Source organism: Nerophis ophidion, linkage group LG23, assembly GCF_033978795.1.
Source record: "Nerophis ophidion isolate RoL-2023_Sa linkage group LG23, RoL_Noph_v1.0, whole genome shotgun sequence".
Classification (NCBI taxonomy): Eukaryota; Metazoa; Chordata; class Actinopteri; order Syngnathiformes; family Syngnathidae; genus Nerophis; species Nerophis ophidion.
In genome coordinates this window covers 25095421-25167509 of record NC_084633.1, presented here as the reverse complement: position 1 = coordinate 25167509, position 72089 = coordinate 25095421, and the positions used below count along the sequence as shown (strand labels likewise).

At 41.5% G+C, this 72089-nt stretch overlaps 1 protein-coding gene across 1 annotated transcript; it reads left to right on the top strand.

The window, feature by feature from the left end:
• The first annotated feature begins 30222 nt into the window (after nt 1-30222).
• On the top strand, nt 30223-60385 carry rtbdn (retbindin). Its single transcript, XM_061885336.1, has 6 exons — nt 30223-30350; nt 33886-34029; nt 34119-34218; nt 44080-44208; nt 46129-46225; nt 59586-60385. Exons 2-6 carry the CDS (start codon nt 33888-33890, stop codon nt 59928-59930), a joined length of 813 nt encoding a protein of 270 aa, XP_061741320.1. The 5' UTR covers nt 30223-30350; nt 33886-33887; the 3' UTR covers nt 59931-60385.
• Nucleotides 60386-72089: the final 11704 nt, after the last annotated feature.

The window sequence follows — 72089 nt, the reverse complement described above, 5'->3', positions numbered from 1 at the left end:
TGACCCAATCCTCCAGGTGAGGATGGGAACGTAGATCGACCGGTAAATTGAGAGCTTTGCCTTCCGGCTCAGCTCCTTCTTCACCACATCGGATCGGTACAACGTCCGCATTACTGAAGACGCCTGACGATCTCATGATCCACTCTTCCCTCACTTGTGAACAAGACTCCTAGGTACATGAACTCCTGCACTTGGGGCAGGGTCTCCTCCCCAAGCCAGAGATGGCATTCCACCCTTTTTCGGGCGAGAACCATGGACTCGGACTTGGAGTTGCCGATTCTCATTCCGGTCGCTTCACACTCGGCTGCGAACTGATCCAATGAGAGCTGAAGATCCCGGCCAGATGAAGCCATCAGGACCACATCATCTGCACAAAGCAGAGACCTAATCCCGCGGCCACCCAACCGGATCCCCTCAACGCCTTGACTGTGCCTAGAAATTCTGTCCATAAAAGTTATGAACAGAATCGGTGACAAAGGACAGCCTTGGCGGAGTCCAACCCTCACTGGAAACGTGTCCGACTTACTGCCAGCAATGCGGACCAAGCTCTGAGACTGATCATACAGTAAGCGGACCACAACAATAAGACAGTCCGATACCCCATACTCTCTGAGCACTCCCCACAGGACTTCCCTAGGGACACGGTCGAATGCCTTCTCCAAGTCCACAAAGCCCATGTAGACTGGTTGGGCAAACTCCCATGCACCCTCAAGGACCCTGCCGAGAGTATAGAGCTGGTCCACAGTTCACATTTAGATCAGGGGTCTCAAACTCAATTCACCTGGGGGCCACTGAATGCAGAAACTGGGTGAGGCTGGGCTGCGAGAAAAGATTTCTTTAAAAAAAATCGAACATGCATTTTTTAATGAAATCATCTTCTTTGAATGGCTTTCCTGCCCAAGCAACCATCTCCATCACCATGTAGCTAGCTTTGACTGCTGCATCGCTCTTTTCTGTTGCTTTCTTGAAAAATCTTGTTGACTGGTTTTAAAATGTGCAACCCGGTTCACTCTTTCATCTCCCTGGTATTTTGCATACTCCTCAGCATGTCTAGTTGTATAATGACGTTTCAAATTGTGTTCCTTGTGCACCGCAACTTCCTCCGTGCAAATAAAACACGTCGGGGTGACCCTGTGCTCAACAAAAAAATATTGCATCTCCCACTTTTCCTGGAATTTTCTTTGCTCATCACTAACCCTTTTCTTCACTGCAGGCTCTGAAAAAGAAATTTTTGGGGTTGTGGAATATATTTGTATTTGGCCCACGCACGGAGAATAATGTTATTTCCGCAATGTGTGTCATTCTGCTTTTCCTCCCGACAGCAACACGGCGGTCGGCGGATAATAGCCGGGAAAGTACCGGGATAGCGAGCCCAGAAAAGCGACGGCTCCCGGAGTGTTATCCGGCGTCAAATAGTATATGTAGTAGAGATGCGCGGTTTGCGGTCTCATCCGCGGACTCCGCGGACTCCGCGGATAAACCGCGGGTCGGGCGGGTGACATGACGAAAACATAGATTTTAATTAGATTCGGGCGGGTGGCGGTTGAACCATTCAGAAATATTTGATATACATGGTTCTGGGATCGGTATCCTTTACCATTCAAAGAGCCATATAGGACCCGTGTCACAAAGCGAAGAAAACAATAGGAGACGCTAATATTCACTAGAATGACTGCCGGGAGTCACCCAGTTAATAAGTATTAGGGCGTGCTATGAAGCCATTGGCTTTGTCGCCTTCTACAGCATGTACAATGTGCTTGCTGGTCGATTAACATGTTGTGTGTGGCTTCCGCGGCAACACGCACACGACTGCAAGGCATACTGGGTGACACAGAGTACACTAATGGTTGTGATATAAACAATTTTAACACTCTTAGTAATATGTGCCACGCTGTGAAGCCACACCAAACAAGAATGACAAACACATTTCGGGAGAACATCCTCCCAGTAACACAACATAAACGCAACACAACAAATACCCAGAATCCTTTGCATCCGTGACAACTCCTGACTATTTTATATCATCCACCCAAGCAGGACTATATTTTTCCAGATAAGTTTCAAAGTCAGGAGACGTTGGGGCAGGACGTGAATCAGGCCGAGGAGTGGGCAGAGCTTGAGCCATAGGGGGTGGGGCCAAAGGCAATGGGGGCGGGACTCGAAAGTCATGTGCTTGTGGGAATCTAAATTTTGAAGAAAATCTATCATACGGATAATATTAGAGTTAAATGATTTAGTGGGTGGCTTGCAACGGGAATAAACGCCATCTATAAACATTATTTGGGGTGTGACGTCATCCTTAGTGGGCGGGGTGACGTCAACACGGGGAAGTGGAGGTATGTCTATGGCGGAGGTTTGCTCTGGCCTCACAGCCCAGTCGGAAGAGTGTTTGGAAAATGAAGAAACAAGGGGATTACCAAACCTCAAAGGGGGATACTGGGCCGCTGTTGGCGTGCTACTGTCCGGAGAAGGAGTCTTCGGGAGCGACGCGGCTTGGCGAGGCGAAGACTCCATTCGGTCCACTGCGGGGAGACGGGCAGCTTGATCCTTTCTGTCACGAGGGACGCACATAGTGATGCGCGTGTTGTCCACCCCAGCATGCAAATGGACCAGATCGGACAAGAATAGCAGGTAATAGCTTGATTTAATATACAAAAATAAAATAACACTGGTACAAAAACAGACAAAAGAAAATGCGTGCCTACGCACGGGAAGCTAAGCTAAAACATAGCACGGAATACAGAGTCCAAAATGATGTGCCGAGCGCACGGAGAGCTAAGCTAAAACTTAGAATGGAACACAGACGCCTCGTGAATGTTGCTTACCTCAAACAAAGGATCAAGAGCGAGAAGGCAGGCTTAAATACTGGCAACAATCAGAAATCAGGTGCGCGTCAAAAACAAGTGGCAGGTGGGACAAATATGAAACCATGGCAACGGAACAAACAAGGAAGAGCAAAACCAGGGATCGGAAGAGTCCAAAATCTAACAGAAAACACAAAAGGACTCAAAAACCAAAATAACATATGATCCGGGCGGCGGATCATAACAGAAAGCGAGCTAAAGAAGTGACTCCAAACTCTGCTTCTGCTCATCATTCAGCACTGAAGGTACACACACTCTGTCAATTCTCTTATCCATCCATCCATTTTTTACCAGGTGTCCCTCTTGGGGTCGTAGGTGGGGTACACCCTGGACAAGTCGCCTCCAAATCATAGGGCCATCAATTCTCTTATATACTCTTTCATTTTAGACTTTAAGTGTGTTTGATTATCACATCACTCTAAATGCATAAACTATAAAGTTCACAAACATAAAGAGGAATCCTAGTGGGCCAGGCCAATCTTTCCTTTTCTCTAAACTAAAACTTGGGAAATGTGTAGAGTGTTCTGGGCTTCAGACATGATTTTATTTCACAATTCTTTGAGAGAAAAAAAACCTCCTGGTTAGGCTTCGTGTATGTAGTGTGTGCCTTTCTTGGTTTACAACAATGTTGTTATTATGCTGTTTGTTACGTATGTAAGTTATGTTATTCAAAATAGTTTTGTCAATTTGTTCTGGCCCAAAATAAATTGCCAACCCCCGTTCTAGGCGCAAAGTTCTAAAGCCAGCACCTGTGAAGGTGTCTAGAAGGCTTTAAAGGGGGCTTAAATTTTTTTTTGAAATAAAGATTAAAAAAAAATAGAAGTAACTAAATAGTTACTTTTCACACTAAGTTAGTAACTGAGTTACTTTTTAAATAAAGTAACGGGTAATTTTAACTAGTTACTGGTTTTCTGTAACTAACCCAGGGGTCGGGAACCTTTTTGGCTGAGAGAGCCAAGAAGCCAAATATTTTAAAATGTATTTCCCTAAGAGCCATATAATATTTTTTTTTAACACCGAACACAACTAAACGCGTGCATTTTTAAGTAAAACCGACATTTCCAGAGTATAATAGGTCTCGTATTCTTTATAATAACATTGTTATTCTGAAGCTAACTGTGGAGGGGGTGTGGCCTGCAGGCTTGCAGCAAAGCAGGATGTTGCCAGGACTGGCCTCGAAATCATCGACAGGTGCGTAGATGGCCCACCTGGGCCTTGTTATCTAATCACCTGTCGCTCTGTTATAAGCAGCAGCCAAGAGGAGAGACAGGGTTGGGGTTGGAGCCAGAGCGCGAGTGAAGACGAAAGAGAAAAAGACAATTGCTGGAAAGTAACTGAGAGAAAAATAAAATAAAACAATATTGTAACCCTAAAACAGGCTCTTGGTGGTCTGAAGAACCCCCAGGAGGGCAAGCCCCACACTAACCAATAATAAATAAATTACTTCTTACCATTAATGCAACTTCTTGAACATAAAAAAAGCATGAGAATGTTTTATATTTTGAACGTTATTTTTAACACTGTGATTACAAGTGGAATTATTCATTACTTATCGTGTTAAGCAAAGTCAGCTCAGATTTATCTGAGAGCCAGGTGCAGTCATCAAAAGAGCCACATCTGGTTCTAGAGCCATAGGTTCCCTACCCCTGAACTAACCCAACACTGGTCATTACTGCCACAAGTGGTGGAAAATTGTATTACAACAGGCATTTTTTGCCATATTAAGAAACACTGAACATATTATTGTAGTATTATTTACAGTCGCTTGTTGACAACATCCATTACAGACATGGATTATTGGTTTCCTTTTTATGAACATCTTCAATTGGGCTTTTTTTTTTTTTTAAGCAGGTAACACACACATTTGCTGCCTCCTCTGAATGGCATTGGTTGATCACACGAAACAAAAGTGTACATGGAAGAGAAGACACGGCCTCTGTTGTGTTGTTCATTTTTACTTTGCCAGAGCAGCAGGGAGAGAAAACAGTCAATAAAGAGACACAGAGAACAAAGGCAGACTTTTTCTGAGCGAAGAGCTCGGGGGCTTGTGTGCGCGTGTGTGTGTGTTTGTGTGTGTGTGTGTGTGTGTGTGGGTGTGTGTGTGTGTGTGTGTATTAGTGTTTTAGTCTTTCATATGAATGGTAATTGGATGCAGCCTCAAAGCAGACTTGGCAAGGGCCAACCAGTAGATGAAAAGACCTTCACACACACACACACACACACACACACACACACACACACACACACACACACACACACACACACTTGCCTACATATATATATATACATACTATGCAAATATAAAAAACGTAAGCTTTTAGTTTTTGGGGGATTGTTTGTAATTGGTTTCTAATCTTCATTTATTTCGTTATTACAATATGTCTCTATATACATATTTATTTAATTTCTTTAAATACATTTTGGCCAAAGGGGGCGCATTTCAATTTCTTACACACACTTGTTATTACATATGTTAGCCAGAGGGGGAGCACTTAAATTTTTTTACTCACACTTGTTATTACATATGTTGACCAAACGGGAAGCACTTTTAAAACCGACACATGGTCAATTTGAAAAATCCCTCCTTTTTGGGACCACTATCATTTTGGTTGATTTCACCACCAGTGTTGCAATTGAGACATTCTTTATTAGATGCAATGGTTTTCCATATTGGGACCATGACTTAAGTCCTAACTTGTTCACTGGTCCTCATATGGAAGGTACTTTTCCTTATTAATGTCTCAAAAAGGGTAGCAATACAAGAAAACACACACACACGCACGCACGCACGCGTTCTTGTATTTAATACCTTCTTGAGATCTTCAAAAATTGCCTGCCTCTTTAGTCCACCCTTTCTAGATATATAAAGATTTGTATTTACAACATTAAAGGCCTACTGAAATTAGATTTTCGTTATTAAACGAGGATAGCAGGTCCATTCTATGTGACATACTTGATCATTTCGCGATATTGCCATATTTTTGCTGAAAGGATTTAGTAGAGAACATCGACGATAAAGTTCTCAACTTTTGGTCGCTAATAGAAAAGCCCTGCCTGTACCGGAAGTATGTGTGTGTGACGTCACTGGTTGCAGGGCTCCACACATATTCCCATTGTTTTTAATGGGAGCCACCAGCAGTAAGAGCAATTCGGACCGAGAAAGCGACAATTTCCCCATTAATTTGAGCGAGTATGAAAGATTTGTGAATTAAGATATTGATAGTGAAGGAATAGAAGAAAAAACGCTCACACTGCCGGGCGACGGCAGTGTGAGCGTTTCAGATGTAATTAGACACATTTACTAGGATAATTCTGGAAGATCCCTTATCTGCTTATTGTTTTGATAGTGTTTTAGAGAGACTTTAAAGATTGTAAAAGATTGTAAAGACATACCTCGAGGTCAGCAGCTGCGGTGAAGACGAAGACTCTCAGAGAGAAGCCGAAGAGCCAAGCTCACAGATACTGCAGGACGACGAATAATCCAATGATTTCTCCGGTAAGATATATATCACAATTTCCCCATTCAAAAACATGCTGGTTGGCGTAGAGAAAACATGTTCGCTTGACCGCTCCGCTTCACAACAAACAAAGAAACATCGGCTGTGTCTCGGTGCTAAAGACAGCTGCAATACACCGCTTTCCACCAACAGAATTGTTTTTATAGTCTCCATTATTAAATGAACAAATTGCAAAAGATTCAGCAACACAGATGTCCAAAATACTGTGTAATTATGCGGTTAAAGCAGATTACTTTTAGCTGCGAGTGGTGCAGCTGCTAATATTTCCTGACAGTGACATCACACGTACGCGTCATCATTCCGCGATGTTTTCAACAAGAAACTCGCGGGAAATTTAAAATTGCAATTTAGTAAACTAAAAAGGCCGTATTGGCATGTGTTGCAATGTTAATATTTCATCATTGATATCCAAACTATCAGACTGCGTGGTGGGTAGTAGTGGGTTTCAGTAGGGCTTTAATGATACATACAAACTATGCAAATATAAAACAGGTAAGCTCCCAGGATGCAAACAGACTATTCCGGACAGGACTTGAAGGTAGGAACATATCTAATAATCAATTAATCCTACACATCAGAAATGACAGGAACCAAAACAAAAGGAAAGTGTTCTGTTCACATGAGAGGTTAAAGAACAAAACAACTTAACGCTAAAACTTAACAAGAACTATGGACATTGAGAAACTGTTTCCAACTGTGGCATGAAACAACTAAAACTTACGTGGACACGGAATGAATGCAACAACTAGCATAAACTTGGAATCGGACATGAAAATGAGCAATGACGCCAGACCGACTGACTGGCAAAGGCCGTTTAAATAGTCTCTTGATTAGAGCCAGGTGTGCGTCCGAATACAAGCGGCAGATGAAAATCATATGCAACCATGGCAACCAAAGCAAACGAGTGCACAAAAAACAGGAACGAATTGGAGTTAAACTAACAGAACATAACAAAAACATGATCCGGACCACGGATCATGACAGTTTCTTTTTTTTTGGAGAATCACACTGGCTGAGCAATCTTATTTGAATGTGACAAATGTAATCATAAACTTAATATGGAATCTGGTTTAAGTTGTTGCAGGTGATATTTCAACCCATTTTAGTCATCCACTTTGGTAATAAGACGATTTTATAAAGAAAGTAACTCACACAATATTATCAAGTTCTTAATTATTTAATAGTAAAAAAAAAAAAAATCCATATTAACGTAAAAGTTTGTACGAACCCTAAAAGCAGTGAAGTTGGTACGTTGTGTAAATGGTAAATAAAAACTAATCCTTGCAAATCCTTTTCAACTTATATTCAATTCAACAGACTGCAAATACAAGATATATAATGTTCCAACTGGTGAACTTTGTTACTTTTTGCAAATATTAGCACATTTGGAATTTGATGCCTGCAACACGTTTCGAAAAAGCTGGCACAAGTGGCAAAAAAGACTGAGAAAGTTGAGGAATGCTCATCAAACACTTATTTGGAACATCCCACAGGTGAACAGGCTAATTGGGAACAGGTGGGTGCCATGATTGGGTATAAAAGCAGCTTCCGTGAAATGCTCGGTCATTCACAAACAAGGACGGGGCGAGGGTCACCACTTTGTCAACAAATGCGTGAGCAAATTGTCTAACAGTTGAAGAACAACATTTGTCAACCAGCTATTGCAAGGAATTTGGGGATTTCACCATCTATCATCAAAAGGTTCAGAGAATCTGGAGAAATCACTGCACGTAAGCGGTGATATTACGGACTTTCAATCCCTTTGGCGGTACTGCAACAAAAAGTGACATCAGTTTGTAAAGGATATCACCACAAGGGCTCAGGAACACTTCAGAAAACCACTGTCAGTAACTGCAGTTGGTCACTACATCTGTAAGTGCAAGTTAAAACTCTACTATGCAAAGTGGAAGCCATAATCAACAACACCTAGAAACGCTGCCGGCTTCGCTGGGCCCAAGCTCATCTAAGATGGACTGATGCAAAGTGGAAAAGTGTTCTATCAAGTCCACATTTTAATCACACTGACTGAGCAATGTTATTTAAATGTGACGAATGTAATCATAAACTTAATAAGGAATCTGGTTTAAGTTGTTGCAAGTGATATTTCAGCCCATTTTAGTCATCCACTTTGGTAACGATTATATGAAAAAAGTAACTGAAACAATATTATCAAGTTCTTAAAAGTAAAAAAATATATATAAATATCAACGTAAAATATGTATATAAAATATCATTATTAATTTAAAATGATGTATAATTACTTACATTCGGGGAAACTTTTTTTGTTCCACGTGGTCATGACAGAAAATAATTCAGAATCACAGGTGCAGGCAAAAGTTTGGATACACCTTCCCATCCAACAGCATGTGAATGACTGCTACTTTATTTCATTAATGATGATGCCATGAGTTTTTAGAATATGTTAAACAAGCTGTAGGCCAAAATGCTTCTTTGGAAACCCAGGAACAATAAAAAATTACACGGAGAACCCCCAAAAAATAAAAAATACAAGGGTTTTTATAAATGTATGCAATAGTGCAATCCAACCACTGGGAGGAGAACTTACACTGCTTAAATATTTGAATAGTATGTTTACATGTCATATTTCTGTGTTTTCTTTGGAGCGTAAAGTATCCACCTAGCCCAGGGGTCGGCAACCCAAAATGTTGAAAGAGCCATATTGGACCAAAGTAACAAAAAAGTAATCGGCCTGGAGCCGCAAAGACTTACATAAGCCTTATAATGAAGACAACACATGATGTAAGTGGCTAATTAGATATATTTGCCTACGATCAAAACGACTTTAAAAGCCTTACATAAGTGTTATAATGAAGACAACACATGATGTGTCTATATTAGTTATATTAGCCTACTATCAAAATGCCTTTAAAAGTCTTATATAAGTGTTATAATGCAGACAACACATGATGTAAGTGTCTATATTAGTTATATTAGCCTACTATCAAAATGACTTTAAATGTCTTATAATGAAGACAACACATGATGTGTCTATATTAGTTGTATTAGCCTACTATCAAAATTATTTTATAAGTGTTATAATGAAGACAACACATGATGTAAGTGTCTATATTAGTTATATTAACCTACTATCAAAATGACTTTAAAAGTCTTATATAAATGATACATGGGTTGTCCTTGTATAGCGCTTTTCAACCTTCAAGGTACTCAAAGCGCTTTGACACTACTTCCACATTTACCCATTCACACACACATTCACACACTGATGGAGGGAGCTGCCATGCAAGGCGCTAACCAGCACCCATTAGGAGCAAGGGTGAAGTGTCTTGCTCAGGACACAACGGAAGTGACGAGGTTGGTACTAGGTGGGGATTGAACCAGGGACCCTAGGGTTGCGCACGGCCACTTATCCACTGCGCCACGCCGTCTCTATAAGTCTTATGATGAAGGCAACACATGATGTAAGTGTCTATGTTAGTTATATTAGCCTGCTATCAAAATGACTTTAAATAGTCTTATTTAATTGTTATAATGAAGACAACACATGATGTAAGTGTCTATATTAGTTATATTAGCCTACTATCAAAATGACTTTAAATAGTCTTATTTAATTGTTATAATGAAGACAACACATGATGTAAGTGTCTATATTAGTTATATTAGCCTACTATCAAAATTACGTTAAAAGTGTAAATAAGTCTTATATTGAAGACAACACATGATATACGTGTCTATGTTAGTTATATTAGCCTACTATCAAAATGACTATGTGTCGCAGGTTGACACAAATCTTTGTTGACAGAAATGTTGAAATGTAATATTTATTCCACATATTTTTGCAACATTAGAAAACATTTGTAAAACTTCTCAGAGGGTGAGATAACTCCTGGTAATGACTGTCTTAGAATGGCCAGAGTTATAGATGTGTGTCCAAGTTAAAAGGAAACGGCAGGCTGTCTTCTAATGGATTTATTAAAATTTTTGCAAGCTGGGTAACATTTGCTGTCGTCTGGAACAACATGACACACAAGTGTAACCGGTGGTCTTTTCCTCTGCGTTGTGTGTGATTTATAGAACACGACCGACACCATGGGTTTCTCAGCTGCACTTTACTGATGATACAGACTACAACTGTCATCAAAAACTTTCTGCCATCGTCGGGCCTCTACACAAATATAATAATGAACAAGAAACGAATTGAGGTTCTTAGCAAGACAAAATATTTTCTGTCGTCGCATGGACGCCTACCTCTCCCGTTATCGTAGACAAAAAGGGAAGTTGGAGGGCGTGTCCAACGCATATAAAAAGACAGGTGTCACAGTAATTATTGCAGTAGGAGGGACAACGAGACAATGGTTCCACATTGACAAAACATCAAACTGATCGACTTGACTTCCTCGCTCATCAAGTGGAGTCCAGAAGACAAGAAGAAGAAAAGCTGCGCCATCAACTTGTCCTTCTGAGCGCCACCCTGGCCATGCCCCCTTTGTGAACTGTCAAAAGTTCGACCTCATTGTACAGAGACGGCCTGAGATACTGAAACATGAGCTCAAGTCCAGTCAGCTTTATTCGTCAATTTCTTTACATGTAAAGACATACAAAGGAATCAAAATTTTGTTTCGCACTCTCCCATGTGTGGACAAAAAGAAGACACAAACAGCAAAGTGCAACATAAATATGTCTACCTACTAATATGATAATAATATATAGTTCCTGTTATTTCTAAATAGGATATGGCTGTAAACAATGAGTGTTTCATCAGTAGTGCAATTACTTATAATATAGCAGCAGATGTGTGCAATTTTGCATAGTCATTTTTCTGTGGTCATGGGGTTAAGAGTTCAGGTTGTTCCAGGGAGGGGGATTTCAAAGTCCTGACAGCCTGATGGATCGGGCTGAGGATTGAGGTGGGTGGGTGGGGGGGGAATAGAGTTCAGCAGCCTAACAGCCTGGTGGTGAAAGCTGTTGGTGGGTCTGGTGCAGAGGTGGGTAGAGTAGCCAAAAACTGTACTCAAGTAAGAGTACTGTTACTTTAGAGATTTATTACTCAAGTAAAAGTAAGGAGTAGTCACCCAAATATTTACTTGAGTAAAAGTAAAAAGTATGTTGTGAAAAAACTACTGAAGTACTGAGTAACCTCATTACGGCAAAAAGTAATGCACAAAAACATAAAAATAGCAATGAGCAAATTCAGAGCCAGGAATATCTCTTAAGCAACTAAAACAATAATATTTATTAAATAATAATACATTAAAATAAAAAAAGGCAAATTGAGCCACAATAACTTAACAGCACCATAGGCTCAGTAGGCATTCATTGATTTGATTGATTGATACTTTTATTAGTAGATTGCACAGTACAGTACACATTCTGTACAATTGACCACTAAATGGTAACACCCTCAATAAGTTTTTCAACGTCAATCATTTATTTAATAAATGACCAAGTCGAGGTGATCTACCTCATATATACATACACACACGTATCATATATATAATATGTCCAGGGTGTACCCCGCCTTCCACCCGATTGTAGCTGAGATAGGTGCCAGCGCCCCCCACGACCTCAAAAGGGAATAAGCGGTAGGAAATGGATGGATGTATGTATGTATGTATATATATATGTATATATATATATACAGTGTATAATTTATATTTATTTATTTTGCCATTTTTGTTTACATGTTAAAGGTGTTTTAATGAATATACATGCATGTTTAACACATAGATTCCTATCTTTCATGAAGACAAGAATATAAGTTGGTGTATTACCTGATTGTGGTGACTTGCATTGATTGGAATCAGACAGTATAGTGCTGAAAACGTCCACGTTTTCAAATGGAGGAGAAAAAAAGTTCTTTCTTTCTGTCTAATACCACATGAAAGTCGTTGGTTTTTGGCATCTTATTTGTCCAGCTTCTATATTCGTTTTTATACACTTTACAAGAAATACATAGGCTACATAGGCTACAAACTCGGTAGCTTGCTTGCTTGTTTGCGCTGGCTTTCGGAGACTCTTATTTTGTTAGCGCAGGCGCGATGGAGCGGCACTTTTATTGTGAAGACAGTAACTGTGCGATCAGTTTTTAGGTTTTTGACGGAAAGTACGGTTGAAATAAAAAGTGTCTTTTTTCCTTTACACTTTTGATTGATTGATTGAAACACTTATTAGTAGATTGCACAGTACAGTACATATTTCGAACAATTGACCACTAAATGGTAACACCCCAATAAGTTTTTCAACTTGTTTAAGTCGGATTCGACGTGTGACGGTCACGTGACCGCCAGGCTCTGTTTGATTGGTCCAACGTCACCAGTGACTACATGTGATTGGTGAAACGCAGGCATGAGTAGATCCTACTTTGAAATACCAAAACAAACATTAATAGATCGATTAAAACAAAGTGGCGAGTAACGAGCTGAATGTACATGAATGCAGCGGAGTAAAAGTAGCGTTTCTTCTCTATAAATATACTCAAGTAAAAGTAAAAGTATGTTGCATAAAAACTACTCTTAGAAGTACAATTTATCCCTAAAGTTACTCAAGTAGATGAAATGGCGTAAATGTAGCGCGTTACTACCCACTTTTTGTCTGGTGGTGCGGGAGCGGAGGCTCCTGTATCTTCTACCAGAGGGCAGGAGGCTGAACGGGTTGTTTGCAGGGTGGCTTGCGTCACTCACAATTGTGAGTGCTTTGCGGGTGAGACGGGTGTTGTATAAGTCCTGAAGAGAGGGGAGTGGTGCACCAATGATTTTCCCAGCTGTTTTCACGGTGCGCTGCAGGTCTCTTCTGTTGTATTTAGTGTAGTTAAAGCCCCACACAGTGATGCAGCTAGAAAGGATGCTTTCAACGGTGCCTCTGTAGAAAGTGGTCAGGATGGGTGGTGGAGCACTTGCCCGCTTTAGTTTTCGCAGGAAGTAGAGGCGCTGTTGGGCCTTCTTCAACAGTGATGCGGTGTTGGTAGTCCATGACAGGTCCTCACTGATGTGCACCCCCAGGAATTTGGTGCTCCTTACTCTCTCCACTGCAGCACCATGGATGGTCAGCGGCAGGTGTTGAGCGTGGCCTCTCTGGAAATTGACAACAATCTCTTTCGTCTTGCTGACATTCAGCAAGAGGTTGTTGTCCCTGCACCACGTGGTCAGAAGGTCCACCTCATTCCTGTAGTTTTCTTTGTGAAGTACAATGACCCCATCTATGTCAAACTGGAGAAGTTTGACATAGACATAGTCTCCACAATGCCGAAACGCCGCTGACGTGTTTGGACGTGACGCTAGTCCGCCTTGCAGGCTGTAATAGTCCACAGTGATGAGTGGCGACCAGGCCTGCTGCTGCCTGGGAGGAAATGCTCTCCGCGCTGTCCTGCACCGCGCATGCGCAGACGGAGTAGCGGGAGCCCACTTGACGGTCCGGCAGCACAACCCAGCGGACAACAGGTGACACAATTTGTACATGTATGTATGTATATATATATATATATATATATATATATATATATATATATATATATATATATATATATATATATATATATGTAACCCACAATGTCACTGCCTCTCAACACACCCTTGGACTCTGCGTTGTGTTTTTAGTGTTTATAAGGTGGGTTGTTGTGCGGAGAGATTGGACACTGGACACAGTGGTCCTGGATTGTGGATGAGACCTTGTTGCATTTATTTGCTCACAGTAGTGGTCCTCTCTGGCTCTGGTCATTAATCTTTTCAGTGGAAAAGAAAAACATTCCTTACAAATGTGTCTCAATGCAAAAGAACACATTAACATATGTCAACAGAAATATATAAATCTTTCTCATATTCAATATGCCCAAATGCTAAATAACAATAAATCACAAATCAGTAGTTCAAACACAGTGACCAGAATAGATATGTAAAAAGCCATCCTTCACAACCCCATCCAATTCAGACTCTACTAATTGTTAATCACACTGGCCAGCTTACATCAAACATTTAAGTACAAAAACGGAATTGCACATTTCTTCAAAACACATCAAAATGTAAGTAACACCTTAGCTAACACTGTATTGCAACAAATTCGCTGGATGGGCATTTTTAACTGTAATATCTTATAAAGTGTTCAGACAGTCATAAAACAGGTCTCACCTTTTCAGTGGAAAAGAAAAACATTGTCAAAGATGGCGCCTAGACTATGGTGTCCACTGAGGGACAAAAAGGTGAGGTGTGCTGAACCCACAGGTAAAAATCAACAGAATAGCGACATCCAGTGCTCATAAAGAGGCACTGTCTTATACATTAACAGGCTACTGCATTACATATATATATATATATATATATATATATATATATATATATGTATATATATATATATATATATATATATATATATATATATATATATATATATATATATATGTATATATATATCCTGTCCAACCACTCAGGGAAAGCATTTTGTTGATGTAGATGATCTATGTCTGCTGTACAGATTGACTTTAGAAATTAAAAACGTTGGATACTTCTTCTGTTGCCTTATTTGTATTTGACTTGATTAAAGGGGAAAATTATCACCAAACCTATGCAAGCGTCAATATATACCTTGATGTTGCAGAAAAAAGACCATGTATTTTTTTAAACAATTTCCGAACTCTAAATGGGTAAATTTTGGCAAATTAAACGCCTTTCTGTTTATCGGTCTTTTAGCGATGACGTCAGAACGTGACGTCATTTTCACATTACAAACACCGGGTCTCAGCTCTGTTATTTTACGTTTTTTCGACTATTTTTTGGAACCTTGGAGACATCATGCCTCGTCGGTGTGTTGTCGGAGGGTGTAACAACACTAACAGGGAGGGATTCAAGTTGCACCACTGGCAAGAAATCTGCCGCCAGATTCCCATTAAATGTACCAGAGTGTCTTCACATTTGACCGGCGATGCTAAGACAGACATGGCACAGAGATGTATGGATAACCTGCAGATGCATTTGCAACGCTTAAGTCAACTAAATTACAAAGGTGAGTTTTGTTGATGTTGTTGACTTATGTGCTAATCAGACATATTTGGTCACGGCATGACTGCCAGCTAATCGATGCTAACATGCTACGCTAATCAATGCTAACATGCTATGCTAATCGATGCTAACATGCTATTTACGCTAGCTGTATGTACATTTGAAACTAGATACCCACATTTAATGCGAAACAAACACTTACCAATCGACGGATTTAAGTTGCTCCAGTGTCACAAGATGCGAAAGTCCTGATCGTTTGGTCCGCACATTTTACCGGCGATGCTAATAACGCAGCCATGCTATGGGCCACTTTATTAAGTACACCCACGCTATGGCCGAATAGCGTCAATAGCTTTTCGCTCAATAGCTTCAATTTCTTCTTCAATTTCGTTTTCGCTATCTGCCTCCATACTCCGACCATCTGTTTCAATACATGCGTAATCTGTTGAATCGCTTAAGGCGCTGAAATCCGAGTCTGAATCCGAGCTAATGTCTCTATATCTTGCTGTGGTAACCGCCATGTTGTTTGTATTGGCAGCACTGTGTGACGTCACAGGGAAATGGATAGTGGTTTCGAAGATAGCGAAAATAAGGCACTTTAAAACTTTATTTAGGGGTATTTCGGGACCGGTAAAATTTTGAAAAATACTTCAAAAAATACAACAAGCCACTGAGCACTGATTTTTATTGTTTTTAACCCTTTTGAAATTGTGATAATGTTCCCCTTTAAATGTTTGGCTATAGTTTTGTCAAACAAAACCAGTTTTCTTTTAAGAAGTATAGAAACTTATCAGAGGAACATAGTTCATCATAGAACTGGCACGCAATGTTAATCAAAAAGTATTGATTTCGAATCGAAAATCGTTTAAAATCGAGAATAGAATAGAATAGAATATATATATATATACATATGTATATATATATATATATATGTATATATATATATATATATATATACATATGTATATATATTTTTTATTTTTTTACTTTCCATAATGGCACGTGAGGCCCCCGCCTCACCTGCTCCCCTAACTGCAGGTCACTATATATATATATATATATATATATATATATATATATATATATATATATATGTATATATATATATATATATATATATATATATATATATATATATATATATACATATATATATATATATATATATATATACACATACATATATATATATATATATATATATATACATATATATATATGTATATATATATATATATATATATATATATATATATATATATATATACTTATTCATCGCAAAAAATACGTTTTTATCTTTAATAAATGTACCTCAAACAGATCGTTTTAATAACAGTTGTTTTAATAATATCAACATGGGACTGGATATTTGTTTGGTTTATTAATTTTTTTTTAAAGAGCTCAACACAAAATAGACAAAAACGATGTTGGTGTTCATCTATCAGGGTCAACAAAACCAACCTAAAATTTTTCAAGTGCCCGCCCATCTTCTCTAACACCAATGTACAGTATGGCTGTCCTATTTTGGAATTAATTAGTTTGATCCAATCAATCAATCTGATACTTTTGTCACTCTTGTCACTTTTTATCAGACTCAAACCTCCTACATTTAGTGTGACAAGTGCAGCAATTTATCTTCCGGGCAGCATCAGGAGTTTGGCATTTACATCGAATGAGACACGTCTGTCAACATAAAGGTCGCATGATTTCATTCCTTCTTTAACACAGCCTGCAAAAATGTCTCCTGCAGTAATTGTGTGTGTTACGTGAGGCCTGCAGTAATTGTGTGTGTTACGTGAGGCCTGCAGTACCTGTGTGTGTTATGTGAGGCCTGCAGTACTTGTGTGTGTTACATTATGTATGTGTTTCATGAGGCCTGCAGTACTTGTGTGTGTTACATGAGGCCTGCAGTACATGTGTGTGTTACATATGTGTGTTACATGAGGCCTGCAGTACTTGTGTGTGTTACGTGAAACCTGCAGTACTTGTGCGTGTTACATTATGTCTGTGTTACATGAGGACTGCAGTACTTGTGTGTGTTACGTGAAACCTGCAGTACTTGTGTGTGTTACATTATGTCTGTGTTACATGAGGCCTGCAGTACTTGTGTGTGTTACGTGAGGCCTGCAGTACCTGTGTGTGTTACGTAAGGCCTGCAGTACTTGTGTGTGTTACATATGTGTGTTACATGAGGCCTGCATGACTTGTGTGTGTTACTGAGGCCTGCAGGTCATGTGTGTGTTACATTATGTGTGTTACATGAGGCCTAACAGTATTTGTGTGTGTTTCATTATGTGTGTAACATGAGGCCTGGAACACTTGTGTGTGTTACATATGTGTGTCACATGAGGCCTGCAGTACTTGTGTGTGTTACATTATGTGTGTTACATGAGGCCTAACAGTACTTGTGTTTGTTACATTATGTGTGTTACATGAGGCCTGCAGTACTTGTGTGTGTTACATATGTGTGTCACATGAGGCCTGCAGTACTTGTGTGTGTTACATTATGTGTGTTACATGAGGCCTAACAGTACTTGTGTTTGTTACATTATGTGTGTTACATGAGGCCTGCAGTACTTGTGTGTGTTACATATGTGTGTCACATGAGGCCTGCAGTACTTGTGTGTGTTATGGTATGTGTGTGCTACATGAGGCCTGCAGTGCTTGTGTGTGTTACATATGTATGTTACATGACGCCTAACAATACTTGTGTGTACACAAACTCTTTTTTTACGAAGCCACGCTGTTGTAACACGTGCTGAATGTGGTTTGGCATTGTCTTGCTGAAATAAGCAGGAGCGTCCATGAAAAAGATGGCGCTTAGATGGCAGCATATGTTTTTCCAAAACCTGTATGTACCTTTCAACATTAATGGTGCCGTCACAGATGTGTAAGTTACCCATGCCTTGGGCACTAATGCACCCTCATACCATCACAGATGCTGGCTTTTGAACTTTGCGTCAATAACAGTCTGGATGGGTCGCTTCCCCTTTGGTCTGGATGACACAATGTCGAATATTTCCAAAAACAATTTGAAATGTGGACTCGTCACACCACAGAACACTGTTCCACTTTGCATCAGTCCATCTTAGATGAGTTCGGGCCCAGAGAAGCCGGCAGCGTTTCTGGATGTTGTTGATAAATGGCTTTCGTTTTGCATAATAGAGCTTTAACTTGCACTTACAGATGTAGCGACGAACTGTTTTTAGTGAAAGTGGTTTTCTGAAGTATTCCTGAGCCCATGTGGTGATATCCTTTAGAGATTGATGTAGGTTTTTGATACAGTGCCGTCTGAGGGATCGAAGGTCACGGGCATTCAATGTTGGTTTCCGGCCATGCCGCTTACGTGGAGTGATTTCTCCAGATTATCTGAAACCCATCCATCCATCCATTTCTTACCGCTTATTCCCTTTGGGGTGGCGGGGGGCGCTGGTGCCTATCTCAGCTACAATCGGGCGGAAGGCAGGGTAACTTTTGATGATAATATGGACCGTAGATGTTGAAATCCCTAAATTTCTTGCAATTGCACTTTGTGAAACGTTGTTCTTAAACTGTTTGACTATTTGCTCACGCAGTTGTGGACAAAGGGGTGTACCTCCCCCCATCCTTTCATGTGAAAGACTGAGCATTTTTTGGGAAGCTGTTTTTATACCCAGTCATGGCACCCACCTGTTCTCAGTTAGCCTGCACACCTGTGGGATGTTCGAAATAAGTGTTTGATGAGCATTCCTCAACTTTATCAGTATTTATTATTATTTCTTTGTCACGTGTTGCTGGCATCAAATTTCAAAGTTAATGATTATATTTGCAAAAAAAAAAAAGAAAACATTTATCAGTTTGAATATCAAATATGTTGTCCTTGTAGCATTATCAACTGGATATGGGTTGAAAATTATTTGCAAATCACTGTATTCCATTTATATTTACATCTAACAAAATTTCCCAACTCATATGGAAATGAGGTTTTGTAAAATATTGGTTGGAAAATTAACAAATTTCAGTGGTCCAATCAACATCAGAACCCCAAATTGATTAAACGTCGTCAAAAAGCATGTTGTTTCAACGTTGTATTTGTGTTGTCGAATATCAGTTGGAAAATGATCAAATTTCAATAGTCAAATCAACGTCAGAACCCAACATTGATTAAACGTCGTCAAAAAGCATGTTGTTTCAACATTCTGTTTGTGTTGTATAATACTGGTTGGGAAATTAACAATTTTCAATGGTCAAATCAAGTTCAGGTCCCAATATAGATTAAACGTTGTCAAAAAGCATGTTGTTTCAACGTTTATTTGTGTTGTAGAATATTGGTGGAAAATTACGAAATTTCAGTGGTCCAATCAACATCAGAACTCAACATTGATTAAACGTCGTCAAAAAGTATGTTGTTTCAATGTTGTGATTGTGTTGTAGAAAATTGGTTGGAAAATTAGCAATTTTCAATGGTCAAATCAAATTGATCAACAGCCGTACCGTTTACACTGATGGTTGTGCTATAAACAACTTTAACACTCTTACTATTATGCGCCACACTCTGTAAAGCATAACCAAACAAGAATAACAAACACATTTCTGGAGAACATTGGCTCTGTAACACATTATAAACGCAACATAAGAATTACCCAGAATTCCAATGCATCCATGACTCTTGGCTATATTATACACGCGCCCCCAACCCCGCCCACCTCAACCGACGCACGGAGAGGGGGGATGGGGGGTTTGGTGCTAGCGGGTGTATAATATAGCCAAAATTCATGGATGCATTGGAATTCTGGGTAATTCTTATGTTACGTTTAAAATGTGTTACAGAGCCAATGTTCTCAAGAAATGTGTTTGGTATTCTTGTTTGGTTAGGGTTCACAGAGTGTGGCGCATGTTAGTAAGAGTGTTAAAGTAGTTTTATATCACAACCATCAGTATGGCTGTGGAACAAGACCCCTGGTTTACACATTGTAAAAGCAAAAAAAACTTCTACGTCATTTTGAGAATGACGGCAAGGGAAGCATCACTCGTGATATCACAAATTTGACCCGGCGGTAAAAGTAAGCATGCGCTTAAAAATTTGGGGAGTGAGTTTTAAATATAAATACGGTATTCAAACATAAGGGTTTTAGTTACTCGCCTGACTAAATGTTCCCACAATTGAGGACACGTTCAAGTAAAACCTGTCAATTATGTGTGTGTGTGTGTGTTGTAAAAAGTAAAAACTGTCAATTATGTGTGTTGTAAATGGACTCACCAGGACACATTCCAATAGTACAATGGTCATGGCATCCCTAACAAGACATATGAAGTGCATGGATGGGAGTCAGTGTCCATTTCTCAGATGATATAATTCTTGATGACTGAAGTGCTGATATCAACCAAACCTAACCCCCCCGCCCCAACCCACTCCACATCCCACCCCCGGGATTGTAAATAATGTAAATAATTCAACGTATATACCCTGATGATGAACTTGTGTGTTGACTGTATTATGCTGATAGTATATATTTGTACCATTGTCACGATCGGGGGTGCAGGTTGTTCTCCCGGGATGCAAAAGGGACGGCTCCGGATGACAGCGTGAAGGTAGGATTTGATTTATTAACATTTCCCAGCTACCAAAAACAGGCAAAAAACAAAAAGACAAGCGTGCCTAACACAAATGAAGCTAGGACTTAAACATTAGCTGTGGCATGGAAGAAGAAAACTTACTTGATCAGAACGTGACGCAAACAATGAAACCAGAACGAGTGATCAACAAAGGTAGACTTAAATAGTCGTCTCTTGATTAGACACAGGTGTGTCCCAAACAACACAGGCAGGTGAAAATCATAAGTAACCATGGTGACTAAAATAAACTCACAGGTGCATAAACAAGAACAAAAGGAGTCCAAAACTAACAGAAAACACAAAAACATAATCCGACAACCATGAATTGATTAACGTGGACCCCGACTTATACAAGTTGAAAAACTTATTCAGGTGTTACCATTTAGTGGTCAATTATATGGAATATGTACTGTACTGTGCAATCTACTAATAAAAGTTTCAATCAATCAATCAATCATGTCGTCACAAAGCATGTTGTTCTGATGTTCGGTTTGAGGACCTAATTCAACCAGTTCTCAACGTTGTTTCCAAGTCTTGTGCCTGTCCCAACCAAAGTGGAGAATAGGTCAGTGGAATGTATTGAAGAAACTCTGAATGGTGAAAATGAATGTTGGTCATTTAGTGAGTCAACAAAGATGGGTGACACAGCCAAGGGCCAACCGAAGGCTCAAAGAACAGGCAGTGATCCAACTCTGACAAATGAGAATGACTGCGAGGGTACACAGCGAGCACTGATGGTCTGTTTTGTCCTCTCTCTCTCTCTGTTCCCCGAATAGCTCTTGCACAAAGGATATCGTTATTTCTCCTCTAATTACCAGATGGTGAACTGTTTGTCTGCCTCTCGCTCCTACGCTCTCACCCCCCAGAAATAAAGTGCTCTGTGCTGGTGACCCTCTGAAGTTATGAAAGAAGTCTGCCAGGTCACCGCGGTCCCTCATTTCTGATTCAGCTCCATCCATGAAATCTGTTAAGTGCTTCTCCTCTGAGACCATTGAGAGTGTTGCCACAGAGAATCTTCCATGCATGGGAATTAAGACAAACATATGCGAAGAGACAAGATTTCATGAGAATTTGTTAAAATGGAGGTCAGTTTATAACTCAGAACTTAGATATGGTCAACATATTTACAACCTCTGGCAGAAAAGATGGAATCGTCAGACTTGAAGGATGTTCATCCAGTTGTTTGATTTTGTAGAAATAAAGCAGATAACAGACATGACACAACACTTGAGACATTACAAATGGCAACTTTCTGGCTTTCAGAAACACTCAAATAAGTTGTGGTACTCAGTAACAGTTTCATTTCTTAGATCAAGTAGAGTGAAAACATTATGGAATCACTCAATTCTTAGAAAAATGATGGAACCAGCCTGTATATTGTCATTTCCAATGCTAAAATCTGCACCACAAATAAATCTGTTTATTAGTTTGCAGATAAAAAGTAATGGTGTCACATTGGAGAGCTGTTGCAGCAGGTGGATCGACATGAATCATGGCTCCAACATAAGAGATGTCAATTGAAACAAATGAGAGGATTATCCAAGTTCTTCAAGAAGATTTGATTTTGATTTGATTTGTATTAAGGGTCCCCATTAGCTGGTTGCCACAGCAACCCACCAGTCCTCCTGGGGTCCACAGACTCAATACGATTACAAGTAAAAGCATATAGTTATAACTACACAATACCGAAAAAAATAAAAGCATCAATAAGAAAACAAGCAAACAATTTAAGGTCACAATACGAACTACACAAAACGAAAACCAAACAAAATCATCAACAAGCAAACTAATTTAGAGACTCAGATAAAATATTACTTTCCTTTTAAAAACCTGTTTACTTTCAATGCTGGTGAGAATTCGAGGCAGGTTATTCCAGAGCGATAAAAGATTTCTGCAAAGCATTCTTCCTGGAACGAGGGAGTACAAAATGCTCCTCACTAGAAGCACTGGTATTATGATTATGTATAGTGCTACTGTGAACTATTTGGGCCATGAGAAAAACATTAGTTTTACTACCGGTCTACTGATTTGAACAATATGAGAGTATTAGCTGACAACCTGTTCTGTACTGTTAGCCAGGATAGAGAAGCATGCATTTGGTTTACGTTGGTTCTTAGTGAACAACCCAGAAGCAGCCTTGCTGCCCTATTCTGGACAATCTGGAGCTTACTGATCTCCCCACTTGCAGCAGACGCCCAGACTGTAGAACAATAGTCCAGATGACACAAGACTAAACTCTTAACAATCTGACAAAGAAGAGGTGGATCCATCAAAGCAGCACATTTCCTGGAAATACCAAGAGCCCTTCCCATCTTTGTAACTAAATCACTGATATGATTTGGCCAGGATAGAGTGCAGTCCAGAATCACTACAAGGAGCTTGGCACTTCTGACCTGTTGAACTGTTGAACTGTTGAAATACCTAGCCTCAGATCCAACAGACTCAGTATGTAACAGACAAGTCTGTTACATACTGTCCAGTCATGCATAGCTTTTAGTTTCTCACTCATTACTACAAACCCCGTTTCCATATGAGTTGGGATATTGTGTTGGATGTAAGTATAAACAGAATACAATGATTTGCAAATCCTTTTTAACCCATATTCAATTGAATGCACTACAAAGACAAGATATTTGATATTCGAACTCATAAACTTTTTTTTTTTTTTGCAAATAATAATTAACTTAAAGTTTCATGGCTGGATCATGTGTCAAAGTAGTTGGGAAAGGGCATGTTCACCACTGTGTTACATCACCTTTTTTTTTAACACCACTCAATAAACATTTGCGAACTGAGGAAACTAGTTGTTGAAGCTTTGAAAGTGGAATTCTTTCCCATTCTTGTTTTATGTAGAGCTTCAGTCGTTCAACAGTCCGGGGTGTCCGCAATCGTATTTTACGCTTCATAATGCGCCACACATTTTCGATGGGAGACAGGTCTGGACTCTAGGCGGGCCAGGAAAGTACCCGCACTCTTTTTTTACGAAGCCACGCTGTTGTAACAGGTGCTGAATGTGGCTTGGCATTGTCTTGCTGAAATAAGCAGGGGTGTCCATGAAAAAGACGGCGCTTAGATGGCAGCATATGTTGTTCTAAAAGCTGTATGTACCTTTCAGCATTAATGGTGCCTTCACAGATGTGTATGTTACCCATGTGTGGAGAGGTGCAGCCGGCGAATGAGCAGCGGAACAGGGCACGAGGGACGAGGAACGACGGAGTACAAAATGCTCCTCCGCAGCCGTCAGAATTGCCGACTCATGCAGGCATTGGCGGACCAGAGCGGGGGAAGGGGGGTGAATGGCCCCCCTAAGATAAGACGGTTTACCTGTATCTCACCTTTCTTGTAAGGGGCGCCGGAAGATGGCAGACCCGTCAGCAATCCTGTTCTGTCTCCCTGTAATGGTTGTCTGATCTTGAATGGGATTGTGCTGAAAATTAAAATTTCCCCTCGTGGATTAATAAAGTATGTCTGATTCTGATTCTGATTGCAAAAGGCGAGCGTATTGGTAGACCAAGGTAAACATCAAAGTGCCAGGATAGAAAAGTTCAAGCACTATGTTTTGAAAACAGAAAATACACAGCAAAACAAATGAAGAACAGATGGGCGCAAACCGGAGTCACTGTCTGTAAGAAACAGCCTAAAGGAAAAATAAATCAATCAATCAAAGTTTATTTATATAGCCCTAAATAACAAGTGTCTGAAAGGGCTGCAAAAGCCACAACAACTTCCACGGTTCAGAGCCCACATAAGGGCAAGGAAAAACTAACAACCCAGTGAGACGTCGATGAGAATGACTATAAGAAACCATGGAGAGGACTGGAAATGTGGGTAAATCCATTGTTTGTTTTAGTTTTTCCTTTGCAATTGTCTTTGTTTCCTGTCAGCGCTTTTATTTTGTCCGTTTCCTGTTTGTCTCCCTGAGTGCTTTGTCTCCCCAGCTGTGGCTGATTGGCACCTGGCCACACCTGGTGTCAATCAGCCAGATACTATTTAAAGCTGCCTTCCCCTCCAGTCAGTCCTGGATTATTGTCACCACTGCCTATCAATGTCATTAATACTTATGACATGTAGCTGTGTCTACTTCTGTTCACTCTGCTCATGTCATAGTTCCTTCGTGTCACAGTAAGTGTTTTTGTTTCTAGTCCACAGTTAGCATTTGTGCTAGTTTTTGTTCATAGCCAAGTTTGTTCTCCGCCTTGTACGCGCCTTTTGTTTGTTCTTGTTTTAGTATTAAATTAAATCATGTTTTCCCGCACAATGCCCGCTGCCTTCTCTGCATCTTAGGGTTCTTCACAAACTCAACCTGACAGTATGTAAGAAGGTGCGCTTGTTTTAGGTCTCGAAGAAGGAGAGACAACAAAGTGAGATGAGCCTGTAGTGTAATGCCCGCAGCTAAAAGTATACTTGAATATCACGATGTAGTCATTTTCTATATCGCAAAGAGGCAAACCCGTGATATATAGAGTATATCGATATATCGCCAAGCCCTAGTTTGCACTACTGTGCCTATCGCTTTGCTTCCTGAACAAAATAAGTTCCATGTCTGGTGCCCGGATTAGCAGCACTCGCCTTCTTTTGTTTTTTTCCCACCATTAGTTTAGTGTTCTTCCACTCCCAATTGAGTGTGTTTTCCTTTGTCCATATTAACAAACATTATTTTTATTCACCATCTGCCTGTTGTCTGCCAACGCTACGTACATGCTCGTGACGAGTACCTGCTGTAGTGTATTTGAGATCTGCATAAGTCTCGAAAATTTTAAATCTAACCATTACGGGGATATTGATAAAACAATCTTGCCTTCCTTCATACTTCCTCCAAACTAGCTATTTGGAATTTGCCCCAATTTTGACGTTTTTTCCCAAGTTTGACATCAGCAAATATCTCCATTTATGGTCAAGTTTTACCCAAAGAGCTTTGCACAAGACCGCCTTTGAAGTCTGACGCTGTTGTCAATAAGCTCCGTCTTTTTCTCTATCTTCTTGTTGTGGGGCAGACTGTCTCGTAAAGACACATGCATCCTCCACTGTTGCCATTTACTAATACATAGTAGCGTGAGATCGACAGGCGAATCGGTGCGGCGTCTTCAGTAATGCAGACGTTGTATCGATCTGTTGTGGTGAAGAAGTAGCTGAGCCGGAAGGCAAAGCTCTCAATTTACCGGTTGATCTACGTTCCCATCCTCACCTATGGTCATGAGCTTTGGGTCATGAACGAAAGGATAAGATCACGGGTACAAGCGGCCGAAATGAGTTTCCTCCGCCGGGTGGCGGGGCTCTCCCTTAGAGATAGGGTGAGAAGCTCTGCCATCCGGGAGGAACTCAAAGTAAAGCCGCTGCTCCTTCACATCGAGAGGAACTACATGAGGTGGTTCGGGCATCTGGTCAGGATGCCACCCGAACGCCTCCCTAGGGCGGTGTTTAGGGCACGTCCAACCGGTAGGAGGCCACGGGGAAGACCCAGGACACGTTGGGAAGACTATGTCTCCCGGCTGACCTGGGAACGCCTCGGGATCCCCCGGGAAGAGCTAGACGAAGTGGCTGGGGAGAGAGAAGTCTGGGTTTCCCTGCTTAGGCTGTTGCCCCCGCGACCCGACCTCGGATAAGCGGAAGAAGATGGATGGATGGATGGATGGAGTAGCGTATAGTTTGAATCTTAATCTGTCTGTTGACTCTCTATGGAAGCGGTAAAATGTACAACAAAAATGGCAGGGAGAAGACTGTCGAAGAGAAAAAAAATACATGAAAAAAATTTACAAAAAAATAGAATAAAAGAAACATAATATAGACCCCCTTTAAAGATTTTGTTACACTGTATGGTTATTTTGATAGCTAAGATGTTGCCATGTCCAATTAAGGTGGTCACCATGTTTCCCACTCTTTGGTTTTAAGAGGCGAGTATGTAGGCCACAAGACGCTCTCCATCTGCTGCTCTGTGGCCAAAAGCTTTAGGAGGAAAAGAGCGACGCACCAGGGATTATCATGGCACACTGGGTCCAAGCGGAGGTGAGATTAAAACCCACAAGCACTGACACACACACACACACACGCGCACACACACACACGCACACAGACACACCCACACATGCACAAATTAGATATTGGGTTTCACGATGTAAAGCGCTTTGAGTCACTTGAGAAAAAGCGCTATATAAATATAATTCACTTCACTTCACTTCACACACGCACACACACACACACGCACGTTTCAATGTGTTCTCAATGTGGAAAGACGACCTCAGAGTGGCATTATTGGCAAGGTCTCACCAGACATGTAGAGTAGGTCCGGGCTCAGGTGGTAAAAATAAACCCAGCCTGTTCAATTGGTTTAGGTGCGAGCCGGAAATGTTTTGTAACACGTTGCTTCCTGTTTGGTTCCCGGTGGTCAGCTTAGCATTCAATTATAAATAACCCCATCCAACACTGTCATGTGGGCGGGGGTTTTTGTGTGTATGTGTGTATGTATATATACATATATAGATATGTATACATCTAATTATAAATATGTATATACATGTTTGTATATACAAACCCCGTTTCCATATGAGTTGGGAAATTGTGTTAGATGTAAATATAAACGGAATACAATGATTTGCAAATCCTTTTCAACCCATATTCAGTTGAATTTGCTACAAATACAACATATTTGATGTTAAAACTGATAAACATTTTTTATTTTTGAAAATAATCAATAACTTTAGAATTTGATGCCAGCAACAAGTGAGAAAGAAGTTGGGAAAGGTGGCAATAAATACTGATAACATCCCACAGGTGTGCAGGCTACTTGGGAACAGGTGGGTGCCATGATTGGGTATAAAAACAGCTTCCATGAAATGATAAGTAATTCACAAACAAGGATGGGGCGAGGGTCACCAATTTGTAAGCAAATTGTCGAAGAGTTTTAGAACAACATTTCTCAACGAGTTATTGCAAGGAATTCAGGGATTTTACCATCTACGGTCCGTAAAATCATCAAAAGGTTCAGAGAATCTGGAGAAATCACTGCACGTAAGCAATGATATTACGGACCTTTGATCCCTCAGGCGGTACTGCATCAAAAAAACGACATCAGTGTGTAAAGGATATCACCACATGGGCTGAGGAACACTTCATAAAACCACTGTCAGTAACTACAGTTGGTCGCTACATCTGTAAGTGCAAGTTAAAACTCTATTATGCAAAGCGAAAGCCATTTATCAACAACACCCAGGAATGCCGCCGGCTTTCCTGGGCCCGATGTCATCTAAGATGGACTGATGCAAAGTGGAAAAGTGTTCTGTGGTGTGACGAGTCCACATTTCAAATTATACACATACATACATATACTTATACATATACATATATACACATATATATACATACGCATATACATTTATACAAATATACATATACACATATATACATATTGTGGCAGTCTTGTGCCGTGGGGTTCTTTTGGACCGATGAAGCACAGTCAGGCTGGTCGCCAAGTTTACAAATTATTTTATTTTGTTTCCACCAAAAAGTATTTCTCTTTCAGGAAGTCTTTCTTTTCGTTCGAGTGCTCTTTCAGTTCAACCGTGTGTTCCCTTTATGGCTTTTCAGCCCCCCTCTGCGGTCACCGACGCCGGCTTCTATATACATATATATGTATATTTGTATATATATTATATATGTACTCTCTCTATATATCCATCCATCCATCCATCCATCATCTTCCGCTTATCCGAGGTCGGGTCGCGGGGGCAGCAGCCTAAGCAGGGAAGCCCAGACTTCCCTATCTCCAGCCACTTCGTCTAGCTCTTCCCGGGGGATCCCGAGGCGTTCCCAGGCCAGCCGGGAGACATAGTCTTCCCAACGTGTCCTGGGTCTTCCCCGTGGCCTCCTACCAGCTGGACGTGCCCTAAACACATCCCTAGGGAGGCGTTCGGGTGGCATCCTGACCAGATGCCCGAACCACTTCATCTGGCTCCTCTCGATGTGGAGGAGCAGCGGCTTTACGTTGAGCTCCTCCCGGATGGCAGAGCTTCTCACCCTATCTCTAAGGGAGAGCCCCGCCACCCGGCGGAGGAAACTCATTTCGGCCGCTTGTACCCGTGATCTTATCCTTTCGGTCATGACCCAAAGCTCATGACCATAGGTGAGGATGGGAACGTAGATCGACCGGTAAATTGAGAGCTTTGCCTTCCGGCTCAGCTCCTTCTTCACCATATATATATATTTAAATATATATATATATACAGTATATATATATATATACACACACACACATATATATATATATATATATATATATTTGTATATATATTATATATGTACTGTATATATATATATATATACACATAATGATATACATATGTATATATATATAAATATATATATATATATATACACACACACACATATATATATATATATACACATATATATATATACATATATACACATATATATATATACATATATATATATATATATATATATATATATATATATATATATATATATATATATATATATATATATAACACATATATATAAATATACAGTACGGTGTGGCAAAGTTGGTAGAGTGGCTGTGCCAGCAATCTGAGGGTTCCTGGTTCAATCCCCATCTTCTACCATCCTAGTCGTATCCGTTGTGTCCTTGGGCAAGACACTTTACCCTTGCTCCTGATGGGTCCTGGTGAGCGCCTTGCATGGCAGCTCCCACCGTCAGTGTGTGAATGTTTGTGTGAATGGGCGAAAGTGGAAATACTGTCAAAGCGCTTTGGGCTATATATATATATATATATATATATATATATATATATATATATATATATATATATATATATATATATATATATATATATATATATACTTTTTTTTAGTTGGTGCAAAAATACAACTGGGGATTTGGTAAACGTCTTAGTTGAATAGCCATCCATCCATCCGTTTTCTGCCGCTCATTCCCTTTGTGGTCCCGGGGGGCGCTGATGCCTATCTCAGCTACAATCGCGCGTAAGGTAGTCTACACCCTGGATTCGTCGCCATCTCATCGCTTAGTTGAATAATAAAATAAAAATAATATATATATATATATATATATATATATATATATATATATATATATATATACATTCATATATATATATTTTATATACATACATATATATATATATATATATATATATATATGTATATATATATGTATATATTAGTTTGTGCAGGAATACAACTGGGGATTTGGTAAACGTCTTTATTGGGGGATTATTGCAGGAGAGAGAGAGAGAGAGCGAGAGAGAGAGAGAGAGAGAGAGGAGGGGGGCGAGTGGATGGGAGAGAAATGTCCTTCATATAAACCAGACACAATCAAGCAGGTAGCACAAGAGGAGGAGACTGGAGCATCTTTTTCACCGTCAAGTGCGTGTTGGAGGAAACCAACCCAGGTAATTGTACACCTTTATACAAGCTCAACCAAGGAATATTCAACTAAATGTCCATGTTTTTATATTTTGACCACTCTATTACAGCTTCACTTTATTATACACATTTGTTTTTTTATGTCCTGTTTCTACGGTTGTGCTATTTTGTTACTCTGGAGAATCCATTCCTATCCTATTCTGCAAAATAATGTACTTGTTAAAGGCAGCGTTTACGTTGCAAATCAGATAGAAAAAAGACAATTGTGTTGGAGTCATAGCACGGTTTGACCATCTTAGTGCACCCTTGCAAGTGTTAGTCTGCCCCTGGGGACCACGCCGCCAGCAGGTAATTGTTTAATTCGGGTGCGGCAGCTTGTCAGATTACACAACCACCCCAGCACGGTGTCTCAGTCCCACCTAATCAGGCTCATCACGCTACTAGGTCACCACACGCAGAGTTGAGGAGGGGCGGCTTTTAGACCAGGGGTCTCAAACTTGTTGCCCGTTCTTTAACGTCATGCTTTAGTAAAAATGACAGGACGACAAACATTGAGTATGACAAAAAGCAACATCCTGTAAGCAAGCAGAATGCTCCCTGACCATTACAGGGCAAATCAACAGTTTAAAAATATTTAATTAAACTAGATGAGGCAATTCCTGAAGGAATTGCGTGTAAATGCTCTAATGCTGAAGTTGAACTGAAATCCTGGAATTTATTTAGAATTATAGAAGTAGCGCACACAATTCCCTAAACAGGCTGAATACTTTGAGGTTGGAACAGTTTGAATCAGATGAAAAATGTGGGAGTTGTGGAAGTTTGAAGAAAGTCCCATTGATTTCAATGGGAATTTACAAAATATTTCAGGAAAAGCGGAATATTTGGGGGAAAATGGTAAAAAAATATAAAAAAATAAAAAAATTGAATGGTCTGAATGAGTTGAAGTGTTTGTTGTTGGAATTGTTCAAATCGGTCTGGAAATGTTGAAGTATTGAATTGAAAAATGGCATTACGGAATTCCTGATTGAGAGGAATGTTTTGATGGTGGGACGGTTGAAAAATGTAGGAGGTGTAGTCGCCAGAAAAAAGGATGGAAATAGAGCTTTGGAATACCAGGAACTCTAGAAAATCCTAGAAACTTTTTTGAACTTGAACAAGGGTAGTGTGAATTTACAGAATGGTGAAATGTGTTAAATGTGGGATGGTTGGAACAGGTTGAAAAATGTGGAAATGGTGGAAGTTTGAAAAATAGCCAATTCCTTTTAAATGGGAATCAATTATTATTATTTTTTTAATTGCAAAGTCATGAATCTATTATTGCTTTTTTTAAATTCAGGGTTTCACAGAATATATATAAAAATATATTTGTCATAAAAATTACATACCTTTAAATTATAAAATGCATGTTTGTTGGGCAATGACCGTCTGGATAAAACAATTATTTAATAGCACACAGACTAATAACCTAAATACAAATTTTAATCGGAAAAACAGATTTTAATAATTAGTTTTCTTTAACTAGATTTTTAAAATGATCAATCAATTTGGAATCAGAACGAATAAAACAAATCACCACCCTTATTCAGTGGCAATCCATGCGGTTCCCACCTAGGCCGTCAGCGATTTACGACTTCAATGATGACCTCTCAAAATACCATCCTTGATATCACCACATGACCATTGCTGGAGAAATACTATACGGAAACACATTTACACACTAGTGGTCATTGAATCATATCAACAGTGTACAAAACAGGCGATTTTATGGTGCATTTACAAATCAAAACCTCACGTGGTATTGTCAAAATTACAATAATTGTGAAAAAATCATACTAAACTTGTTTGGCCTCGGCAAAACTGAGGACTCAGTTGCAGACGGGCAACGGTTGACGCAGTATTTTATTCAAACAGTTTCTGAGAACTCTCTTCAGATAGAGTGAATAAACAAATGGCTATAAACTCTACACTAAACACACTAGAGTAAAAAGGAAACGTTGCATAGGGCAAAATAACAATAAACGGAAAATCACTCCTGAGGGAGGGGAAAAAAGGTGATAGCAAAAAAATCTACATGGTTCTAATAATAAGTTAAAGTTAAAGTACCAATGATTTCACACACACACTAGGTGTGGTGAAATTTGTCCTCTGCATTTGACTCATTCCTTTGTTCACCCCCTGGGTGATGAGGGGAACAGTGAGCAGCAACAGTGCCCCGCCCGGGAATCTTTTTTGGTGATTTAACTCCCAATTCCAACCCTTTATGCGGAGTGCCAAGCAGGGAGGTAATGGGTCCCATTTTTTTAGCGTTTGGTATGACTCGGGGGTTTGAACTCACAAACCCGTATAGCTCGGTTGGTAGAGTGGCCGAGCCAGCAACTTGAGGTTTCCGGGTTCGATCCCCGCTTCTGCCAACCTATTCACTGCCGTTGTGTCCTTGGGTAAGACACTTTACTCAGCTGCTCCCAGTGCCACCCACATTAGTTTAAAAAAAATGTAACTTAGATATTGGGGTTCACAATGTAAAGCGCTTTGAGTCACTAGAGAAAAGCGCTATATAATCATAATTCCCTTCACTTTACTTCACAATTTACCAATCTCAGGGCGGACACTTTAGCCACTAGGCCACTGAGTAGGTTCCATAATCCAGCTGAGCTAGATTCTGGGGATGGCCGACCTCGTCTCACAAGATGTAGTTTCTCTTTAAATATCCTTCTTGAAAACGGCCTTGCAAATATATATTACCCACATAATCAACGTTTTGTTTGCCTTCGCTGTGGGTTACTCTGCTTTGGCTGCGCTCCAGTGCAACACTTCCTGCTTTTGTAAAGTGCAACTTGTGATTGGATACTCACTTGTGAGTGACAAGTGAGTGTCCAATCACAGGACGCCTAAATGTCACATTCAAGCTGAGGCCAGCCAGAAGGCATTACTGACAAAACAACTGGTGATCTGATTGGCTATCGCGATTATTTATCAACTGTATGGGCCAGTTCACTTACAGTGCACAGACATTGTTGATACTGAAGGCAAATTTGGTACAGCATGGCAACATAAGCTAGCTGAATTCTGATTGGATAAAAACTTGAAACTAAAAACAACAACATGTCATAACGTGGGTGTTTTTGCAACTTACTGCAAGGTTTGTTCTCCCGGGATGCAAACGGACTATTCCGGACAAGGCTTGCAGGTAGGAACATACTTATTAATCTAACGCAAGAAATCTTGGGTAAACAATGGCGTGGAACAAACAAAACTTACTTGGACACGGCATGAAGCAAACAACATGAACTATAGCATTGCGTGAAAACATGCATAGATGCCAGGACGACTGACTGGCAAAGACAGGGCTTAAATAATGTTCTCTTGATTATAGCAGGCGCATGTCCTGAACACCAGAGGCAGGTTAAACAAATAAGTCGACATGGAAACGAAAAACAAGGGTGTACAAAAACAGAAACTAATGGAGTCTTAAAACTAACAGAAAATAACAATGATTTCTGATTATGTTAGACTGCCCCTGTGATACATGTGTGCTGTCTAATGCATTGACTTCCATTGCAGACATGCTTCTGTTGATATGCACACTTTGGACCACAACCCTGATAGGTGCAATCAGGTCGGAGGGGGTGTGTCTGCAAGATGGCAAGCACAAGGCGTCTCCCGGGCCGGAGCCCCATCTGAAGGAGTGTTCGCTCTATGCCGACAGTGAGTGACGGCATGTTGGCGTGATTAGAAACAACCGCGTGACAATGCAGTGACAACCTTGACTGACAGGTGTCCCTTGTTGCTTACAGACAGCTGCTGCACTCAGGAACACGTCCGGGACATTTCCCACCTTCCCTCTGCCAGCAATCACAACCAACCTTGGGACAAGTGCGGGCCCCTCAGCTCTGCGTAAGCTTCCGGGAATAACACAATGCACATGTAGTCAATCTCAGTCCCCTCAAGAACTGTTGCTGCCTAAAATGCCTGAAAATTTGCCGATGTTTTGCGGCTTGTGAACGGCTCCCAAACTAACGGCTCACGCCAGCAAATCCGTGCTTGACGTTCACTTAAAAGAACCGTTAAAAAGACTCAATTTGTTTGTAAACGTCACATCCCAATTATTTACACAGGAGGTGTCTGTAAATGTTTTTTTGTTACATACCTTAATTGTTTCCAAATGGCATCTGTAACAAGGCAGTAAAACGGCCGATCAAACAAAACGTCAGTCATCGTCATGGACCCACTAGCTGAGGAAGCTCGCGCTCCAATCAGCTAAACAGACTGAATAACTCCACGGTGATGTTTTGCCAAATTTACTGAGGAGTTTCTGAAAGTGAAACGAAACAAAAAGAATGCCATTGTAACTGAGTAATAATACTAACACAGAAACTCGTATACGTACAAGGTCATGCTCATGATACTTGCTTCATTACACTATGATAGCACATGCAAATATGCATGAAAACCCTCCTACAGAGATCGCACATGGGACGGTTTAGTAAGTATGAATTGTTTTAGTTGTGAAGTGAAGTGAGTTATATTTATATAGCGCTTTTTCTCTCGTGACTCAAAGCGCTTTACATAGTGAAACCATCCATCCATCATCCATCATCTTCCGCTTATCCGAGGTCGGGTCGCGGGGGCAACAGCCTAAGCAGGGAAACCCAGACTTCCCTATCCCCAGCCACTTCGTCTAGCTCTTCCCGGGGGATCCCGAGGCGTTCCCAGGCCAGCCGGGAGACATAGTCTTCCCAACGTGTCCTGGGTCTTCCCCGTAGCCTCCTACCGGTTGGACGTGCCCTAAACACCTCCCTAGGGAGGCGTTCGGGTGGCATCCTGACCAGATGCCCGAACCACCTCATCTGGCTCCTCTCGATGTGAAGGAGCAGCGGCTTTACTTTGAGTCCCTCCCGGATGGCAGAGCTTCTCACCGTATCTCTAAGGGAGAGCCCCGCCACACGGCGGAGGAAACTCATTTCGGCCGCTTATACCCGTGATCTTATCCTTTCGGTCATGACCCAAAGCTCATGACCATAGGTGAGGATGGGAACGTAGATCGACCGGTAAATTGAGAGCTTTGCCTTCCGGCTCAGCTCCTTCTTCACCACAACGGATCGGTACAACGTCCGCATTACTGAAGACGCCGCACCGATCCGCCTGTCGATCTCACGATCCACTCTTCCCTCACTCGTGAACAAGACTTGGTACTTGAACTCTTCCACTTGGGGCAGGGTCTCCTCCCCAACCCGGGGATGGCATTCCACCCTTTTCCGGGCGAGAACCATGGACTCGGACTTGGAGGTGCTGATTCTCATTCCGGTCGCTTCACACTCGGCTGCGAACCGATCCAGTGAGAGCTGAAGATCCCGGTCAGATGAAGCCATCAGGACCGCATCATCTGCAAAAAGCAGAGACCTAATCTTGCGGTTACCAAACCGGATCCCCTCAACGCCTTGACTGCGCCTAGAAATTCTGTCCATAAAAGTTATGAACAGAATCGGTGACAAAGGACAGCCTTGGCGGAGTCCAACCCTCACTGGAAATGTGTTCGACTTACTGCCGGCAATGCGGACCAAGCTCTGGCACTGATCGTACAGGGAACGGACCGCCACAATAAGACAGTCCGATACCCCATACTCTCTGAGCACTCCCCACAGGACTTCCCGAGGGACACCGTCGAATGCCTTCTCCAAGTCCACAAAGCACATGTAGACTGGTTGGGCAAACTCCCATGCACCCTCAAGAACCCTGCCGAGAGTATAGAGCTGGTCCACAGTTCCACGACCAGGACGTGGAACTGTGGAACTCCTGAATCCGAGGTTTGACTATCCGGCGTAGCCTCCTCTCCAGTACACCTGAATAAACCTTACCGGGAAGGCTGAGGAGTGTGATCCCACGATAGTTGGAACACACCCTCCGGTCCCCGGTCCCCCTTCTTAAAGAGAGGAACCACCACCCCGGTCTGCCAATCCAGAGATACCGCCCCCGATGTCCACGCGATACTCCAAAGTCTTGTCAACCAAGACAGCCCCACAGCATCCAGAGCCTTAAGGAACCCCGGGCGGATCTCGTCCACCCCTGGGGCCTTGCCACCGAGGAGCTTTTTAACTACCTCAGCGACCTCAGCCCCAGAAATAGGAGAGTCCACCACAGATTCCCCAGGCACTGCTTCCTCATAGGAAGACGTGTTGGTGGGATTGAGGAGGTCTTCGAAGTATTCCTTCCACCTATACACAACATCCGCAGTTGAGGTCAGCAGAACACCATCCGCACCATACACGGTGTTGATAGTGTACTGCTTCCCCTTCCTGAGGCGGCGGACGGTGGTCTAGAATCGCTTCGAAGCCGTCCGGAAGTCGTTTTCCATGGCTTCCCCGAACTCCTCCCATGTCCGAGTTTTTGCCTCCGCGACCGCTGAAGCTGCACACCGCTTGGCCTGTCGGAACCTGTCCACTGCCTCCGGAGTCCTATGAGCCAAAAGGACCCGATAGGACTCCTTCTTCAGCTTGACGGCATCCCTCACCGCTGGTGTCCACCAAGGGGTTTTAGGATTGCCGCCCCGACAGGCACCAACTACCTTGCGGCCACAGCTCCGATCTGCCGCCTCGACAATAGAGGTGCGGAACATGGTCCACTCGGACTCAATGTCCAGCACCTACCTCGTGACATGTTGAAAGTTCTTCCGGAGGTGGGAATTGAAACTTTGTCTGACAGGAGACTCTGCCAGACGTTCCCAGCAGACCCTCACAATGCGTTTGGGCCTCCCAGGTCTGTCCGGCATCCTCCCCCACCATCGCAGCCAATTCACCACCAGGTGGTGATCGGTAGAAAGCTCCGCCCCTCTCTTCACCCGGGTGTCCAAAACATAAGGCCGCAAATCCGATGACACAACTACAAAGTCGATCATGGAACTGCGGCCTAGGGTGTCCTGGTGCCAAGTGCACATATGGACACCCTTATGTTTGAACATGGTGTTTGTTATGAACAAACTGTGACGAGCACAAAAGTCCAATAACAAAACACCACTCGGGTTCAGATCCGGGCGGCCATTCTTCCCAATCACGCCTCTCCAGGTTTTACTGTCGTTGCCAACGTGAGCGTTGAAGTCTCCCAGTGGGACAAGGGAATCACCCGGGGGAGCACTTTCCAGTACTCCCTCGAGTGTTCCCAAAAAGGGTGGGTACTCTGAACTGCTGTTTGGTGCGTAAGCACAAACAACAGTCAGGACCCGTCCCCCCACCCGAAGGCGGAGGGAGGCTACCCTTTCGTCCACCGGGTTGAACTCCAACGTACAGGTTTTGAGCCGGGGGGAAAACAAGAATTGCCACCCCAGCCCGTCGCCTCTCACTGCCGGAAACGCCAAAGTGGAAGAGGGTCCAATCCCTCTCGAGAGAAGTGGTTCCAGAGCCCTTGCTGTGCGTCGAAGTGAGTCCGACTATATCCAGCCGGAATTTCTCGACTTCGCGCACTAGCTCAGGCTCTTTTCCCCCCCAGTGACGTGACGTTCCACGTCCCAAGAGCTAGCTTCTGTAGCCGAGGATCGGACCGCCAAATGCCCTGCCTTCGGCTGCCGCCCAGCTCACATTGCACCCGACCTCTATGGCCCGCTATGGGTGGTGAGCCCATTGGAGGGGTGACCCTCCAATGGGCTCACCACCCATAGCAGGTGGTGAGCTATGGGTGGCACGCAAAGGCTGTGCCTTCAAAGTCCAATAACAAAACACCACTCGGGTTCAAAGAACATTAGTTCTCGCAGCTTGCTGCGTCCTTCATCGACGCACGAGCCGAGTGATCCACCTCCGGGCCTGGCTCCAGAGGGGGGTCCCGGTGACCCGCGTCCGGGCGAGGGAAATCTGGGTCCATGCTCTTTCTTCTTCATAAAGGTCTTCGAGCTGCTCTTTGTCTGATCCCTCACCTAGAACCTGTTTGCCTTGGGAGACCCTACCAGGGGGCTTTATGCCCCCGGACAACACAGCTCCTAGGATCATTGGGACACGCAAACTCCTCTACCACGATAAGGTTTCAGCTCAGAGAGGAGATAGTGAAACCCAATATCTAATTTCTTTTTTTTTTTTTTTTTTACATTTGAACCAGTGTGGGTGGCACTGGGAGCAGGTGGGTAAAGTTTCTTTCCCAAGGACACAATGGCAGTGACTAGAATGGCAGAAGCGGGATTCGAACCTGCAACCTGCACGGCCGCTCTACCAACCGAGCTATACCACCCCAGTTACATTGAAAAACTTAGAAACGTTTTTAGGAGTGATGAAAGAAGAGTAGAAACGCTGTAAATGGTTAGAAGACTTAACAGGACTTCTACTTCCGGTTTAAAGTTCAGTCTAGTGAAGTGAAGTGAAGTGAAATACATTTACATAGCGCTTTTCTCTCCTGACTCAAAGCGCTTTACATAGTGAAAGCCAATATCTAAGTTACATTTAAACCAGTGTGGGTGGCGCTGGGAGAAGGTGGGCAAAGTGTCTTGCCTCTGACCGGTATGGCAAAAGTGGGAATCGAACCCGGAACTCCTCAAGTTGCTGGCACAGCCACTCCACCAACCAAGCTATGCCGCCCCAGTCTAAACAGGCCGCAGTGAGCTAACTCGTCTAAAAGATGGCGCCTTATCACAAAGAACAACACACCATTCCAGGGTGTCAGCTTGGGTTTATTGAAAACTATTCAATACAAAACACTATATACGTGGCGAAGAAAAATCCGTGGAAATAAAGTAGCGGTTTATAGTCTGGAATTTTTGGCACCGTATTGATGTTTTACTTGTTTTACACCACACAGACTTAAGATTAGACATTAGATGGCAGTAAACGTACATAATCAAAATTCATTGGCAAATTCCTGTACTGTTTAATTCATTAAGACTAATATTTAGAGATGTGCGATAATGGCCTTTTTGCCGATATTGTCCAACTCTTAATTACCGATTCCGATATCAACAGATACCAATACACACATAAATTTGTTGCGATGCCCCGCTGGATACATTAAACAATGCAACAAGGTTTTCCAAAACAAAATCAACTCAAATTATGGAAAAAAAAATGCCAACATGTCACTGCCATATTTATTATTGAAGTCACAAAGTGCATAATTTTTTTTTTAACATGCCTCAAAGCATCAGCTTGGGATTTAGGACATGCTCTCCCTGTGAGACCATGAGGAGTTTGAGGTGGGGGCCGGGGTGAGGGGGAAGTGTAAAGGTAGTGTCCTGGAATAGTTAGTGCTGCAAGGGGTTCTGGGTATTTGTTCTGTGGTGTTTATATTGTGTTACAGTGTGAATGTTCTCCTGCAGTGTTTGTCATTCTTGTTTGGTGTGGGTTCTCACTGTGGCGCATATTTGTAACAGTGTTGAAGTTGTTTATATGGCCACCCTCAGTGTGACCTGTATGGCTGTTGACCAAGTATGAATTGCATTCACTTGTGTGAGTGAAAAAACATAGATATTATATGGCACGCAAAGGCAGTGCCTTCAAGGTTTATTGGCACTTTGTAGTCCGTGTACACAGCGGCGTTTTGAAATGTCATAAATTTTACTTTTTGAAACCAATACCGATAATTTCCGATATTACATTACATTTCTACACACTGATGGAGGGAGCTGCCATGCAAGGCGCTAACCAGCACCCATCAGGAGCAAGGGTGAAGTGTCTTGCTCAGGACACAACGGACATGACGAGGTTGGCACTAGGTGGGATTTGAACCAGTGACCCTCGGGTTGCGCACGGCCACTCTCCCACTGCGCCACGCCATGTGTGATGTATCGTGTTGTGTGCATGCACCTGTGATGTATCATGTTGTATGCATGCATGTGTGATGTATCATGTTGTGTGCATGCACCTGTGATGTATCATGTTGTCTGCATGCATGTGTGATGTATCATGTTGTATGCATGCATGTGTGATGTATCATGTTGTATGCATGCATGTGTGATGTATCATGTTGTATGCATACATGTGTGATGTGTCATGTTGTATGCATGCTAGTGTGATGCATCAAGTTGTATGCATGCAAGTGTGATGCATCATGTTGTATGCATGCATGTGTGATGTATCATGTTGTATGAATGCAAGTGTGATGCATCATGTTGTATGCATGCATGTGTGATGTATCATGTTGTATGCATGCATGTGTGATGTATCATGTTGTATGCATGCATGTGTGATGTATCATGTTGTATGCATGCATGTGTGATGTGTCATGTTGTATGCATGCATGTGTGATGTATCATGTTGTATGCATGCATGTGTGATGTATCATGTTGTATGCATGCATGTGTGATGTATCATGTTGTATGCATGCGTGTGTGATGCATCAAGTTGTATGCATGCATGTGTGATGTATCATGTTGTATGCATGCATGTGTGATGTATCATGTTGTATGCATGCGTGTGTGATGCATCATGTTGTATGCATGCATGTGTGATGTATCATGTTGTATGCATGCATGTGTGATGTATCATGTTGTATGCATGCATGTGTGATGTATCATGTTGTATGCATGCATGTGTGATGTATCATGTTGTATGCATGCATGTGTGATGTATCATGTTGTATGCATGCATGTGTGATGTGTCATGTTGTATGCATGCATGTGTGATGTATCATGTTGTATGCATGCATGTGTGATGTATCATGTTGTATGCATGCATGTGTGATGTATCATGTTGTATGCATGCGTGTGTGATGCATCAAGTTGTATGCATGCATGTGTGATGTATCATGTTGTATGCATGCATGTGTGATGTATCATGTTGTATGCATGCGTGTGTGATGCATCATGTTGTATGCATGCATGTGTGATGTATCATGTTGTATGCATGCATGTGTGATGTATCATGTTGTATGCATGCATGTGTGATGTATCATGTTGTATGCATGCATGTGTGATGTATCATGTTGTATGCATGCATGTGTGATGTATCATGTTGTATGCATGCATGTGTGATGTGTCATGTTGTATGCATGCATGTGTGATGTATCATGTTGTATGCATGCATGTGTGATGTATCATGTTGTATGCATGCATGTGTGATGTATCATGTTGTATGCATGCGTGTGTGATGCATCAAGTTGTATGCATGCATGTGTGATGTATCATGTTGTATGCATGCATGTGTGATGTATCATGTTGTATGCATGCGTGTGTGATGCATCATGTTGTATGCATGCATGTGTGATGTATCATGTTGTATGCATGCATGTGTGATGTATCATGTTGTATGCATGCATGTGTGATGTATCATGTTGTATGCATGCATGTGTGATGTATCATGTTGTATGCATGCATGTGTGATGTATCATGTTGTATGCATGCATGTGTGATGTATCATGTTGTATGCATGCATGTGTGATGTATCATGTTGTATGCATGCATGTGTGATGTATCATGTTGTATGCATGCATGTGTGATGTATCATGTTGTATGCATGCATGTGTGATGTATCATGTTGTATGCATGCATGTGTGATGTATCATGTTGTATGCATGTATGTGTGATGTATCATGTTGTATGCATGTGTGTGTGATGTATCATGTCGTATGCATGCATGTGTGATGTATCCTGTTGTATGCATGCATGTGTGATGTATCATGTTGTATGCATGCATATGTGATGTATCATGTTGTATGCATGCATGTGTGATGTATCATGTTGTATGCATGCATGTGTGATGTATCATGTTGTATGCATGCATGTGTGATGTATCATGTTGTATGCATGTATGTGTGATGTATCATGTTGTATGCATGTATGTGTGATGTATCATGTCGTATGCATGCATGTGTGATGTATCCTGTTGTATGCATGCATGTGTGATGTATCATGTTGTATGCATGCATATGTGATGTATCATGTTGTATGCATGCATGTGTGATGTATCATGTTGTATGCATGCATATGTGATGTATCATGTTGTATGCATGCATGTGTGATGTATCATGTTGTATGCATGCATGTGTGATGTATCATGTTGTATGCATGCATGTGTGATGTATCATGTTGTATGCATGCATGTGTGATGTATCATGTTGTATGCATGCATGTGTGATGTATCATGTTGTATGCATGCATATGTGATGTATCATGTTGTATGCATGCATGTGTGATGTATCATGTTGTATGCATGCATGTGTGATGTATCATGTTGTATGCATGCATATGTGATGTATCATGTTGTATGCATGCATATGTGATGTATCATGTTGTATGCATGCATGTGTGATGTATCATGTTGTATGCATGCATGTGTGATGTATCATGTTGTATGCATGCATATGTGATGTATCATGTTGTATGCATGCATGTGTGATGTATCATGTTGTATGCATGCATGTGTGATGTGTCATGTTGTATGCATGCATGTGTGATGTATCATGTTGTATGCATGCATGTGTGATGTATCATGTTGTATGCATGCATGTGTGATGTATCATGTTGTATGCATGCGTGTGTGATGCATCAAGTTGTATGCATGCATGTGTGATGTATCATGTTGTATGCATGCATGTGTGATGTATCATGTTGTATGCATGCGTGTGTGATGCATCATGTTGTATGCATGCATGTGTGATGTATCATGTTGTATGCATGCATGTGTGATGTATCATGTTGTATGCATGCATGTGTGATGTATCATGTTGTATGCATGCATGTGTGATGTATCATGTTGTATGCATGCATGTGTGATGTATCATGTTGTATGCATGCATGTGTGATGTATCATGTTGTATGCATGCATGTGTGATGTATCATGTTGTATGCATGCATGTGTGATGTATCATGTTGTATGCATGCATGTGTGATGTATCATGTTGTATGCATGCATGTGTGATGTATCATGTTGTATGCATGCATGTGTGATGTATCATGTTGTATGCATGTATGTGTGATGTATCATGTTGTATGCATGTGTGTGTGATGTATCATGTCGTATGCATGCATGTGTGATGTATCCTGTTGTATGCATGCATGTGTGATGTATCATGTTGTATGCATGCATATGTGATGTATCATGTTGTATGCATGCATGTGTGATGTATCATGTTGTATGCATGCATGTGTGATGTATCATGTTGTATGCATGCATGTGTGATGTATCATGTTGTATGCATGTATGTGTGATGTATCATGTTGTATGCATGTATGTGTGATGTATCATGTCGTATGCATGCATGTGTGATGTATCCTGTTGTATGCATGCATGTGTGATGTATCATGTTGTATGCATGCATATGTGATGTATCATGTTGTATGCATGCATGTGTGATGTATCATGTTGTATGCATGCATATGTGATGTATCATGTTGTATGCATGCATGTGTGATGTATCATGTTGTATGCATGCATGTGTGATGTATCATGTTGTATGCATGCATGTGTGATGTATCATGTTGTATGCATGCATGTGTGATGTATCATGTTGTATGCATGCATGTGTGATGTATCATGTTGTATGCATGCATATGTGATGTATCATGTTGTATGCATGCATGTGTGATGTATCATGTTGTATGCATGCATGTGTGATGTATCATGTTGTATGCATGCATATGTGATGTATCATGTTGTATGCATGCATATGTGATGTATCATGTTGTATGCATGCATGTGTGATGTATCATGTTGTATGCATGCATGTGTGATGTATCATGTTGTATGCATGCATATGTGATGTATCATGTTGTATGCATGCATGTGTGATGTATCATGTTGTATGCATGCATGTGTGCATCACATGACCGCAGTGTTTCTCTCCCCTCAGGTGTGAAGGCTTCCTGAAGCGTGTGTCGTGTTTTTACCGCTGCTCCCCAGACGCCGCACGCTGGCCTCATCCCCATCGCCGCTCCTACATCCAGGCCGTGCCACTCTGCCACAGCTTCTGTCGGGATTGGTGAGGCTGCCAGGGATGTTACCGCTGTACATCCGACCCAGATTAGTAACTAAACAAATACATAATAAAAAAATATGGACGTGTTTTAATGTCCGTTTTGTAACTCCACCAAGTTTAGTTTGATTGAAAAAATGTGTGAGAATGATTTACTGTAAATTTGAACAGTGATGGGCAGGCTACTTGGAAAATGTAGTTAGCTAAGCCACAAGTTACTCTCCATTAAATGTAACTTGGCTACAAGTTACTCTCCATTAAATGTAGCTAAACTACAAGTTACACTCCATTAAATGTAACTAAGCCACAAGTTACTCTCCATTAAATGTAGCTAAGCTACAAGTTACACTCCATTAAATGTAACTGAGCCACAAGTTACTCTCCATTAAATGTAGCTAAGATTCAAGTTACTCTCCAATAATTGTAGCTAAGCTACAAGTTACTCTCCATTAAATATAACTAAATTACTCTCCATTAAATGTAGCTAATCTACTAGTTACTTTCCATTAAATGTAGCTAAGCTACAAGTTACTATCCATTTAATGTAGCTAAACTACAAGTTACACACCATTTAATGTAATTAAGCCACAAGTTACTCTCCATTAAATGTAGCTAAGCTACAAGTTACACTCCATTAAATGTAACTGAGCCACAAGTTACTCTCCATTAAATGTAGCTAAGATACAAGTTACTCTCCATTAATTGTAGCTAAGCTACAAGTTACTCTCCATTAAATATAACTAAATTACTCTCCATTAAATGTAGCTAATCTACTAGTTACTTTCCATTAAATGTAGCTAAGCTACAAGTTACTCTCCATTAAATGTAGCTAAACCACAAGTTGCTCTCCATTAAATGTAACTTAGCTACACGTTACTCTCCATTAAATGTAATTGAGCCACAAGTTACTCTCCATTAAATGTAGCTTAGCTACAAGTTACTCTCCATTAAATGTAATTAAGCTACAATTTACTCTCCATTAAATGTAACTAAGCCACAAGTTACTCTCCATTAAATGTAACCAAGCCACATGTTACTCTCCATTAAATGTAGCTGAGTCACCAGGTAATCTCCATCAAATGTACTTAAGCCACAAGTTACTCCCCATTAAATGTAACTAAGCCACAAGTTACTCGCCATTTGATGTAACTAAGCCAGAAGTTACTCTCCATTAAATGTAACTAAGCTACATGTTACTCTCCAATAAATATAGCTAAACCACAAGTTACTGTTCATTAAATGTAACTAAGCTACACATTACTCTCCATTAAATGTAACTGAGCCACAAGTTAATCTCCATTAAATGTAGCTTAGCTTCAAGTTAATCTCCATTGAATGTAGTTTAGCTACAAGTTACTCTCCATTAATTGCAACTAAGCCACAAGTTACTCTCCATTAAATGTAACTAAGCCACAAGTTACTCTCCATTAAATGTAACTAAGCCACAAGTTACTCTCCATTAAATGTAACTAAGCCACAAGTTACTCTCCATTAAATGTAACTAAGCCACAAGTTACTCTCCATTAAATGTAACTAGGCCACAAGTTACTCTCCATTAAATGTAACTAAGCCACAAGTTACTCTCCATTAAATGTAACTAAGCCACAAGTTACTCTCCATTAAATGTAACTAGGCCACAAGTTACTCTCCATTAAATGTAACTAAGCCACAAGTTACTCTCCATTAAATGTAACTAAGCCACAAGTTACTCTCCATTAAATGTAACTAGGCCACAAGTTACTCTCCATTAAATGTAACTAAGCCACACATTTAAGTTAGTAAAATAACATCTCCCTGATCCTTGTGCACAGATATTTTGTCAATATCAACACCTTTAGCTCGTACGATATAATTCTACAAAAAAAAAAGGTCATATACTCCTATATGACTACATTATACCATTTAATTATCGTTTTCTCTCTGCAGGTTTGATGTATGCAGGACAGACTTGACTTGCGCTCGCAACTGGGCCAGAGACCCCAGAGGACAGAACTGCACTGGAACTTGTGTTCAGTACCAGCAGGTGAGTTTGTACGTGTGTGTGTGTGTGTGTGTGTGTGTGTGTGTGTGTGTGTGTGTGTGTGTGTGTGTGTGTGTGTGTGTGTGTGTGTGTGTGTGTGTGTGTGTGTGTGTGGGTGTGTGTGTGTTCTGGCAATGCTGACTTAGTAGGGACATTGGCCCTTGTGTGTGAAAGTGAGTGTGAATGCTGTCTGTCTATCTGTGTTGGCCCTGCGAGGAGGTGGCGACTTGTCCAGGGTGTACGCCGCCTTCCACCCGATCATAGCTGAGATAGGCTGAGATAGGCACCGCGACGCCCCCCAAAAAAGGGAATAAGCGGTAGAAAATGGATGGATGGATGGGCTCTGTTTACACAGTCACCTTTAGGGGACCCAAAAAAAACAGGTCCCCTAAAGGGAAACATTTTTAAATGATAGTCAGATCCATTCTATATCCTTCTATATATAATAGCTGGAGTTGCAGACAACTTCAGTACTGCTAAATAGCAGTTTTTAGTCATGTCACAGAAGATGCAGAATTTGCTTTAATCAAATCAACTCAAATCAACTTTATTTATAAAGCACATTTAAAATTTACCACAGGTGTAGTGAAAGTGTTGTACAATGGACAGGTTAAAAGATAATACGAAGACCGAGCAAACAACACAACACAAACAGAACATGATACAAAATAAATAAATAAAACATAAAAACATAAAAACAGGTTCACAGCAGGTGTATAATGGGGTGCCATTGCAGGATGGATATCACTTAGTGTTAAAAGCCAAGGAATAAAAGTATGTTTTTAAGAGAGATTTAAAAACAGGAAGAGAGGAGGCTTGTCTAATACTCAGAGGTAGGTTGTTCCAGAGCTTGGGAGCAGCAGCAGCGAAAGCTCTGTCACCTCTAAGCTTCAGCCTTGTGTCGGGGACCGTGAGTAGCAGCTGATCAGCTGATCTTAGGGATCGAGTGGGGCAATAAGGCTGAAGGAGGTCGGAGAGATATGTTGGCGCCAGGTTGTTTAGACATTTAAAAGCAAATAGAAGGAGTTTAAAATTGATTCGATAACGCACAGGGAGCCAGTGAAGGGACGCTAATATAGGGGTGATGTGCTCACGTCTGCGGGTCTGTGTTAGCAGACGAGCAGCAGAGTTCTGCACCAGCTGCAGGCGGGCGAGGGAGGCCTGGTTAATGCCGACATACAGGGCATTGCAGTAGTCTAAACGATTCAAGATCAAGTCGTGAATTAATTTCTCGAGATCATGTCCTGACAGAAGCGGTTTCTTTTTCGCTATTTGGCATAATTGATAAAAGCTTTTTTGAACGACGCTGCTGATTTGTTTTTCGAATTTAAAATCTCAGTCGAACTTTACCCCCAGGTTTGTGACACAGTCGCTGAGATACGGGGTCAGAGTGCCAAGGTCAACGTTGGGGGAGGGAGAGCGACTTGGACCGAACAACATAACTTCTGTTTTGTCTTCATTTAGACTCAGGAAGTTAGCTGAAAGCCAGGCTTTGATGTCATGCAGGCAGTCAATGAGACGTTGAACTGTGTTATTTCGTGCCATGGGAAAATAGATCTGGCAATCATCGGCATAAAAATGAAATGCAATACCATACTTCCTAAAATTAGAACCAAGGAGGAGAAGGTAAAGCGCAAATAGGATTGGGGCAAGGATTGAGCCCTGGGGGACCCCGTGTGGTAGAGGAGATGTGGAAGACATAAAACTGTCTATTTTTACACAAAAACTCCTATCGGCTAGGTACGACCGGAACCAGTTAAGGGGGGCGCCCTTAATACCCACACAGTTCTCAAGACGAGTGATTTAGGTGGCATGGTCGTCGGTGTCGAAAGCAGCAGACAGATCTGAAAGCACCAGGACGACATATTTGCCAGAATCAGTTGACAGGAGGATATCGTTAAAAACTTTTAGAAGCGCTGACTCTGTGCTGTGGAGGGCTTTAAAACCGGATTGAAACAGCTCAGTGATACCATTATCCTCTAAGAAGGGAAACAACTGACTGTAGACAACCTTCTTTAATATTTTGGAAATGTATGGAAGATTAGAGATGGGTCTAAGGTTAGAGAGGATAGAGGGGTCGAGGCTTGTTTTTTTAAATAGAGGTCGTACCACTGCATGTTTAAACTCTACTGGAACTTTTCCAGAAGAGAGGCTACTATTGATAATGTTAAGGACACTTGATCCAATAGTAGCAAATACCTCCTTAAACAGGCGAGGTGGGAGGGCATCTGCAGGAGAACCAGAGAGCTTCATATGAATAACTGTGTCATTTAAAGGGGAACATTATCACAATTTCAAAAGGGTTAAAAACAATACAAATCAGTTCCCAGTGGCTAGTTGTATTTTTAGAATTTTTTTTCAAAATTTTACCGGTCCCGGAATATCCCTAAATAAAGCTTTAAAGTACCTTATTTTCGCTATCTTCAAAACCATTATCCATTTCCCTGTGACGTCATACAGGGCTGCCAATACAAACAACATGGCAGTTACCACAGCAAGATATAGCGACATTAGCTCGGATTCAGACTCGGATTTCAGTGGCTTAAGCGATTCAACAGATTACGCATGTATTGAAACAGATGGTCAGAATATGGAGGCAGATAGCGAAAACGAAATTGAAGAAGATATTGATGCTATTGAGCGAATAGCTATTGACGCTATTCGGCCATAGCGTGGGTGTACCTAATGAAGTGGCCCATAGCATGGCTGCCTTATTAGCATCGCAGGTAAAATGTGCGGACCAAACGATCAGGACTTTCGCATCTTGTGACACTAGAGCAACTTAAATCTGTCGATTGGTAAGTGTTTGTTTCGCATTAAATGTGGGTATCTAGTTTCAAATGTACATACAGCTAGCGTAAATAGCATGTTAGCATCGATTAGCATAGCATGTTAGCATCGATTAGCTGGCAGTCATGCCGTGACCAAATACGTCTGATTAGCACATAAGTCAACAACATCAACAAAACTCACCTTTGTGATTTCGTTGACTTAATCGTTGGAAATGCTTCTGCAGGTTATCCATATATCTCTGTGTCATGTCTGCCTTAGCATCGCCGGTCAAATGTGAAGACACTCTGGTACATTCAATGGGGGTCTGGCGGCAGATTTCTTGCCAGTGGTGCAACTTGAATCCCTCCCTGTTAGTGTTGTTACACCCTCAGACAACACACCGACGAGGCATGATGTCTCCAAGGTTCCAAAAAATTGTTGAAAAAACAAAAAATAACAGAACTGAGACCCGGTGTTTGTAATGTGAAAATGAATATGGCGGGTGTGTTACCTCGTTGACGTCACGTTCTGACGTCATCGCTAAAAGACCGATAAACAGAAAGGGGTTTAATTTGCCAAAATTCACCCATTTAGAGTTTGGAAATCGGTTTAAAAAATACATGGTCTTTTTTCTGCAACATCAAGGTATATATTGACGCTTGCATAGGTTTGGTGATAATGTTCCCCTTTAAAAAAGAAAAGGACACCGGCTCAAACTGATGGAAAACAGAAGAGAAATGCAGAGGAACGGACGGGTCATATGAAGGCTGGGATAAACTGGCTCTAGTTGACGCAATTTTGTCAGTGAATAAAATGGAGACAATTTTCACATAATTCAAAAGAAACATAAAAACCAGCAGATTTGGGAGCATCAATGACAGTGTTAATAGTTTTGAACAGAACTCTAGGGTTGTTACAGTTAGAAGTTATAATCTGAGATAGATATATATTCATCTCTGCTTTTACAGTCATCTGAAAGGAAAGCAGGATTTCTCTAAAAATGGCAAAGGACACATGCAGCCTGTCCTTTTTCCATCTTCTCTCTGCTCTCCTACATTCGCGCCTGGCTGCACGAGTGACGTCATTCAACCAGGGCTGAGCCGTGGCTTTAGAGCGGCGGCACTTGAAAGGAGCGATCGTGTACAGTGTTTGTAAACAAATAGAGTTGAACCCAGAAACCAACTCTTCAGTATTTGGAGATACAGAGGCTGCAGAATTATCATCACAAAGAGTTAAGAAAAAATGGAGGAGAACAGAGCAGGAGATGACAAATTTAACCGGACACTGAGTGGGAATATCAAACAGGATCGACATATGATCAGAGAACACAGCATCGCAAATGTCCAAATTTAAAACACACAAACCATACGAGAGCACTAAATCGAGTGTATGCCCGCGTTCATGTTTGGAACCACACACGGACTGTACAAAGTTAAAAGAGTCAATGACATTCAGGAAGCTCCTGGATAAAGGTTCGTCTGGGCAGCAGGTGTGAATATTAAAATCACCAACAGTTAGGACACGATCATATTTGGGGAGGATTTCGGCCAGAAATTCAGAATAGTCATTTATAAAGTATTTGTGGTACTTGGGGGGTCGATATACGACGGCACACAGGACAACATCAGAAAGACCCAATTCAAACATGCATAGTTCGAAGCTTGAAAAGGAGGATTGCAGGCAGGCGGATCCGACGACATTTAAAGTCATTTTTAAAAACAACTGCTAATCCTTCTCCTTTTAACATTTAAGTGGTGAAACATGGCGGTGGTAGTATTATGCTCTGGGCCTGTTTTGCGGCCAATGGAACTGGTGCTTTACAGAGAGTAAATGGGACAATGAAAAAGGAAGATCACCTCCAAATTCTTCAGGACAAACTAAAATCATCACCCCAAGTTTGGGTCTTGGGCGCAGTTGGATGTTCCAACAGGACATTGCACCCAAACATGTCAAAAGTGGTAAGGCATGGGTGTCAAACTCTGGCCCACGGGCCAAATTTGGCCCGCCGTGTAATTTCTTTTGGCCCTTGAGGCAATATCAAATTAACATTAGAGCTGGCCCGCCGCTGTAACACTGCATTTACCACTAATACTCAGACTCATCAACCATCCCGATTTTCCCCGGGAGACTCCCAAAGTTCAGTGCCCCTCCCAAATTTCTCCCGATTTCCACCCGGACAATAATATTGGGGGCGGTCCGTTAAAGCACTGCCTTTGGCGTTCCTTACATGTCGCCACGTCCGCTTTTCCTCCATACAAACAGCGTGCCGGCCCACTCACATAATATATGCGGCTCATACACACACACACAAGTGTATGCAAGGCATACTTGGTCAACAGCCAAACAGGTCACACTGAGGGCGGCCGTATAAAAAACGTTAACACTGTTACAAATATACGCCACACTGTGAACCCACAGCAAACAAGAATGACAAACACATTTCGGGAGAACATCCGCACCGTAACACAACATAAACACAACCGAACAAATACCCAGAACCCCTTGTATCACTAATTCTTCCGGGACGCTACAATATACACCCCCGCTACCACCAAACCCCGCCCCAACTCAAACCCGCCGCCGAAAAGAGGCATTCAATTCGTATTTTTATTTTATTTGATATGCCATTGATGTTTTTTAATTATTATTATTTAAAACTCGATTGTGCATGTCACTAAAGTTATATAAGCCTTGCTTGGTCAATATTGAATGCAAAACTTGTTTGGGTCCGTATTAAAGGATTAATTTGTTCAACCTCGGCCCGCGGCTTCATTCAGTTTTAAATTTTGGCCCACTCTGTATTTGAGTTTGACACCCTTGGCTAAATCAGGCTAGAATTAAGGTTTCGGAATGGTTTCCCCAAAGTCCTGACTTAAATGTGTGGACAATGCTGAAGAAACAAGTCAATGTCAGAAAACCAACAAATCAAACCAACAACAACCCAGCAGATTTGCTCACATTTTCAGTAGACCCATAATAAATTCAGAAAAGAACCAAACCTCATGAATTATTTTTGGGACCAACAAGTATGTGCGCCAATCCCTCTGTTACAAAAAAATAAGAGCTGTCGAGATTATTGGAAACCTAAGACAGCCATGACATTATGTTTTTTACAAGTGTATGTAAACTTTTGACTACCACTTCAGATGTTTTTTTAACCCCTTTTAAAATGTCTTTATTATCATTGACATAACAAATAATATATTGTGATTGTTATCGCAAGAGGCTGCAATATATATTGCAGTATAGATTCATTACTTTATATTCGGACATTTGTCCATCTATTCAAAAATGCCCATGTCCCCAACATGATGCATTCTTGCGTCTGCAATGGGTTTTTTTTTATTTAAGGAGAAGGTCAGAACTGAATAAGCAAAAAGGGCGTCAAGGACAGAGTAGCGCCCGGGGAAATGTCTGCTTGTACTGAATAAGTGTTGGCAGCAAGCAATGTAACCCCGGGGAAGAACACCAGTGTGTGTGTGTGTGTGTGTGTGTGTGTGTGTGTGTGTGTGTGTGTGTGTGTGTGTGTGTGTGTGTGTGTCACCATCCTTGTGTGGACATACACTTTTTTCATTATTCTAGCTGTAGTGGAAAGGGGGGCCCTCACAAAACCTACTGACCAAACGTGGGTCCACACAAAGTAGGCAAGGCATGCATGCATGTGTGTGTGTGTGTGTGTCTCACCATCCTTGTGTGGACATACACTTTTTTCATTATTCTAGCTATAGTGGAAAGGGGGGCCCTCACAACCTACTGACCAAACGTGGGTCCACACAAAGTAGGCGAGACACGTACGTGTGTGTGTGTGTGTGCGTGAGTGTGTGTGTGTGTGTGTGTGTGTGTGTGTGTGTGTGTGTGTGTGTGTGTGTGTGTGTGTGTGTGTGTGTGTGTGTGTGTGTGTCACCATCCTAGTGTGGACATACACTTTTTTCATCATTCTAGCTATAGTGGAAAGGGGGGCCCTCACAACCTACTGACCTAAGACATGTGTGTGTGTGTGTGTGTGTGTGTGTGTGTGTGTGTGTGTGTGTGTGTGGACATACACTTTTTTCATCATTCTAGCTATAGTGGAAAGGGGGGCCCTCACAACCTACTGACCAAACGTGGGTCCACACAAAGTAGGCAAGACTTGTACGTGTGTGTGTGTGTGTGTGTGTGTGTGTGTGTGTGTGTGTGTGTGTGTGTGTGTGTGTATGTGTGTGTGTGTGTGTGTGTGTGTGTGTGTGAGTCACACCATCCTTTTGTGGACATACACTTTTTTCATTATTCTAGCTATAGTGGAAAGGGGGGCCCTCACAAACCTACTGACCAAACGTGGGTCCACACAAAGTAGGCATGGCATATACGTGTGCATGTGTCTCACCATCCTTGTGTGGACATACACTTTACTCATCATTCTAGCTATAGTGGAAAGAGGGGCCCTCACAACTTACTGACCAAACGTGGGTCCACACAAAGTAGGCAAGACATGTACGTGTGTGTGTGTGTGTGTGTGTATGTGTGTGTGTGTGTGTGTGTGTGTGTGTGTGTGTGTGTGTGTGTGTGTGTGTGTGTGTGTGTGTGCGTGCGTGTGTGCGTGCGTGTGTCACAGAACTCAATGTTACTCCATGAGAGATCCTCTTTGCCCTTCAAAAATTGATAAATAAATGACAGCTGTTCCCTCTAAACACCTTGCATGCCTCCATCTTAATCCCCAATGAAAGGCAGCAGGCTGGAGGTGCCGGCGTTCTGTAAGGAAGCAGGAAGAGGAAGGGAGACTCACAAATGAATGTTTAGGGGAGAGAAGGAAAAGAATCCACTGGGGGGGATAAAGTAGAAGAGCACAAATGAGCTGTTGGCAGCTCAGCTTAATGGCTGGTTATTAGCGAGTCCCCGAGACTTACACTAACGCGCAAACGTTTTTACTCGCGGCCGCAATCTCAAACGTCTGACAGGGTTTTTTTGCACCCACGAGTCCCAAACATATTAAAATAGTGTTTATTTCACCTGCCTATACGTAGTTATTGAACTAAACAATCACAGTTTATTTGTACAACTGTGGTGGAAAGTCCGAAACTTAACTGCAAACAAAGTGGTTTTAGTACAAAAGTTTTATTTACCCAATATCAAAAAGTACAGGTTGGATTAAATTGCCCATGCAAACAGACATCGTCCTCCAGAGGATCCAGAATCAAACGAAAACATGCAAATCACACCAAATGTTGGTCCACTGGCTTTTTATATGATTCCCTCATGTGTCAAGGTCTTTTTGTTTTGCAACTGCTTGTGTCAAAACAACCATGAACTCCTTAGTCATAACAAGCAGTCATCACATTTTGTAGACTGGTTGGCGCGACCACACATTCAACTTTAACCCACATGTGCTCAGCGGTGATTCCGAAGCTTTTAGATAGACTTTCTTTTTGGACTAAAACAGACACATATTATGGTATAAAAGTCAGAAATTCCACTCCACAAATCTTAAAGAAGTGATATTATCTATTTTTAAAACACTTCATTTTGCACCGTATTTTCCGGACTAATAGAAGCCACGCTCACTACAGTTTTAGGAAAACAAATATTTTTGTATATATTAGCCGCAGCTATATTCGTTATAAAATGAGGTATTAACGCAAAAATATAGTGTAAATGTTTATTAACATACATAATTGTTTCCAAAGGGTGTCTGTAATGCGGCTGTAAAACGGCTGATCAAACAAAACAGAAGTCATCGTCATGAACCCACGAGCTGCGCAAGCCTGTTCTCCAATCAGCGAAACAGACTCAATGACTCCATGGTGATGTTTTGGTGAATTTACTAAGGAAATTGTGAAACTGAAACAATACAAAAGGAATGGCGACATCACACATGGCTTTTGTAAGTATAAACAGTTTTAGTTATATTGTATACTTACAAACGTTGTTTGGAATGATGAATGAAGAATTCATATAAGTAGACACGCTATTGACAGCAAGTAGACGGAACAACACTTCTACTTTCGGTTGAAGGCACTAAATGGAAATACAATGCAGTGAGCAAACTCGTTCAAACGATGGTGCCGTAGTACAAACAATACCACCAAAATTCATAAATTAGCTGCACCGTTTTATAAGCAGCATGGTTCAAAGTGTAGGAAAAAAGTTGCTGCTTATAGTCTGGAATTTATAAAAGGTTCCATGGTCAACACTGAAGAGCGATCTTCAAGCCACTTTTTGGCTGCCTCCTAAAATGGTTCGTTTTTAAAGTTGTTCAAAAGTAGTTATTCCGGAAACACATCTTTTTATGAAGATATGCGGTTGGCAAAGCAGCACTCTTCTTGGTCCCTACCCGGCCCAAATTATTCACAGATGAAGGAACACTACCACAAAGCATAAACATTGAAAATATAAGATTCCAATGGGATTTGGACTACCTCCAGATGTGGTCTGAATCCGACACAAACGCACTTTGGAGCCTTTTAAACTGGCACTTAAGAGCAAAAATATCAGACGTGGTGTACAGTGTAAACGGGGCCCAATACACCACACATAGATCCAAAATAGTTGTTTTTTCATAATAGGGCCCCTTGAACCACAAGTGCCTCAAAGAGCTTAACAAACCGCAATGACAACAATAAAACTTTTTCACGTGACGCCACCAATCCGGAAGTCGGCCATGTTGGAGGACACCACAACAATATAGGACTCAACCTCCACTGTGAAAGTAAGCTGGTTAAGTCTTTTGGTGTGAGTTTGGTGCCACAAACTAAAAAATATGTTTGCGTGTGCTAAAACATGTGCAAAAATGTGATTAAAAAGTGTTAAAATACTTATACTTGGCTCAGTTCCATTCCCACTTAGCAATTGATGAGCATTGCATTCAATTTGTAAAATAAATATAAATATTAAAAAATGTGTAAACTGTATTAAAGTTGTCCAAAACCTACCTTTAACTATTTCATCAGGCATATGTGCTAGAATGATTGCTCATATATCGATTAGTTAAGTCTACAGCACTGGAGGGGACGCTGTTGCCTGCTTTGCGTCATTCTGGATGAATTCTGGACGCCATCATCAAATCTCCACTTTCGTAGGTGTCAGTGTTGGCGCTAGGAATTTCCTTGGGACCCCATCTAGTCATAAAAATGGGGTCCCATTATTTTGTAACCGTTTTGAAAACAAATGATCCTGTTACAGTATATCTCACATTCTATATTGTGTTTTGGGAAAAGGTTGTCATAAACGTTGCTTAATTCATTTAAAAAAATAATACAAAAGTAAACAATTTTTTTTGCACGTTTTGCTAATTTATTCAGTTGTAAACATTCAGTCACTTTCTTATTTCCTTCATGGATCTAAACTTTACCACTGCCGGTAGTTTTTTCCATATTTCCGTTTATAAATTTATCCATCCATCCATCCATCCATCCATTTGCTTCCGCTTATCCGAGGTCGGATCGCGGGGACTGCAGCCTAAGCAGGGAAGCCCAGATTTTCCTCTCCCCTGCCACGTCATCCAACTCCTCCCGGGGGATCCCGAGGCGTTCCCAGGCCAGCCGGGAAAGAGAGTCTTACCAACGTGTTCTGGGTCTTCCCCGTGGCCTCCTACAGGTCGGACATGCCCGAAACACCTCCCTAGGGAGGCGTTCGGGTGGCATCCTGACCAGATGCCCGAACCGCCTCATCTGGCTCCTCTCGATGTGGAGGAACAGCGGCTTTACTTTGAGCTCCTCCCGGATGACAGAGCTTCTCACCCTATCTCTAAGGGAAACTCATTTTGGCCACTTGTACCCGTCATCTTGTCCTTTCAGTCATGACCCAAAGCTCATGACCATAGGTGAGGATGGGAACGTAGATCAACCGGTAAATTGAAAGCTTTGCCTTCCGGCTCAGCTCCTTCTTCACCACAACGGATCGATACAGCGTCTGCATTACTGAAGACGCCGCACAGATCCGCCTGTCGATGTCACGATCCACTCTTCCCTCACTCGTGAACAAGACTCCTAGGTACTTGAACTCCTCCACTTGGGGCAAGATGTCCTCCCCAACCTGGAGATGGCACTCCAGCCTTTTCCGGGCGAGGACAATGGACTCGGACTTGGTTGAGTCTCCACCAAACCATGCCCCACCTCAACCCCCTCACCCATCTCCTGAATACGGAGGTCTCAAATTTAGCAAGTAATGCGTAATTCCCAAAAAATTTACCAACATTTGCGCCAAGAACACGCCGTGATCGCCCTTGACTTTTTACTTGTTAGTGGACGAGTGATTTAACAGTTGACGGTGATAATTGATGATGATTTGCGATAAAATTCCCAACGGTTAGTAATACCGTTTGATTTTTTAATTACCGAAAAACGGTCATTTAATAATGCATTTTTGGCAACACGAAGTCAGGCGCATGCGCACTAGCAGCGTTTGGCTTGATAATCGTGGCGGACCGACAACACAGACTTTGCTGCAGAGATTTCCCCTCGGAGTAAAGTCATTTTCTCTCGCTTTCCGCTGTGCGTTTAAAGGGGAACATTATCACAATTTCAAAAGGGTTAAAAACTATTAAAAAAATCAATTCCCAGTGGCTTGTTGTGTTTTTTGAAGTTTTTTTTTAAGTTTTACCGGTCTCCGAATATCCCTAAAAAAAGCTTTAAAGTGCTTGATTTTCGCTATTTGCGATGCGCCTATCCATTTCCCTGTGACGTCATACAGTGCTGCCAATGTAAACAAACAATGGCGAATAGCACAGCAAGATATAGCGACATTAGCTCGGATTCAGACTCGGATTTCAGCGGCTTAAGCGATTCAACAGATTACGCATGTATTGAAATGGATGGTTGGAGTATGAAAGTATTGAAGAAGAAACTGAAGCTATTGAGCGAATAGCTATTGACGCTATTCGGCCATAACATGGCCGAATAGCTGCGTTAGCATCGCCGGTAAATTATGCGAACCAAAAGATCAGGACTTTCGCATCTTGTGACACTGGAGCAACTTAAATCCGTCGATTGGTAAGTGTTTTTTTCGCATTGAATGTGGGTGGAAGGAAACGTAATATAGTTGCAAATGCATCTGCAGGTTATCCATACATCTCTGTGCCATGTCTGCTTTAGCACCGCCGGTAAATAGCATGTTAGCATCGATTAGCTGGAAGTCAACATCAACAAAACTCACCTTTGTGACTTATGTGACTTTATAGTTGCAAATGCATCTGCAGGTTATCCATACATCTCTGTACCATGTCTGCTTTAGCACCGCTGGTAAATAGCATGTTAGCGTCGATTAGCGTAGCATGTTAGTATCGATTAGCTGGCAGTCACGCCGCGACCAAATATGTCTGATTAGCACATAAATCAACATCAACAAAACTCACCTTCGTGATTTTGTTGACTTTATCGTTGCAAATGCATCTGCAGGTTATCCATACATCTCTGTGCCATGTCTGTCATCGCCGGTAAATGTGGAGACACTTTAGTACATTCAATGGGGGTCTGGCGGCAGACACTTTCGCATCTTCGGGCCAGTGGTGCAACTTGAATCCCTCCCTGTTAGTGTTGTTACACCCTCTGACAACACACCGACGAGGCATGATGTCTCCAAGGTTCCATAAAATTGTCACAAAAACGGAAAATAACAGAGCTGAGACCCAATGTTTACAATGTGTTGAAAATGAAAATGGCGGCTGTATTACCTCGGCGACGTCACATTCTGACGTCATCGCCTCCAGAGCGATAAACAGGAAGGCGTTTAATTCCCCAAAATTCACCCATTTAGAGTTCGGAAATCGGTTAAAAAATATATGGTCTTTTTTCTGCAACATCAAGGTATATATTGACGCTTACATAGGTCTGGTGATAATGTTCCCCTTTAAGAGCGCAATGCTGTGTTTGGATGGCGACAGGTGTGGACACTTGTCCCCGCACTAAAAGTATACAGCGCAGGAGAAAACTATTTTAATGTTTTGCAGCAGACGATGTGTCGTGAACGTTGTCACAACTTGTTTATAAAGTGTTTACTTTGTTTACCGGGATGTTCAATCCTCCTTTGTTTAACTGCAAACTGTATCAGTATTCAGATAGATAGATAGATAGATAGATAGATAGATAGATAGATAGATAGATAGATAGATGGATAGATCTTCATTGATTCCTTCAGGAACATTTGAATTCCAGGAGTAGTGTATAGAGTTGAGATCAATTTATAAAGTAAAAAGTAAATAATGGGGGTATAAATGGAAACAAAATAGAAAAATATTACAATAAGAATAAAAAGCAACAATGGGAATAAAATTTTAACAGTAAAATAAGAATATACCAAGAGAAACTAGGCAGTAGGGACCATGTTATGAAAAAGTATTGCACTGTTATTGTTTTGCAGCCCCTGTCATCCTAGTACCCCCCTGCCCCCAGAGAGGAGTTGCACAGTCTAATGGCGTGTGGGACAAAGTAGTTTTTGAGTGAATAACATCAATACCAACTAAAATGTTCTGTCATTTCATCAAATTGAACACAGGCTGTGAAGATTGTGTATTCGATGTGCGAGTAACACTCCGGGGCGCCCTAAAATATGAGCCCTCCTATAAGGCAACACTTGCTCCGACCTTAAAAAGTTTAAATTCCAGGCATGTGTTTGTGCTCAGATGTATCAGCATGGCCGAGATTTGTGCGAGAGCCTGTGGGGTGACGCCTTCATGACAGTGGAGGACTCCTCCCAGGAGGCGGGAGGTGTCCTAGACAACGTCAGCCCGGGCGGCGGTCGCCCGTGCAGCTGCCTGACCCTCGGCCCCGCCGACAGAGACGTCATCGCCGCCCTCCGAGCCCAGCGGGACGACCCGGAGGAGCTGGACAGCACCAAGCCCGCATACACGTCTCCCTGCCGGGCCAAGCTGCCCCCTCTGACAAGAAGCGGCCGGAAGGGCAACTCCGTCCTTCGCAAACGATCCATCGTGGTGGACGACGGGGAGGGCAGCGGAAGTGGCTTGTAGATAAATGAGGAGGTAACTGTAACTAGATCTTATATTCCAACGTTCATAGTCGTCGTTTAGGTAAGTGGACGCATCTCTACTTGGCGACCTTGCTCCTCTTCTCCATCATCAAGGTGACCACAAGTCTGTGCTGTGCAGGTGTCGTGATCCCGTGTTATATGCAGCATGTTTGTCTTTGGGGTGGAACGTTCATGATCACAATGGATGTGGGACAGGAAGCGTTTGCTATGCTAATGACACCGGAAGAAGACACGTTTAGTACTCAATTGCAAAATGTGCTCGTCAGCTGTAGACTAAATCCGCAGAAGCAAGAGGAGACAATGTATGGTTAGCTCAGTCCTCAAAGTACAATTACAACATATAGCTCAAATTAAATATTTGGGGATTTTTTTTAAGGATTGTTGTTCCTGTGCTGTTCTTTTACAATATCAATAAAGAAAACGTTCTAAATGTCATCCACAGCCTGCAGTGTTTTCTTATGAATAGGTTGTGTGAAGGGCAACACGGTGGGACAGGGGTTAATGCATGTGCCTCACAATACCTGAGTAGTCTTGGATTCGGTCCTGGGCTCGGGATCTTTCTGTGTGGAGTTTGCATGTTCTCCCCAGTGGCTGTGCGGGTTCCCCCCAGAGACTACAGCTTTCTTCCACCTCCAAAAACAAGCACCTAAGGATAGGCTCCTCCCACTTCCAAAGACATGCACCTGGGGATAGGCTCCTCCCACCTCCAAAGACATGCACCTGGGGAAAGGCTCCTCCCACCTCCAAAAACGTCCACCTGGGGATAGGCTCCTCCCACCTTCAAACACATGCACCTAGGAAAAGGCTCCTCCCACCTCCAAAGACATGCAACTGGGGATAGGCTCCTCACACCTCCAACGACATGCACTTAGGGAAAGGCTCCTCCCACCTCCAAAGACATGCACCTGGGGATAGGCTCCTCCCACCTCCAAAGACATGCACCTGGGGATAGGCTCCTCCCACCTTCAAAGACATGCACCTAGGGAAAGGCTCCTCCCACCTCCAAACACATGCACCTGGGGATTGCCTCCTCCCACCTTCAAAGACATGCACCTAGGGAAAGGCTCCTCCCACCTCCAAAAACATGCACCAGGGTATAGGCTCCTCCCACCTCCAAAGACATGCACCTGTGGATAGGCCCCTCCCACCTCCAAAAACATGCACCTAGGGATAGGCTCCTCCCACCTCCAAAAACATGCACCTAGGGATAGGCTCCTCCCACCTCCAAAAACATGCACCTATGGACAGTTGGATTGGCAACACTAAATTGGCCCTAGTGTGTGAATGTGAGTGTGAATGTTGTCTGTCTATCTGTGTTGACCCTGTGATGAGGTGGCGACTTGTCCAGGGTGTACGCCGCCTTCCGTCCGGATGCAGCTGAGATAGGCTCCAGCACCCCCCGCGACGCAGAAAAAGGGTTGAGCGGTAGAAAATGGACGGATGGATGGTGGGAGGTTGTGTGCAGTCACGTGACTTTAGAACGGACGTATACGCCGCCAAAACAACATGGCTACTGTGCATGTACAGAGCGCGATCAATATGAGTACGCAAGGGCCTATATCTTACTATCTTACATTCATGTATGATTGTTTATCAAAATATAACTATAAATGTCTTACCACCAAAAAAAAAAAATTAGATATGAGCAAAAAAACGTAATTTTGCAATGGAATAGATCTCTATGCATTATCCCCGAAAAAAGATTTGTCGAGTTATCAAGGATTATCCGTTGGTCGCGTTGCATCATTCTGCGCGACAAAAAACAGATGAAACTTGGAAAAGCATGGAGGTCTACAACTTTGTGTGTTGCTTGGTCAAGGACATTGGAATCAAGACTTTCTTGTAAGGGTAAGTAAATATTTTATGATTTAACTTCACATCTTCAGCCATGTTTTTTGTTGTTCCACACGTCGTTTACGTGTTCTTCCCTGTCTTTGTCAAAATATAACTATAGATGTCAACATTGTGTATGTGCTGAAAGATTTAGTTATGATTAATTATTAAAATATAACTTGTAGGTGCTAAAAGTTTAATTTATGATTGTTTGTCAAAATATAACAATAGGTGTCAACATTAAAGGCCTACTGAAACCCACTACTACCGACCACGCAGTCTGATAGTTTATATATCAATGATGAAATATTAACACAGCAACACATGCCAAAACGGCCTTTTTAGTTTACTAAATTGCAATTTCAAATTTCCCGCGAAGTGACGTGTTGAAAACGATGATGACGCATGCGTTTGACGCCTCGGGTTGTAGCTGACATTATTTTCCAGCCCGTCCAAGCTATAAGTAGTCTGCTTTAATCCCATAATTACACAGTATTCTGGACATCTGTGTTGCTGAATCTTTTGCAATTTGTTCAATTGATAATGGAGAAGTCAAAGTAGAAAAATGGAGGTGGGAAGCTTTTAGCCTTTAGTCACACAAACACAGCCGGTGTTTCCTTTTTTAAAAATCCCGAAAGTGAAGCTTTACTATGGCACAGAGGGGTCAAGCGAACATGGATCCTGACCACATGTCAACCGGCAGTTTTCCGTGAGAAAATAGTGGTAATAAGTCGGCTCTTACCGTAGACATTAGTGGAGCTTCCGTCCTGCTGCAGCTGCGTGACTTCCCTCAGAGACACTGAGTCAACACACCCGTGGCCACACCCCTCCGACTTTCAGGTACTATTTAATCTCACTAAAACACTAGCAACACAATAGGCAGATAAGGGATTTTCCAGAATGATCCTAGTAAATGTGTCTAATAACATCTAAATCGCTCCCACTGCTATCGGCTTTTTTTTCTTTCTAGTCCTTCACTCTAAATTTCCTCATCCACAAATCATCCATCTTTGTTCAAATGAATGGGGAAATTGTCGCTTTCTCTGTCCGAATAGCTCTAGCTGCTGCTGGCTATGATTGTAAACAATGTGAGGATGTGAGGAGCCCACATCGTCTGCTACTTCTGGTAAAGGCAAGGCTTTTTTATTAGCGACCAAAGGTTGCGAACTTTATCGTCGATGTTCTCTACTAAATCCTTTCAGCAAAAATATGGCAATATCGCGAAATGATCAAGTATGACACAAAGAATGGACCTGCTATCCCCGTTTAAGTAAGAAAATCTCATTTCAGTAGGCCTTTAAGTATGTGCTAAAAGATTAATATATGATTATAGATGTCAACATGGTACATGTCTGAAAGATTCATTTATAATTGTTTATCAAAAGTTAACTACAGATGTCAACATTGTGTATGTGCTGAAAGATTTGTAATGTCATGTCACCGAAAAATACCTACCTCTTTAGGACCACCCTTTCTAGATATACAGAATAGAATAGAATAGACTTTATTGTCATTATATTTGCATATAACGAGATTAAAGACTCCAACTTAAGGTGCGGTTGTGGGAACAAGTATGGGGTAAAATAAATAACACAAGAGGTAATAAAGGAAAAACTAACAATTGAAATAAATAGACTACTATCCAATAAAAATAACAAGCAATCCTGTACAATATACAAAACACTGTAGAAATACAAAATACTGTACAATATACAGAACAAGACAAGAGTACCGAAATAATAAATAACCATCAGTGTGGGACGTATTGCACTGGAAGGGTAGTATTGCACAGTAGGGTGTTAGGGTAGGATATTGTATATTAGTGAATTATTGTTATTATAAGTTAGAGTTCAACATGGTGACAGCTCTGGGAAAGAAGCTGTCTCTGAGCCTGTTTGTTCTGGCTCTGATGCACCTGTAGCGCCTGCCCGATGGCAGCAGGTGGGACAGGTGGTAGCCAGGGTGTGTGCTGTCTTTGGTGATGGTTTTTGCCTTCTCGAGGCAACGGGAGTTATGTAAATCCTTCAAGGAGGGCAGGGGGCAGCCGATGATTTTTTGTGCAGACTTTATGACCCTCTGAATCGCCTGTTTGTCTGCTTCAGTGCAGCTGGCGTACCACACTGTTATGCGGTACGTCAGTAGGCTCTCGACAGCCGAGCGATAGAAGGTCCCCATCAGCTGCCTCCCCAGTCTGTTCTTCCTCAGCACCCTCAGGAAGTGGAGTCTCCGCTGGGCCTTCTGGATGACCGCAGTTGTATTTTGGGTCCAGGACAGGTCAGCAGTTATGAGAGTGCCGAGGAACTTGAAGGAGTTGACTCTCTCCATTTCCTCACCGTTGATGTAGAGGGGGGGGGGGTTCTGCAGTGTTTTTCCTGAATGTAAGATGAGTTCCTTGGTTTTTGTGGTGTTCATTGCCAGATTATACACTGAACACCACGCTGATAGTTTCAGGACCTCATCTCTGTATGCAGACTCATCCCCTCCCCCGTAATGGGACCGACCACCGTTGTGTCATCGGCGAACTTGATTATGGTGTTCTCTGAGTGGGCTGGACTACAGTCATGGGTGTAGAAGGAATACAGCAAAGCACTCTGCACGTGTGGCGAGCCGATGCCGAGTGTGCGGGTGGAGGAGAGATGGGGGCCAAATTTTACTGTCTGAGGTCGGTTGGTCAGGAAGTCCTTAATCCAAAGACAGGTGGGTGAGGGGATTCCTAAGTCCAGCAGTTATACATATGTATAAAGATTTGTATGTATAACTGTTAGGTCTTGGCGAGAATAAGGACTCAGGTGCAGAAGAGAGACAATTGACTCGGACTTTAGACAGTTTTCTTTGATGTCTCTTGACCATAGTGATTAAAAGAAAAGTGGCTACAAAATCTATCTTTGATACATTCGAGTAACAAAGGATATGTAGCATAGGGCATAATACAATAAACGGAAAATCACTCCATAGGGAGAAAAAAGGCAATAGCAAAGTTCTACAGCAGGGGTGTCAAACTCAAATACAGAGTGGGCCACAATTTTAAACGGAACAAAGCCGCGGGCCAAGGTTGAACAAATTAACCTTTTAATAGGGACCCAAACAAGTTTTGCATTAAATATTGAACAAGCAAGGCTTATATAACTTTAGTGACATGCAAAATCCAGTTTCAAACAATGATAATAATAATAATTAAAAAAATATCAATGGCATATCAAATAAAATTTAACGAAAAATGTTATGCCTTTTTTTCTATTTGCAATCTTCTGAGGTAAATATCAAATTTTTTCCACAGGCTAATAATACATTTGAAAATAAAATAACAATAATGAATGAACCAAACATTCAAGCCTGGAAGTAGCAAGAGAAAATGCATGAATAACACATTAATTATTGGTCAGTTTGCTGGAAGTTTCCCGGAAGAGTTAGTGCTGCAAAGGGTTCCGGGTATGTGTTCTGTTGTGTTACGGTGCGGATGTTCACCCGAAATGTGTTTGTCATTCTTGTTTGGTGTGGGTTCACAGTGTGCCGTATATTTGTAACAGTGCTAAAGTTGTTTATACGGCCACCCTCAGTATGACCTGTATGGCTGTTGACCAAGTATGCATTGCATTCACTAGTGTGTGTGTGTGTGTGTGTGTGTGTGTGTGTGTGTGTGTGTGTGTGTGTGTAAAAGCCACAAATATTATGTGACACGCTGTTAGTATGGAGGAAAAGTGGACGTGATGACAGGTTGTAGAGAACGCTAAAGGCAGTGCCTTAAATGCACGCCCCCAATATAGTTGTCCAGGTGGAAATCGATAGAAATTCGGGAGAATGGTTGCCCCGGGAGATTTTCGGGAGGGGCACTGAACTTCGGGAGTCTACCGGGAAAATTAGGAGGGTTGGCAGGTATGAGTATTAGTGGTGAATGCGGTGTTACAGCGGCACCGACGCTGTATAACACCGGCGGGCCAGCTCTAATGCTAAATTGATATTGCCTCAAGGGCCAAATTAAAATTACACGGCGGTCCAGATTTGGCCCGCGAGTCAGAGTTTGACACCCATGTTCTACACGAATCTAATAACAAAAAAAACAAAAAAACAATCTGTGATTATCTACAAAAAAGGTAAATCACTCATGCAGCAAAGCCGAGAAGCTATAAACAGAAAGTACCATATTTTTCGGATTATAAATCGCTCCGGAGTATATGTCGCACCGGCCGAAAATGCATAGTAAAGAAGGAAAAAAACATATAAATGTCGCACTGGAGCATAAGTCGCATTTTTGGGGGAAATTTATATGATAAAATCCATCACCAAGAATAGACATTTGAAAGGCAATTTAAAATAATAAAGAATAGTGAACAACAGGCTGAATAAGTGTACGTTATATGAGGCATAAATAACCAACTGAGAAGGTGCCTGGTGTGTTAACGTAACATATTATGGTAAGAGTCATTCAAATAACTATAACATATAGAACATGCTATACGTTTACCAAACAATCTATCACTCCTAATCGATAAATCCCATGAAATCTTCTTCTTCGATGCCAACTCCAAAGGTATGCGCCGCTTCCTTTTGTCGTTTTCTGCTGCATATTTCACTACGTCCAAACTTGGAATCTCGCCATTTTTGTTCAGACCTTCTCAGTTTTTATAAGTTACCGCCAACGATGAAATGATCCATTTTAATGGCTACGGCAATAGCATGTAGCAGTTAGCATTCCATGACCCACAATGCACTGGGGCGGTTTAGCTCGGTTGGTAGAGTGGCCGTGCCAGCAACTTGAGGGTTGCAGGTTCGATTCCCGCATCCGCCATCCTAGTCACTGCCGTTGTGTCCTTGGGCAAGACACTTTACCCACCTGCTCCCAGTGCCACCCACACTGGTTTGAATGTAACTTAGATATTGGGTTTCACTATGTAAAGCGCTTTGAGTCACTAGAGAAAAAGCGCTGTATAAATATAATTCACTTCACACTTCACTTCACTTCTGCCATGACCCTCCCCCGCCAAATTCTAATTGAAGTGTGTGTGACGATTGCTGACATTTTCTTCGTCTCTTCCGCGAATGAGATAAATAATATTATTTGATATTTTACGGTAATGTGTTAATAATTTCACACATAAGTCGCTCCGGAGAATATGTTGCACCCCCCAGCCAAACTATGAAATAAAACTGCGATTTATAATCCGAAAGATAGGGTATGTTATAAAGTGCTGAGAGGACTGCTAACTAAAGCGCTCCGAAAGGAGGAAAAAAAGACGACAAGGCACTATGAAATTGACACAAAAAGACTTGACCAAAAAACTTCAGGAAACGAAAATCACTCTCTCAGAGGAAACAAAGAAATCAATAAATAAAGCGAGACAATACTTATCAACTTGGTTGGAGGCTGTGGACAAAGACTGGCGGTACGTGACGAGACAATATACTCTGGCAACAAGACAGGGGAAGACGAGGACTACATACACATGAGGGAGGGAGACACAGGTGAGCACAATCAGGCAATCAGGAGAGACATCAGACCAGTGACACAGGAGGAAAAGCAAGTGGCCTGAAACGAGAGGAGGAGTAGAATTTTCAAAATAAGACAGGAAGTTTGCCGGACAACCCCAAAAAGGTACTTCCCTCACCACGGTGTGACGATAACATTAACAATATATACATACTATGCAAATATAAAACAGGTAAGGTTTAATACGATTTTTTTGTTTTTAATTGTTTTTTAATTTTTATTATTTACTTCAAGTTATTACAGTATGTCTTTATATATATATTTTTTATTATTATTATTATTTTGGACCAAAGAGGGTGCATTTCAATTTCTTACGCACACTTGTTATTTCATATGTTGACCACAGGGGGAGCACTTTTAAAACCAACAAATGGTTAATTTGAAAAATCCCTCCTTTTTGGAAACACCCTCATTTTGATAGATTTCATCACCAGGGGTGCAAATGAGACATTCTCTATTAGATGCAATGGTTTTCCGTATTGGGACTATGATTTATGTCCTAACTTGTTCAGCGGTCCTCATATGGAAGCTACTTTTGCTTGTTGATGTCTCAAGAAGCGTATATAAATATATATAATAGATATATATTTTTATTTACCATTATTAATATATACATACTCTGTAAATATTTTTAGTTTTTTATAATGTCCTTAAGGCCGATGAGAAAGGAGTCGCGGACCACTGTGCCGCACTTTGGGCAACCCAGTCCATTAGCTAACTGCTAATGGACAGATAGTCTTAGTACCGTAGTGTATTTGTTCATCCGATGGTCACATATGTGACACAGGTTGTCTTACGTCAGCACCGGAAGTCGTAAAACCAGCTGTTCACCTGGCTGTTTTTTTTCGGGGAGGAATAGGGAAGTCCTTTTTGTCTTGTTTTATCATGTATTGCTGCCTTTGCACCTGTCAATGTTTACTTTTTGTATTTACATTAAATCAACAAAAAATCCTGACTTTGCAGCAATGTTCACGGACTCCAGTATTTGGCTCTCTATTACAAGCAATGGTTTTCCGTATTGGGACCATGATTTCAGTCCTAACTTGTTCACCGGTCCTCCACACACACACACACACACACACACACACACACACACACACACACACACACACACACACACACACACTATAATTGTAGTCCTAGGACTATTAGACAATAACTATTAAATAAATCAGAAATTACTTACAAGTTTCTATTAGTTTTTTTTCCACATAATACTTACTCAAGTAATGGGAAGAGCTGGACGAAGCGGCTGGGGATAGGCAAGTCTGGGCTTCCTTGCTTAGGCTGCTGTCCCCGCGACCCAACCTCGGATAAGCGGAAGAAGATGGATGGATGGACTACTTTTAACTTTTACTTCAGTCATATTATTCTACAGTAACGGTGCCATTACCTAAATACAATTTTTGGGTACTCTACCGACCTCTGGGTGCCACAACCCGAACGATCCCAGTAGACCCGGTTAGTCCACGCAAGCACGAAGATTACATCACTTCCTTTCTAGAAATATTTCACAACGGAGTTTCTGCGACGTGATTTTTTTATATGTTTTATTGTTTTGTATAAAAATACCTTACCTAGTAGTAAGATAAGGTAAGATTTACAAAGAATTGATTAACGTGGACCCCGACTTAAACAAGTTGAAAAACTTATTGGGTGTTACCATTTGGTGGTCAATTGTACGGAATATGTACTGTACTGTGCTATCTACTAATAAAAGTTTCAATCAATCAATCAATAACAATATAACAATGAACAAGGCGTAGTTTTAAAATGGACTATTACCGTTATATTTTCAACATCATCCACAATTCTGTCTTGCAATGGATGACACTCAAGGGCGCCTCTGACTCCCTTGGAGTATTTATTTATTTATTTATTTTTTTAAACAGGGCACTTAAAAAAAAAAAAAAGTATATATATATATATATATATATATATTTATATATATATATATATATAGGCATCCTAACAAAAAGTAAGCGTTTTCTTGTTAGTATTGTGATTTTGTGTATTTTAATAAACTATAGGAGTGAAATAAAGATACATTTATTTGCCTTATTTCGCGTTGTCGAGCACATCGTTCAGGTTTTTGTAGTCTCAAAATGAATTCTGTTCTCTTAAATTATGTCTGTTTTTTTATGTTATCTTTTACATGACATTGTTACTGAAATAAAGATTACAACCAAATAAAACAATGGTAACAGTGACAGCGTGCAGACATAACTGCCGTAAAATAAATTGGCAGAAAGTGACATAGTAGTTGCGCATGCGTGGACCAATTAGGTCATCCGGTATCGAACTGTAGTCACATGAAGCCCGACTTTTCCAAAGTGCCGGTCCAACTATCCTTGTACACTACTGCCACCTGGTGTCTCAAAACGGAAATACCTTAAAATCTACTATACAAGTTAAAGTTAAAGGCCTACTGCAGTGGTCCCCAACCTTTTTGTATCCGCAGACTGGTCCTTATTATTTTTATTTTTTTCTTTGTCATGAAAAAGGGAGCTTTTTGTGGTTGGTGCACTAATTGTAAGTGTATATCGTGTTTTTTTATGTTGATTTAATTAAAACAAATAAAATAAATAAATAAATATATATATATATATTTATTTATTTTAAAATATATATATATAAATATATATATATATATACATATATATATATATATTTTTTTTTTTTTTGTTTGTTTGTTTTTTTTAAATAAAATGAATAAAAAATTATTCTGCGGCCCGGTGGTTGGGGACCACTGGCCTACTGAAATGAGATTTTCTTATTCAAACGGGGATAGCAGGTCCATTCTATGTGTCATACTTGATCATTTCGCAATATTGCCATATTTTTGCTGAAAGGATTTAGTAGAGAACATCGACGATAAAGTTCGCAACTTTTGGTCGCTAATAAAAAGCCTTGCCTGAAGTAGCAGACGATGTGCGTGTGACGTCACTGGTTGTAGAGCTCCTCACATCCTCACCTTGTTTACAATCATGGCCACCAGCAGCTAGAGCGATTCGGAACGAGAAAGCGACAATTTCCCCATTAATTTGAGCGAGGATGAAATATTCGTGGTTTAGGATATTGAGAGTGAAGGACTAGAAGAATAAAAGAAGACGAGAGCAGTGGGAGCGATTCAGATGTTATTAGACACATTTACTAGGATAATTTTGGAAAATCCCTTATGAGTTTATTGTGTTACTAGTGTGTTAGTGAGATTATATAGTCATACCTGAAAGTCGGAGGGGTGTGGTGACTGCCAGTGTCTCTGAGGGAAGCCACAGAGGAGCCAAGAGAGTCGCAGCTGCCTCTTTGACAGCTGCAGGAGGAACGACACAAGCTCCGCTCATGTTTACGGTAAGAGCCGACTTATTACCACAATTTTCTCACCGAAACCTGCCGGTTGACATGTGGTAGGGAACCATGTTCGCTTGACCGCTCTGTTCCATATTAAAGCTTCACAACAAAGAAAGAAACACCGGCTGTGTTTGTTTTGCTACAGCCGGCTGCAATACACCGCTTTCCACCAACATCTTTCTTCTTTGACGTCTCCACTATTAATTGAACAAATTGCAAAAAATTCAGCAACACAGATGTACAGAATTAAAAACAGACTACTTTTAGCCGTGATCGGTGCTGGGAGAGCATGTCCGCTACCACCGGTAAGATAACGCGCACGCGTCATCATACGCGTCATCATTCCGCGACGTTTTCAACAGGATACATCACGGGAAATTTAAAATTGCAATTTAGTAAACTAAAAAGGCCGTATTGGCATGTGTTGCAATGTTAATATTTCATCATCGATATATAAACTATCAGACTGCGTGGTCGGTAGTAGTGGGTTTCAGTAGGCCTTTAAAGTCACCCTGGGAGGTGAGGGGAGCAGTGAGCAGCATCGGTGGCCGCGCCCTTGAATCATTTTTGGTGATTTTACCCCCAATTCCAACCCTTGATGCTAAGTGCCAAGCATGGAGGTAATGGGTCCCAATTTTATAGTGTTTAGTATGACTCGGCCCGGTGTTTGAATCCAAACTTAGACTGAGACAACCGATTGTGTTACACACATAGTAGTGTTGTACTAAAATGATTTGGATACTTTTCCGACCACAAAAAATTGCATTATTGGCTTTATTTTAACAAAAAATCGTAGGGTACATTAAACATATGTTTCTTATTGCAAGTCTGTCCTTAAATAAAATAGTGAACATACCAGACAACTTGTTTTTTAGTAGTAAGTAAACAAAGGCTCCTAGTTAGTCTGCTGACATATGCAGTAACATATTGTGTCATTTTTCTACCTATTATTTTGTCAACATTATTAAGGACAAGTGGTAAGAAATTACTTATTCATCTACTTTTTCATTTATTGTTAATATCTGGTAATTTTCTCTTTTAACATGTTCTTTCGACACTTCTGGTTTGAATAATCATGTATTATTCTGTTGTTTGGATGCCTTACATTAATTTTGGATGATACCACAAATTTGGGTATCAATCCGATACCAAGTAGTATCATATTTAAAGTCCTCATGTGTCCAGGGACATAATTACTGAGTTTATAAACTCAATATAAATAAATATAAAACAAAAGTTTTAAATTATGGACAAAATTTCTAGGCACAGTCAAGGCGTTGAGGGGTTCTGGTTTGGTGACTGCAGGATTAGGTCTCTGCTTTTTGCAGATGATGTGGTCCTGATAGCTTCATCTGACCGGGCTCTTCAGCTCTCACTGGATCGGTTCGCAGCCGAGTGTGAAGCGACCGGAATGAGAATAAGCACCTCCAAGTTCGAGTCCATGGTTCTCGCCCGGAAAAGGGTGGAATG

Excerpts from the sequence above, each read along its gene's own strand:
- rtbdn (XM_061885336.1), top strand. The coding sequence starts at position 33,888 with ATGCTTCTGTTGATATGCACACTTTGGACCACAACCCTGATAGGTGCA. Across the intron at positions 34,030-34,118 it reads GTGTTCGCTCTATGCCGACA|ACAGCTGCTGCACTCAGGAA; the intron begins GTGAGTGACGGC and ends TGTTGCTTACAG. Across the intron at positions 46,226-59,585 it reads CTTGTGTTCAGTACCAGCAG|ATGTATCAGCATGGCCGAGA; the intron begins GTGAGTTTGTAC and ends GTTTGTGCTCAG.